The sequence below is a fragment of the Leptopilina boulardi genome, unplaced genomic scaffold, assembly GCF_019393585.1.
Source record: "Leptopilina boulardi isolate dan_hultmark-lab unplaced genomic scaffold, ZJU_Lbou_2.1 LbouV2_382, whole genome shotgun sequence".
Taxonomy (NCBI): domain Eukaryota; kingdom Metazoa; phylum Arthropoda; class Insecta; order Hymenoptera; family Figitidae; genus Leptopilina; species Leptopilina boulardi.
The window spans coordinates 227,080-281,684 of NW_026137954.1; the positions used below are offsets into that span (position 1 = coordinate 227,080).

At 28.1% G+C, this 54,605-nt stretch overlaps 2 protein-coding genes across 2 annotated transcripts; one reads left to right on the forward strand and one right to left on the reverse strand.

Annotated features, from left to right (window-relative positions):
* Positions 1–12,240: 12,240 nt before the first annotated feature.
* On the forward strand, positions 12,241–37,502 carry LOC127288262 (luciferin 4-monooxygenase-like). Its single transcript, XM_051315616.1, has 8 exons — positions 12,241–12,399; positions 12,954–13,082; positions 27,563–27,770; positions 30,110–30,591; positions 33,157–33,334; positions 33,617–33,841; positions 33,944–34,173; positions 37,123–37,502. The coding sequence occupies exons 1-8, from the start codon at positions 12,388–12,390 to the stop codon at positions 37,276–37,278; spliced, it is 1,620 nt and encodes a 539-aa protein (XP_051171573.1). The 5' UTR covers positions 12,241–12,387; the 3' UTR covers positions 37,279–37,502.
* Positions 37,503–38,845: 1,343 nt separating this feature from the next.
* LOC127288264 (52 kDa repressor of the inhibitor of the protein kinase-like) lies at positions 38,846–42,346 on the reverse strand. Its single transcript, XM_051315618.1, has 4 exons — positions 42,259–42,346; positions 41,972–42,121; positions 41,607–41,888; positions 38,846–40,629 (listed from the first exon to the last, which is right to left on the reverse strand). Exons 1-4 carry the CDS (start codon positions 42,344–42,346, stop codon positions 38,846–38,848), a joined length of 2,304 nt encoding a protein of 767 aa, XP_051171575.1.
* Between the last annotated feature and the right edge of the window lie 12,259 nt (positions 42,347–54,605).

The window sequence follows — 54,605 nt, forward strand, 5'->3', positions numbered from 1 at the left end:
TTGCTGGTCCTTTGGACTGGTAAATGGTTTTCAGCTTAAGCTTAAGCTTATTTGTTTAATTTCATTAAAAAAACTTCATTTGCACTTTCCAAGTATCGTAATTTTCTTTATTTAGTGCTTCTACACAAACCGAGTGCGTTGTAGCCATTGTTAAAAATTTTCACAAGACCGAAACGACGCGTCCTCTCGAGAACCGCACACACGTTTATTTCACCTTTCACAAATCGATTGAATTTTTATTTTAACGAGTCTGGGCCCATAACCTATAGAGGATATGGAATCTCAATAAAAGAAACAATGATTATTAGGTTAAAGAAAATAGATATATTAGCATAAATTGAATGAATGATTAAGAGACAATATTAATAAGGCTTCTGCCGCGTATGGTTTACAAAGACTATAGAGTAGAACTCGACTATAGTAACGTCGGTATAAGTCACGTGATTTAGATTTTCCCCACCACTAGATATCAAGAGAACACGCGGGTGATTCAAACATGAAATGTTTCCACAATTATTTATCAGGTTAATAATTAAAATTCTTGCAAAAGTTAACACTATAAATGTTCATTTACCCTCCGAATACTTATTTTTAAAAAATTTCATCAATTAAAAGCTTTTTTTGATAATTACCCAAATTCGACTTAGACTCGCCTCAGCTGGGTCTTCTTCTTCTTCTTTTGCTACACTGTAAAAAATTTTTCGGAAATATTTCCGAAAAAATACGGACAGCACGGAACCCCATGGGGTGGAAATTTTTCCGAATAAAAATTGGGAAAAATCTCCGACATATTCCGGAAATTTTTCCTACTATTGAGTAGGAATTTTTTTCCGAACTTGTTTGAAATTCTATAATTTACTTAAAAATTAAAGTAATAAATTCATAAAATATAATATTTTGCAATAACATGGTGTAAGAAGCATCAATTAAATAAAAAAAATCTGGCAGCCCCCTGCGGGGGCGGCCACATTCTCATCACGCGCTTAGCGCGTATGGGCTCGCTTCGCGGTCCGATATTATTACGCGCTTCGCGCGCTTTGTTTGTTTATTACAATTCAAAACCTATTAGCATTAATTACTTTTTAACTACACTCTGTAATACAAAAATTTTCCTATTAAATTTAAAAATTGTATTAATTATACTACCAGAAAGTAGTTGAATGACCCAAGAATCTATTTGGTGGAATGAGATTTTGTAGTTGTTTCAGACTTTGTGGTTGATTTAATTAATTTTGAAGTAAAATGTCAAGAAGAAAGAAATTATCTTTATTAATTTTATTAAAAAGAGTAAAATTAATTACACACAGAGTTAAAATAAGTAAAAAAGTAGTTATTTTAAAAGGGGATCTTCATATAATCGACTTGTTTTGAAAAATTTATTAGAAACAACTCATAGTCTTTATTAAAATACGTTAAATTAAATTATAGAAATAGGTAAGATTTAAAGGTATTAGAATAAATTTTTTATCGGGCAAAAAAAAGAGAATGACGGCACTGTAGCTGTTCAAACTTAGTTCCTTAATATTGCGCCGTGGATTGGCCAGGTCTTTGTAGTTAACGAAAATCGACAAACCAAATTATTTACTAAAATAAGACATTCCGCTTTGAGCTAATTTCAATTGAGTAAAAGAAAAAATTAATTGAAAATTTAAAAACACTAAAAAAAGAACTTTAAAGTAAATACATTTTTTAAAGCAACAAATTTATTATATGAGGTTTCGCTCTCATGTTTTTATTCATATTCATAAAAATTTTTTTGTACAATTTATATAAGTGAAATTTTTTGTTTTTATAAATTAAATTTCATCTTCTTAAAGTACTTTGACTTTAAGGATAACATTCTCATCACGGCACTCGCGTTTCACGCTCGAAAATTAGAAAGATACAATAGGAAAAGGAGGCGTGCATTAACCCATTAACGGAATTTTTACAGGTACGTTGAGGCTCTATCAAATAGTGTACTAAAAGAACCGACAAATTTTAAATAAACAATTTACAAGCATTAAAAAAAAGATTTTTTTAGAAATTTTGTTCAGTTTTTATAATTTTTTCAAATCTTATCCCTTTAGAATACCTTTAAATGCTAAAAATCTCGCGTCAAAAATGTTTCAATACGCCATTTTGAAGTTTTAAAAACTGACTTTAGAATCTTAATGAGCGACCTAAAAAACCAAGGAGTAGAAAGATTTATTTAAATTTGTTAAAAAGATTGTTGAAAAATGAATTTTCTCTTAAAAAATAGCAATTTTTATACTTAGTTAATTTATAATTCTTTATAATTTCGCCTGCTACACTTATTATTTTTGTTTCACTTCACAATGCTTTCGTTATAGTGAAAAAAATGTTTTAGGAATACTGCTTCAAAAACTTTAAATCTAGAGAGGAAAGTTGCTAAAAGAAAAGGTGGCAAAATAGGTTAAAACTGGTCCGCAAAAAATTAATGAGTAAAATAACACATCGAAAATATTTTAAAATTTTTGTTACCTTAATCGTTATAGAACATAACTGTTTTAACTTTTTTGTTTTAATCTGTATCGAAAAGTGTTAAAGAAAAAAAAGTTTACAAATCTACAAATACATGAATTTTAACTAATTCAAAAGTAAATAATCGAAAAAATACGAAATTATAGTATAAACAGCGCAATATGAAGTATTCTAATATAGAGGATTTTTTGAAAACAATAGCAATGTTTGGAAATGGAAAACAATAGTTGGACTTATAAAAAAAAAAGAATCGGAACTTTATGAGTAAGTCACTGTTATTTGTGTTAATTTAAGGTGGTTTAAACAGAAATAATACATAGATGAACATAGTTTTTCAAAATGAAGTAATTTTGCTCTGCATTTTACCCATTTTTCATCCGATTTTGTCTTTTTTTTAAGAAAAGTGATATAACTTTTTTGTTTTAATAGCTATTGAAAATTATCAAAGGAAAAAAGTGTTTATTTTTACCCGCAATTTTCGAAAAAAAATTGAAAAATTTTTTTTTTAAAAATGCGACGTTTGGAAATTTTTAAAAACTACAAATTTGAATAATTTTGTTGTTTTTCAACGAAATCATCTGGCCAACGAACTCAAGCGAGATTTTGGTACTCTTAAAGTGTATACCAAATTTGAAGTCGATTCATTAAAATTTGTTCGAGTTATCGTCGAGCAAACTTTTTTGTCTACAGGCAGACATACATACATACATACATACATACATACATACATACATACAGACAGACAAACATTTGTTTAAAACCTATTTTTTGGCATTAGAAAGGCTTGAAACGTGGAGATTTACATGAATTAGATGTTGGTCAAAATCGGGCAAATGTAATACTTTCTCATTATGATGAGAATGTAAAAATAAATTTTTAATTAAAAATTAAAAAAAAATAGAAAATGGCGGACTCAATATGGCTACCCAATATGACGGAAAAATTTGAAATTGATATGCTTCGTTCAAAATTCGGTGCTAGTGAATTTGTGGGGTCGGTAAATCAAAATTTGAGGATCGAATTAACAAATTCAAAATTTGGATTCATAGACACCAAAAATCTCCGTGTACCGAATTTTAAACTAATCGAATCAATGTTAAATTATTCCGTTATGTTGGACCAGCCATTTTAGATTTTTTAAATCTAACCTCAAATTCGAATTCAGGGACCTCGAAAACAACAGTGTACTCATTGATACTTAAATAGAAAAAGATTTACTATTTTCTTCAAATGTGTACAAATACGTTCAAAATCACAAAAACGGAACGTCTTTTTATTGGGATATATATGAGCCATGGACTGTCAAGGGGTAAGATAAAAAAAAGTCTAAAAATAAAAGAAGTTCACTCAATTCAAAAGTTAGCAATCGAAAACTTACGATATTCTAGTAAAAACAGTGCAACATGAACTAATCAGAAATATTTTGAAAATAATTGCACTTTTTGGAAATGGATAGCAATGGTTGACTTTTAAAAAAAAACAAAACAAAAATTTCGGTATTTCATGAGTAAGTTACTTTAATTTATGTTAATTTAAGGTGGTTTAAAAAAAAAAATACATAGTCGCACATACTTTTTCAAAATAAAGTAATTTTGCCCTGCATTTTACCCATTTTTCATCCGTTTTTGTTTGTCATTTTTTAAGAAAAATGAATAACTTTCTTGTTTTCACTCGAATCAAAAAATGCTAAAGGAAAAAAGTGTTTCATTTGACTCACATTTTTCAAAAAAAAATTGAAAAAAATTTTTTTTTTGAAAAATGAAAATTTTTAAAAATTAAAAATTATAAAAAAATGAGTAACTTTCTTGTTTTCACTCCAATCAAAAAATGATAAAATAAAAAAGTGTTTCATTTTACTCATATTTTTCAAAAAAAAATTGAAAAAATTTTTTTTTTGAAAAATAAAAATTTTTGAAAATTAAAAATTTGAATAATTTTGTTGTTTTTTGACGAAATTGTCTGCCCAACGAACTCAGGCGAAATTTTGGTGAACTTAAAGTGTATACCAAATTTGAGGTCGATTAAATAAAATTTGCTCAAGTTATCGTCGAGCAAACTTTTTTGTCTACAGACAGACAGACAGACATACATACATACATACATAAAGAAAGACATTTTTTTAAAACCTATTTTTTTGGCATCAGAAAGGCTTAAAACGTGGAGATTTACATGAATTAGAGGTTGGTCAAAATCGGTCAAATGTAATACTTTCTCATTATGATGAGAATGTAAAAACTTTAGGGTGGAGTTACATCTAAATGCAGAATGCAAAACCGAAAAGAATGAGAGTGAAAAGGATAGTGATATATCCTTGTCCTTTTCACTCTCATTATTTTCGGTTTTGCATTCTGCATTTACATTAACATGTAAATTCAACCTTATCATTTATGATGAGAATGTAAAAAAACTAGTGTGTTAAAAAAGTTTGACAAAACGTAACATCGTGGAATAAAAGTACCAGAAGTGATATTTACATGCTCGGTGGTATTTATAACATCCTCTACTAAAAAACGCATTTTTTCTCAGATTTTCCATGCGTCAAAAGTTAGGCTTTTTTTATGCAAGTATTACATAAATTATTTTTTTATAAAAGAATATCAAGGAAACCATATATAACACAGAAAATTAAAAGGCATTAAAATAAGTTGCAACGCTTATTATTTTAATCCAATTTTGCTTATTTTAATGCCTTTTAATTTTCTGTGAACAAAAATAAGTGAAGCTTTTGGAAAATAAATTCTGGTAAAGTGAATTTCTCATTTTTTTAAATTTAATTAAATGATAACATTCTCATAAAGTTTTAAGGACATCATTTTAAAATCTTTATAATTATTATCTTTTTAAAAAGTAGATTCTTTTACTTTCAGTTCGGCTTTTTTTTGTGTTATTAAAATTAAAAAATTAAGAATTTGAACCAACTTACCTGGAATAAAGTTCTTCAACTTTTTGTTTCTAAATTGAAATGTGAATGATATTATGTATCATGTAATCGCTATTTCAAAAATTTTAAATAGGATAGAAAGCACTTAGTAAAAATCGATTTTTATAACTGGATTTATTTCAAACTTCTAACTTTTAAACTTTTCTATTGACGAATCTAAAGTTGTATTTAAAAAAATAAAAAAGGCGGATTCAGAAATAGTAAAAGAATACAATCAGTAAGTTTTCAAAATTTCATATTGGCAGATCTAATATGGCGGGAACATTTTTTAAAAAGTGCTCGAATATTTTAAAACTTGGTATCTATGGGTTTTTAAGATCATTGATTACAAATCTATGATTCAAATTATGAAAATCAAAACCACGTTGTCATAATAACAATCATAAAATCGTTTACTAGTTCGTTTTCCTTTTTTTTAATTTTTAAAATTTATTAATTTTAGTAACTATAATATACATATAATGTTATATAAATTAATTAGTCAATTTGCGGAATTTTAAATATCTTTTATGCATGATATAAGACGAAGTAATTTTGGTTAGGTAATAGGTATAACAGTACTGAGCAAATGGTATAAGGCCTAAGCAGAATAGATTCTTGAACGGGAACGCAATCGCAAACGGAAACGTAAGAATGAGTAAGAGAAGGATAGCAAATATATTTATTCTTCTCTCACCCATTCTTACGTTTCCATTCACGATTGCGTTCCCGTTCAATAATATATTCTGCTTTGGCTCATAGGCCCAAGAACTTTGTTTTTTATTTTGTTTTGTGCTGCAATGAGCACATCTTCTTTGTCAACCGATTGGTTGGAGTATATGATTGGACCACCTTACTGAAAATTCTCATGTAGGATCTTATATTGGATCTCACATAAATTCATATATTAAAATCCACATAAAATCCTATGTGTCATGTAAGAAACAATATAGGATATTATGAAAAATCATATAGTAACTTGAGACATAATTTGAAGTGGCATTCATTGTAAAATCTTATAAACGTATTCTTAGGTAATAAATTATATAAATTCCTATGTGAAATCCTACAATTTTTTCTGGTCCTATTTTTTCCTTCAATTTCTTACGTCAATTTCCTTCGTGTTTTCTCATTGAAAAACATACCAAAATTTATTGCTCAATCCTTAACCAGAAATTTTCCTATATCAAACCATACATCAAATCTTTTTTTGATTCTTGAATGAATAATTATTACAAAAAATCTGACATGAAATCATATTAAAAATCCTCACGTGGGATCATATATATGACTGATTTGAACGTAAGAAATCATATTCATGTAGATTCCGAAATATCTATATTTAAGATTTTACATAGCATTATATAAAGGAAACAATATAAGCGATTTCATATAGGAATTTTCAGTTGGCAGACGGCAGTTTATAAAAATTAAAAATCAAATAATATTACTGCAATTCATTAAAAAAGAAAAAAAATGTGCTTTGCAATACACCTTCTGAGTTAGAGTCTCAGCTTTTATAGTATTCAAGAGTGATCTCAACTGTGAGAAAAAAAATTATCACCATCTGGCGGCGTAAGAGTGGAACTATGATACCAGCATTTATACTCGCATTTTATAGGTTTTGCTGGCATGTATTGCTTTATGCTACTACGATCTTTAAATTTAATCATAGATTCGTCTATGCTTTGGAACTTGCTTTGTTTCCAGTATTTCTTACATTTTTCATTTAGTAGATTTAGAAAATGTAGTATTTTATACAATTTATCATAAATTGGATCACCTCTCAGTGGGCACACTTGTTCCAAAGACGTCTTGAAGATGTCTTTTAGACTTTGATTAAAGACGTCTTTTGGACGTCTTAAAGGCGTTTTTAATTTAGCCTCGTATGGTATAACTTAACAATGTAAATATAATGTCTAAATATATATAATGTCTCAAAAACCGCCGAGTAACGAGTTTCAAGTGTTTCCGATGAATTTTTAAAAAACTCATCTGCCCTATTAAATCCGCCATTTTGAATTTTTAATAACTGACTTAAGAATAGTAATAAGAATTTTAAAAACCCAAAATGTAGAAATATTCATTTGCTAAAAAGTTTGTTCAAAAATGAATTTTCTCCAAAAAAATATCAAATTTTATACTTTGTTAATTTATAATTGTTTATAATTTTGCCTGAAACATTTATAATCATCATCATGTCTATTATTAAAACCATTTTTGTTTCACATCGCAATGATTTCTTTATAGTAGAAAAAATGTTGCATGGATAACACTGGGTTCCAAAAAATGGTCAAGTCGCGTTTATTTAAATTTTTTGTGCTTATTGAAAGTTAAGGTGTAACTAAACAAGAATATACGAGAATATACAAGAAAATATCTTTTCAGCATATTTTGAAGAACTGTAAAATGGAATCGCAACATGATAAAAATCTTCACGAGGGCTTAAATGAAAGCTTAAACATTTAACTTCAAGATCCAAAACTGAAAACGAAATGATAATCGCGCGGAAACTTGTTTATCATGTATTCGCTATCTCAAATAGTCAAAATAGCTGGGATAGGGAGCACTTGGTACAAACCGATTTCCGTAACTGGATTTATTTGGAACTTGACACTTGGAAGTTCATAACGTATCTATTGACGTATCTGAAAAATTCTAGTGTTACCGAAAACTCCTGAGGACAAGAAGCAAAAAAATTCAATCTAATTTCGAATATTTAGAACACCATTTTGATATTTTTTTAATCCAACTTTCGATACGTCAATAAAAACGTAATGAACTTCCAAGTGACAAAATCCAAATATATCCGGTTACAGAAATCGATTTTTACCAAGTGCTCTCTATCCTAGCTATTTTGACTGTTTGAAATAGCGATTACATGAAAAATAAGTTTCCGCGCAATTATCATTCAGTAATAAAAATTAAAGATAAAGATTTAAGCTTTCATTCAAGTCCGCGTAGAGATTTTTATTATATAAAGTTTCCAATTTACAGTGCTTTAAAAAGTGCTAAAAAAGGGATTTTTTGACACTTTAATCTCGTTTTTTACGGAACTGACAGAATGAAAATAATTTAAAACTATTGTTACTTTCAATGTTATAAAACCCAAATGATACATAAAAAAACTACCTACAATCATAAAATTTAATGAAGTAAATCAAAATTCACTTTACGTCAAGAAATGAAAGGAAATGGCAGGACTTAAAAAAAAAAAAATTTGAGTTGATTTTTATTATTTTATGTTATTTAGATGTTATTCTAATAAGTATCTAAGTCAGAAAAAATATATTCGATTTGTATTTTTGAATATTTTCTTCTATTTTCCACTGCTTCATTCACTATAAATTCAATTTTTTGTATTTTTTGATCTTAAAAAATTCGTAACTTTTTTATTGTAGCCTCTATTGAAAAGTGTTAAAAAAATGTGTCTTTTTGGGAGTATTTTTAGGGAAAAATAGTAGAAAATTAAAAAAAAAAAAATGAAAAATTTGAATTTTTTCAAAATTCAAAATTTGAATAACTCTTTTGTTTTAATCTCTATCGAAAAGTGTTGAAGGAAAAAAAATGTTTATTTTTGGTAGTTTTTTTATGGAAAATTAAGAAAAAATTTTTTTTTTTAAATTTGAGAAAAATTAAATTTTTTTGAAAATTCAAAATTTGAATAATGTTTGAATTTTTGGGCGGATAAGTCTGTCCGACGAACTCAGGCTTCATTTTTACATGTTGAAAGAGTATACCAAATTTCAAAGCGATTCGTTAAGATTTGTTAAAGTTATCGTTGGGACAAAAAAGTGTCTACAGACAGACGACAGACGACAGACAGACGGACAGGTTTTCAAAACCTATTTTTTTGGCATCAGGAGGTCTCAAAACGTGGAGATTTACATGAATTAGAAGTTGGTCAAAATCAACCAAAACGAATACTTTCTCATTTATGATGAGAATGTAAAAAATATTTTTATGATAATTTTCCAATTACATCTTCAGATCTAGAGGAACCGATTTGGTTAGGACTTGAACTCTCGAATCATGGGTTTTATAGTTTGTGTGTGTATCTGTGTATACAGCCTACAACCATTGGGAACTGCCGCGTTAACGCGCTCGATCAAGGGAGGCTATAAAAAAATTTTGTGTTTGTACACTGAAAAACTCTAAGGCATAGGGAGTTTCTAATAGTGCAAGTGACCTTAAAGAATTTATTGTTTTATTTTAAATAATTGTCAAGCAAATTTTTTTAAATATAAACATATAATTTCCTAAATTAATATTATATTTATAAATATTTATAATGGTCGGAAAAAATTCAAAATTATATACATTTATATGAACCATTATTTATAAATTAAATTTATTAACAAATACTATTTTAATTAATTAATTTATTTATAACTGTATATGATTACAATTAAATTATAAAATCTAAGTAAATTTAATTTTATTTCAAAAACATAATATTTTCCCTATAATAATATAGTAATTTCCATTTTTTAAATAACAAAATTACTTATCCTCCCAATTTCGGAAATATTTCGTACTAATATTGGTAGAGTATCCATTGTTTGTGGAAATTTTTCCGAAGTTTCAGGAATAAATTCCAATTTTCATTGAAAATACTATTTTTCCTCACATTTTCGGGAATTTTCACTGATTTTCAGAATCAGAAAACCAAAATGCATTAATGTACGCAGTATAAAAATGACTTTGAGTCTTAAAAATTAAAAAATTTGATAGCAATATCGTTTAAAAAATATTTTAGATTTTTTTGAAAAGTACATTTAAAAACACATTTTTGAAAAAAATACTTTTAAAATTAAGAAAAACAAGTTGTAAATTCAGATGTTCATTACATGAACATTTTGCTTCCTCTTTACGATCAGCAAAAAAATTTGCTTCCTCGTGGAGAAAGCAAAATTTTATTGCCAAAATGTGAATTTTTGATTTTTAACTTTTATTAATTCTTTAAATTTACCTCAAATATATACTTTATATATATATCGATCGATTCGTCTTGACGTAAGGAATACAATTATTTCATATATAAACTTCAATTTAAAAAATCACAAAATTTTATAGCCAAAATGTGAATTTTTGATTTTTTAACTTTCATTAATTCTTTAAATTTACCTCAAATGTATACTTTATATATATATATAGATCGATTCGTCTTGACGTAAGGAATACGATTTTATTATATATAACTTTAAATTTTTCTATTTAAAAATTTTTTCGATTAAAAAAAATTTTTTGGAAAAAAGACGATAAAATTTTTTTTTTTGGGTATTTTTCAAAATCCTTTGGTCAGATTTGAGATAATAATATGATAAATGAGCCTACCAAATTTTATCTAAATCCATTAAAACCTGTTAAAGTTATCTTCTAAACAAAAAAGGGATCCACACACACACACACACACATACATACATACATCCGGACAATTGATCAGGATCTCATATAACATGTTTCTATAAAGAAAAAAATTTGTTTCCGCCACTTTGAAAAGTTTTATAAACGAAAGGACTACAAAGCTTCCTCCACGAGGAAGCAAAATTATTAAAATTTTGTAATTTTGATAAATCCATATCTTATAAATGGCTTGGTAAAAAAAATTTTTAAATCATGATAGCTTGTCTCAATTAATATACTAAACGAAGTTATATTGCTTAAATTAAAAAACAGTTAAAGTCGTTCACAAGGAACTGTTTATTTTGTCCCTGTCAGTGACACTCATAATTTCCTGTACATAATTAAAATAATTATTAAACACATGATACATTTGAAGAGCACCATATATTATCGTGTTGTAAAATTATTTTTATAAGTTATAAGATATAATAATAAGCGATAACATAATGTTTAGAAATTCTGGAGACATGCCCATATTTTTTTATAAAAAAATATAAATTTTCAAAAAATTAGAAATTTTTTCATTAAGGTAAAAATGTCTTTGTCTATGACAAAATAGATTTCTAATACATTTAGTTATGTAATAGATTTTAAGTGTTTGTTCGTCATTCTGTAAAATTATGAGATTATTTCTAATCATATAGGAATATACAGAATGAGAGTGCACTTCTTTCAAAGTACAAATTAATTGTTTAAAACGCTTTAAAATATAAATATTATACAAACGCTAGAATTTAAAATTTCTTTGCTTTAAAATTGAAACTATAAAATATAATATACATACTACTGTGAACTTTTAAATATATGTATTAGGTAAGTGTTGACTTAAAATTTTTTTACATTAAAATATTTGAACTATATAGTGCGTTATATGGAAACTATTGATAATTTAAATTATAAGTCAATGAATTAATCTAGAAAATTATTAGAATTTTTTGTTACCCATTGTATTTTAAATATTACAATATTTAAATTGAAAACTGCAAATTGAATTGTAGAATATTTCTTAATTTAAGAAATGTTTTATTTTATTTTAAAAATATTATATTCTAACTTTAAGAATAAAATGCATGGCAAATATTCTTAAATACGCGCCAAAAAGATATTCTTAAATTTAGAGTATAATTTTTCCAGTATATTTAAATAAAAGTTTGTTTGCCTTGAAAAAATTAGCTTATATTTATTTCAAAAGTAGAATTTTAAAAAATAAAATTATTATTATTTTATTAATTCATTACAAAGAGTGGCACGTAACATAATTATATAAATTACCAAAATAATAGCTATTACAGTAATAACTTATTATTACCTAGCTGATTAAAATAATAAATAACCACCAATCACTTTATTTTTAGTGTCGCTATTAAATTTTATTTCATAATCGTCATTAATATTTTAATGATTAACTACTTAAGTAAATGAACGGAAGAACAATTTTCCGCAGACTATAAAATTATTCAATATAAAAAGTGGGGTAATATCGCTACTATAAATCCTCTTTACGGATCGAGATCTTCAGTGTTTCCGTAGAGATTTAAACCGTGAAAATATAATGTGTTAATATTAAATTAAGTGACATGGCTTCAAAGGTATTTTAAATTTTTGACAGAACATTATACTAATAGTAATTTGAATTTTTCGTGTAGAGTATTTACATGAAATCAACAATTAAATACAAATGTTTACAAGATTAACTTTGAATCACATATTTTGTTATTAATTATTTTATAATTTTTATTATTTAATTCTTTTTTTAAAGCATAAAATTTCTAAATCGAATTATGTTTAATTAAAATTGTATTTCGTACAACAAAACAAATGAGTAGTATTTAAATTGTCCTTGGGTTACGTTAGGTCACCTCTTATCAAATCACAAAATTTCTAATAAGGTCTACCATATAATATTCAGATTAATCTTTTTCGATTGTATAATACATTATGGTAAATCATTTTTTATCGCGTTTAAGACAAGATACTTTTTTTTTTTATTTATTTAAACTATATAAAATACTTTGCCTGACAATGATTATTATTTATTTAATATTGGTCATTCTTCCTCCACTGTACAGAGAAAAGTCAAATTATTTATAAATAATACTAATAATAACAATTATTATTATAGTAATAACAATAATTTTTTTAGGAAAACTCACTATTTGTAATTGAAAACAATGTCATCAAAGGTCAAAAGCTACCTCCGCTGGCACCTGATGTTCGTCTAAATGAAGTATTGTTGGAAAATTTAAAAAACAATCCAGATTTTATTGGACAAGTAATGAAACATTAATTTATTTAAAACAAAAATGTGTATAAAAAAAGATTTCAATAAGATTTTATCTAACGATAAATGCTTAGATAAATCTTTAACCTATAATAGGAAATCAATTTATTAATAGCTTGTAAATTGTTTTTTAATCAAACAATAAATATGCAACATTATCTATATTTTGTCTTTCGGGAATAAGAGGCGTAATACCTTAATTTATTTTTGTGTTGGCTATCAATGTGTACATATTGCAAGTCATTGAACTAATAATCAAGTAAAAACAATCAAAACTGCTTTGTAATGTTTCTCCTTTTTTTTTTAATTATTTGAAAATAATAAATAATATCAATTGTAAATTCGAAAATGGAATTTGTAATTAATCTAAAATAATAATAAAATCAATAATAATTATGACAAAAAAATTAATAACATAGCAACAACATAGTTAAATTACTAATTACTTATAAAATATAAAATCATCCAAATTAATAGAAATACAATCAAGCGACAATGAACATCAGAATAATTTCTATTTTTAGAAAAACTGGATAGAAACCAATTATAGCCAATTAACCCGTTCTAAGCTGCACGTAACACCCGAGTGGACACAAAACGTTCTATGTTCCAATATAACGTTCTTATAACGTTTTTAAAAAGTTAATGTTTGTTCACATAATGTTCTGAAAATGTTTTATATTTTCCAAAAGTTTTCGGAAAATGAAATGTTCTTAGAATATTTGTTAAACAGACCGAATTCGGTTGACATTCGTTTTGAGGTCAAAAATCTCAACAAATTAATAAAAATATGGTAAAAACAATTACTGTAAGTTATAAATAGATATCCAAAGTGTTAATTTGTGCAATATTTTTGATAAATTAGACAATAATTAACTATAATAATCTTGGTATTCATTCATTCATTCATTCATTCCGTCCGGACCCCTGCTGGGTTTTCGGTGACAGAGAAAAGAACAAGTTATGGAGAGAGAAAGATATACCTTTATTTTGTAAATGAGGGTTCGCTTGACCTGCAATCTTTTAAAGAGGATTAATTAATAACTCTGAGGACCCAGGTAATAATTTCTTTTTCCCTTTATCAAGTTAAAAAACTATAAAGAAAGTCTAAAACTAAAAAGGTATCGCATACCTTTCTTTCTTACACCAAGGAATATAACATAAGTACTTCTTCGTTTAACATTGCGTTTCTCTATCTAGACAATTCAAAATGGCATAAGATCACTTTTTTTCAATTTTATATATTTTTGTCCACTTTTTGGTATTACCATAAAGTTTGAACTCTTTTCCACATAATGCATATATTCTATTTAAATTATATTGTGATTAAATAGAAAAATTTCAAGTTTTTGGAACTTGATACATTTTTCTTGTTTTCAAGGTTTGTGTTAAACAGTGGGACACCTATTATTAAATAATGAATATTTGTTTCAATAATAATATTCTGCTTCATACATTATAAATATATATGTTTTGCATTAAATAACGTTAACAAATGTTGCAAAACACTTATATTTTAATAATATTTTACATTTTTATAATACGATGCCAAGTTTCATATAAAAAATTGTTATTATTTTTTTTTACGTTTACAGTACTGCTGATTATACGTCATAATTTCGTCATAACATAAAAACAATTTGGAGGAAAATTTGAATAGTCGTTCTCTTATCAAGTGTTATTTTTCAAATTTTGCCGAACAATAATTGTAATAATTATAAATTTTGAATTTTTTAATGTTTTTTAGCATAAAAAATCACATTTTTAGTCCCTGTGTAAGTATAAATGCGCTTGCGTATAGATAGTGTGTTGTCATAAACATGGTTTACATTTAAATTTTGGTCGAATTTCTTTAGCAGTTTTTCAGAAAATTAAAGTGACCTACTGTTTAAACTGTCCCACTGTTTATCACTCTCCCCTACCTGTATTAGAGCCCCAGAAAATTTTAATAAAAAAATTTAAAAATTATTACCTGGCCCCTCAGAATTAATCTTCATTAACAAAGGCTCTATTGTCCAAGAATTGGTATTGTTTGTGGTAATTGTTCTGAGAGTCTAATACTGGTATATACATATTTTTTTTATTTTGAAAACAGAAAGAAAGAAGAGTAAGATTTTTAGGCGAAGATATTCTTATGTTATTTTGAATCCTCTAGATAGAGAAATGCATTATTAAATGAAAATTATATGTTATATTCCTTGATGTGAGAAAGAAAGATATACATTACCTCTTCAGTTTTTTACTTTTATCTTTATATTTCCTTGTGATAATACACGGAAAAAATTTCGAGAGTTAATCTTCATTAACAAAGGTTCTATTGGCCAAGGGTTGGTACATCTTTATTTTTCTATATAATAAATGTGAAAAAAGAAATTATTACCTGGGTCCTCAGAGTTAATCCCCATTAACAAAGGTTCTATTGTCTAATGGTTGGTTTTTTTGTGGTATTTGTTCAGGGGTTTTAATACAGGTATAAATACGTATATATGTTATTTGTAATGAACTACTGATTACTCATATAAGAGTGTCCTTTTTGCACTTATTGGCTGATCAGTAGTTACTGATTCATAGTTACTCATAGTTCTCTTATTCTTTTGGATATTTGGTAGATTTATTGGATAAAAGGCAAAATTGGTTATATTGGATTAAAGGCAAAATTGGTTATATTTAGTAAAAGGTAAAATTAATTGTATTGAATTAAAGGAAAAATTGCTTATTTTTAATAAAAGGTAAAATTGGTTGTATTGAGTTAAAGACAAAATTGGTTATATTAGAGAGAGTGAGCAAAAGGGTTAAAGATATTTAGATTTTCATGAATCAAAAATAAAATTAAACGAAGTATACTATGGCCAACATAAAAGAGTATGTTATTTTAAGTGATAAAGATTTAAAAATTATTGAAAATAGAAATAAATTGTTAAATTACATGCATATGTACAAATTTGAAGAATTATTAAGAAAAGATTCCAATTCATTTTTCAATGTGCAAAGTACTTTGTATGTACAAATGCTTGATTTTATTGTCCCAATTAGAGAAGGTGATAAACATATTAAAATACTTTTTAGCGGTAATAACAATTATGGTCACTGAATTTATGTTTATTACGATAGAGTAAGGCTTTATATTTTTGATAGCCTTAATGAGGGGTGTTTAAATGTGCATCAAATAAAATGTTTAATTAGATTGTTCCCTTTTAAACCAACAGTAGTTTTTGAAGCTGTTAATCAACAACTTTTTGGTAGTGTTTAGTGTGGAGTATATGCAATAGCATTTGCAACATCTGTATTATTTAACGTAATGCCAAACCGTATAAATTATGAAACTGATAATAACAAAATGAGAAACCATTTTAAGTCAATGTTTGAAAATAATCGCTTAAATTATTTTCTGGCAGTAAGAACGTCTCACAATAGGAATTCGATAATAGAGAATAATTAGAACCGTCTTTTCATAAATTGAACTTAGGAACATAAAAACTATATTTTAAACTCTTGTTCTGTTTTTAATACTTTGCACAGTAATAATATTAACAGAGTTCTATTAACACAATATTTAAAAATTAAACATTCTCTAAATGATACTAGTGAAAAGAAAATAATTTGTACAACTGATAATAATGTGAACAAAATTTCACCACATGAATATTTAAAAATGAAGAATTTTCTGAGTAAAGAAAATGATAAAAAGATAATTCGAGCAATTAAAGAGAAGGGAAGAAAAAGGGAGGCAAGGCGCGAAGTTACATATGAGTAGAAAATAATAAGACAGGAGAATGAGAGATTGAGAAAACGTAATCGTAATAAAACAGATATAAAAAAGAAAGAGCGCAAAAAAAAATTTGACATGCAAAAAAAAGAAATTATCTATAAAAACTGAAGATGAAAATAAAATACGCAAGGATAAAAATTTGGCATGAAGGAAAAGCAAAATATCAATGGAAACTCAAGATGAAAAGAAAGTGCGTCAAAAAAATAATTTGTCATGTAAGATGAAAAAATTTTCTACGGAAACGGAAGATGAAAAGAAAGTGCGTCAAGAAAAGAATTTGGCATGTAAAAACGATAATTGGAATAAAAAAACTGCAGGAGTTGAAATAATGTTTTTTAAAGATTTCAATGAAAGTAAAGTTCCACAGAATTATTTAGGTTTAATAAATGTAGAATGTAAGTTTTGTAATGCGTTACATTTTTTGCGTGAAAGACCGTCACATAGATACATCACCTAGGAATGTCCCCGTGAAGAGGACATTATGATATCGCCTGAATGTCACAAAAATATTGCCGCTTGATATCAGCTTGACATTCGAGCAATATTCCTTGCTACTTGGGTGGTAGATCCAATATAAAGAAATTTTTTTTACATTTCTAATATTAAATTTTTTTAAAAAAAAGTGAATAAAAAATATGGTTAATGCACACTAGCAACGTAGTCGGCCGCTTGCGGACGACAAAGTTGCTAGTTAACTATAATAATCTTGGTATTCATTCATTCATTCATTCATTCATTCATTCCGTCCGGACCCCTGCTGGGTTTTCGGTGACAGAGAAAAGAACAATTTATGGAGAGAGAAAGATATATCTTTATTTTGCAAATGAGGGTTCGCTTGACCTGCAATCTGTTAAGAAGGATTAATTAATAACTCTGAGGACCCAGGTAATTATTTCTTTCTCCCTTTATCACGTGAAAAAGCTATAAAGAAAGTGTAAAACTGAATAGGTAACGCATACCTTTCTTTCTTACACCAAGAAATATAACATAAGTACTTCTTTGTTTAACATTGCGTTTCTCTATCTAGACGATTGAAAATGTCATAAGAACATCATCGTCTAAAATCTTAATCTTCTTCCATTTTTGTTTTAAAAATAAAAAAATATTCATTTATACACTACCGTCCGAAATTGTGCGAACTCTGCTTTTTCAACAACTATAAAACTGTTCAAATCTTCAAAAATATTAAAACTAAAATTTTTTCCTCTTTATTTTATTAAAGCTAATAAAATTCTGAAAGAAATGACACCTTGACAAAGAGAATATGTTAATTTTTCAATTAGATATCTAAGAAAAACCCAATTTTCAATGTTTTTACTATTTTTTTTATTTCTCTGGCAAAAATTAATATTTTTAAACGTTCTTAGGCTCATTGAAATCGTATTTTGTTATGCAATTCAAATTATATAAAACAATTCATGTACACATTCTTCCCTAGCGTATGCAAACCGTGAAAGTTGGCTCATAAAATGTCAAAAAATTTAAATTTAATTCTATAATAAAATATAATGTTTAAAAATCAAGTAAATATATCATTCTAAACTTCTCTGATTTATGTAAGTAAATTTAAGATTTATACATTTTACTGATCATTTTTTGTCATATAAATATTAATCACAATTTTTTGACATTTTCTGAGCCAACTTTCAGGGTTTGCATACGCTAGCGAAGAATGTGTACATGAATTGTTTTATACAATTTGAATTGCATAACAAAATACGATTTCAATGAGCCTAAGAACGTTTAAAAATATTAATTTTTGCCAGAGAAATAAAAAAAATTGTAAAAACATTGAAAATTGGGTTTTTCTTAGATATCTATTTGAAAAATTAACATATTCTCTTTGTCAAGGTGTCATTTCTTTCAGGATTTTATTAGCTTTAATAAAATAAAGAGGAAAAAATTTTAGATTTAATATTTTTGAAGATTTGAACAGTTTTATAGTTGTTGAAAAAGCAGAGTTCGCACAATTTCGGACGGTAGTGTATGTATATATGTATGTAGGGGAGAGTGACAAACAGTGGGACAATTTTTTTCAAAGAGATATTAATATGTCAATTTTATATATTTTTGGACACTTTTTGGTACTACCATAAAATTTCAAGTTTTTGGAACTTGATACATTTTTCTTGTTTTTAAGGTTTGTGTTAAACAGTGGGACACCTATTATTAATTATTAAATAATGAATAATTGTTTCAATAATAATATTCTACTTCATACTTTGTAAAAATATATGTTTTGCATTAAATAACGTTAACAAATGTTTCAAAACACTCATAATTTAATAATATTTTAAATTTTTATAATTTTTTATTACATTTCATTATGTACTCCGAGTTAATCTTCATTAACAAAGGTTCTATTGGCCAAGGGTTGGTACATCTTTATTTTTCTATATAATAAATGTGAAAAAAGAAATTATTACCTGGGTCCTCAGAGTTAATCCTCATTAACAAAGGTTATATTGTCCAATGGTTGGTTCTTTTGTGGTATTTGTTCCGGGGTTTTAATACACGTATAAATACGTATATATGTTATTTATAATGAACTACTGATTACTCATATAAGAGTGTCCTTTTTGCACTTATTGGCTGATCAGTAGTTACTGATTCATAGTTACTCATAGTTCTCTCATTTTTTTGGATATTTGGTAGTTTTATTGGATAAAAGGCAAAATTAATTATATTGGATTAAAGTAAAAATTGGTTATATTGAATTAAAGGAAAAATTAGTTATAATTAGGAAAAGGTAAAATTAGTTGTATTGAATTAAAGAAAAAATTGGTTATATTGAATAAAAGGCAAAATTGGTTATATTAGAGAAAGTGAGCAAAACGGTTAAAGTTATTTAGATTTTCATGAATCAAAAATAAAATTAAACGAAGTATAATATGGCCAACATAAAAGAGTATATTATTTTAAGTGATAAAGATTTAAAAATTATTGAAAATAGAAATAAATTGTTAAATTACATGCATATGTACAAATTTGAAGATTTATTAAGAAAAGATTCCAATTCTTTTTTTAATATGCAAAGTGCTTTGTATGTACAAATGCTTGATTTTATTGTCCCAATTAGAAACGGTGATAAACATATTTAAATACTTTTTAGCCGTAATAACAATTATGGTCACTGAATTTATGTCTATTACTATAGAGTAAGGCTTTATATTTTTGATAGCCTTAATAAGGGGTGTTTAAATGTGCAGCAAATAAAATATTTAATTAGATTGTTACCTTTTAAACCAACAGTAGTTTTTGAAGCTGTTGATCAACAACCTTTTGGTAGTGTTGAGTGTGGAGTACATGCAATAGCATTTGCAACATCTATATTATTTAACGTAATGCCAAACCGTGTAAATTATGAAACTGATAATAACAAACGAAAATGATAAAAAGATAAATCGAGCAATTAAAGAGAAGGGAAGAAAAAGGAAGACAAGGCGCGAAGTTACATATGAGCAGTAAATAATAAGACAGGAGAATGAGAGTTTGAGAAAACGTAATCGTAATAAAACAGAAATAAAAAAGAAAGAGCGCAAAAAAAATTGACAGGCAAAAAAAAGAAATTATCTATAAAAACTGAAGATGGAAAGAAAATACGCAAGGATAAAAATTTGGCATGTAGGAAAAGAAAAATATCAATGGAGACTCAAGATGAAAAGAAAGTGCGTCAAGAAAATAATTTGTCATGTAAGAAGAAAAAATTTTCTACGGCAACGGAAGATGAAAAGAATGTGTGAAGAAAAGAATTTGACATGTAAAAACGATAATCGGAATAAAAAAAGTGCAGGAGTTGCAATAATGTCTTTTGAAGATTTAGATGAAAGTAAAGTACCACAGAATTATTTAGGTTTAATAAATTTAGAATGTAAGTTTTGTAACGCGTTACATTTTTTGTGTGAAAGACCGTAACATAGATACATCACGGAGGAATGTCCCCGTGAAAAGGACATTATGATATCGCCTGAGTGTCACAAAAATATTCCCTGTTGATATCAGCCTGACATTCAAGCAATATTCCGTGCTACTTGGGTGGTAGATCCAATATAGAGAAATTTTTTTTTACATTTCTAATATTAAATTTTTTTGAAAAAAAATGAATAAAAAATATGGTTAATGCACACTAGCAACGTAGTCGGCCGCTTGCGGACGACAAAGTTGCTAGTTTTACTAATAATGTGTAAAGTGTAAAAATGCTCACTTTTCAATTTAAAAGTGAGTGAAATTTCATTTTTTTTTATGAAAAACACTGAAATTAGTAAAGGTAAGATTTTATTATATTTGAAAAATTAAATTGTATATTTATTAATAAAGTGATTTTAATTAGTGTTTAATAATAAAAAAGGGTTTTATAAACAAAATTCATAAGTTTCTACAAACTTATATAATTATATATAAAACCTTATTTTTATTATTACCCACACAGAACAATATCTTGCTGAAAGCTTCTCTTGAGTTTAAACCTAAGATTCGTTAGCTTACAGCGTAAACTTCAGGTGAGGTTAAGGTGAGCTGCAAATGTCCTATTTACCGTAAGTTGCAGTGTAAGATTGTATTCAGCTTACAGTTAAGCTTACTATAACCTTACTGTAAGCTTCCCGTAAACTTACTGCAAGCTTCGTGTAGTCTTAATGTAAGCTTACATGTAAGATTACTGTAAGCCACATGTAAACATACTTTAAGCTTACACAACTGTTAATTAATATACTAATAAATATTAACTATAATAATCTTGGTATTCATTCATTCATTCATTCATTCCGTCCGGACCCCTGCTGGGTTTTCGGTGATAGAGAAAAGAACAAGTTATGGAGAGAGAAAGATATATCTTTATTTTGCAAATGAGGGTTCGCTTGACCTGCAATCTTTTAAAGAGGATTAATTAATAACTCTGAGGACCCAGGTAATAATTTCTTTCTCCCTTTATCACGTGAAAAAACTATAAAGAAAGTCTAAAACTAAAAAGGTAACGCATACCTTTCTTTCTTACACCAAGGAATATAACATAAGTACTTCTTCGTTTAACATTGCGTTTCTCTATCTAGACAATTCAAAATGGCATAAGATCACTTTTTTTCAATTTTATATATTTTTGTCCACTTTTTGGTATTACCATAAAGTTTGAACTCTTTTCCACATAATGCATATATTCTATTTAAATTATATTGTGATTAAATAGAAAAATTTCAAGTTTTTGGAACTTGATACATTTTTCTTGTTTTCAAGGTTTGTGTTAAACAGTGGGACACCTATTATTAAATAATGAATATTTGTTTCAATAATAATATTCTGCTTCATACATTATAAATATATATGTTTTGCATTAAATAACGTTAACAAATGTTGCAAAACACTTATATTTTAATAATATTTTACATTTTTATAATACGATGCCAAGTTTCATATAAAAAATTGTTATTATTTTTTTTTTACGTTTACAGTACTGCTGATCATACGTCATAATTTCGTCATAACATAAAAACAATTTGGAGGAAAATTTGAATAGTCGTTCTCTTATCAAGTGTTATTTTTCAAATTTTGCCGAACAATAATTGTAATAATTATAAATTTTGAATTTTTTAATTTTTTTAGCATAAAAAATCACATTTTTAGTCGCTGTGTAAGTATAAATGCGCTTGCGTATAGATAGTGTGTTGTCTTAAACATGGTTTACATTTAAATTTTGGTCGAGTTTCTTTAGCAGTTTTTCAGAAAATTAAAGTGACTTACTGTTTAAACTGTCCCACTGTTTATCACTCTCCCCTACCTGTATTAGAGCCCCAGAAAATTTTAATAAAAAAATATAAAAATTATTACCTGTCCCCTCAGAATTAATCTTCATTAATAAAGGCTCTATTGTCCAAGGATAGGTATTGTTTGTGGTAATTGTTCTGAGAGTCTAATACTGGTATATACATATTTTTTTTATTTTGAAAACAGAAAGAAAGAAGAGTAAGATTTTTAGGCGAAGATATTCTTATGTTATTTTGAATCCTCTAGATAGAGAAATGCAATATTAAATGAAAATTATATGTTATATTCCTTGATGTGAGAAAGAAAGATATACATTACCTCTTCAGTTTTTGACTTTTATCTTTATATTTCCTTGTGATAATACACGGAAAAAATTTCGAGACGTCGGACGTGCCGATGTCAATGTAAACCTACTGTACATTTCATTATGTACTCAGAGTTAATCTTCATTAACAAAGGTTCTATTGGCCAAGGGTTGGTACATCTTTATTTTTCTATATAATAAATGTGAAAAAAGAAATTATTACCTGGGTCCTCAGAGTTAATCCCCATTAACAAAGGTTCTATTGTCCAATGGTTGGTTTTTTTGTGGTATTTGTTCCGGGGTTTTAATACAGGTATAAATACGTATATATGTTATTTGTAATGAACTACTGATTACTCATATAAGAGTGTCCTTTTTGCACTTATTTGCTGATCAGTAGTTACTGATTCATAGTTACTCATAGTTCTCTCATTCTTTTGGATATTTGGTAGTTTTATTGGATAAAAGGCAAAATTGGTTATATTGGATTAAAGGAAAAATTGGTTATATTTAGTAAAAGGTAAAATTAATTGTATTGAATTAAAGGAAAAATTGCTTATTTTTAATAAAAGGTAAAATTGGTTGTATTGAATTAAAGACAAAATTGGTTATATTAGAGAGAGTGAGCAAAAGGGTTAAAGATATTTAGATTTTCATCAATCAAAAATAAAATTAAACGAAGTATACTATGGCCAACATAAAAGAGTATGTTATTTTAAGTGATAAAGATTTAAAAATTATTGAAAATAGAAATAAATTGTTAAATTACATGCATATGTACAAATTTGAAGAATTATTAAGAAAAGATTCCAATTTATTTTTCAATGTGCAAAGTACTTTGTATGTACAAATGCTTGATTTTATTGTCCCAATTAGAGAAGGTGATAAACATATTCAAATACTTTTTAGCGGTAATAACAATTATGGTCACTGAATTTATGTTTATTACGATAGAGTAAGGCTTTATATTTTTGATAGCCTTAATGAGGGGTGTTTAAATGTGCATCAAATAAAATGTTTAATTAGATTGTTCCCTTTTAAACCAACAGTAGTTTTTGAAGCTGTTAATCAACAACTTTTTGGTAGTGTTTAGTGTGGAGTATATGCAATAGCATTTGCAACATCTGTATTATTTAACGTAATGCCAAACCGTATAAATTATGAAACTGATAATAACAAAATGAGAAACCATTTTAAGTCAATGTTTGAAAATAATCGCTTAAATCATTTTCTGGCAGTAAGAACGTCTCACAATGGGAATTCGATAATAGAGAATAATTAGAACCGTCTTTTCATAAATTGAACTTAGGAACATAAAAATTATATTTTAAACTCTTGTTCTGTTTTTAATACTTTGCACAGTAATAATATTAACAGAGTTCTATTAACACAATATTTAAAAATTAAACATTCTCTAAATGACACTAGTGAAAAGAAAATAATTTGTACAACTGATAATAATGTGAACAAAATTTCACCACATGAATATTTAAAAATGAAGAATTTTCTGAGTAAAGAAAATGATAAAAAGATAATTCGAGCAATTAAAGAGAAGGGAAGAAAAAGGGAGGCAAGGCGCGAAGTTACATATGAGTAGAAAATAATAAGACAGGAGAATGAGAGATTGAGAAAACGTAATCGTAGTAAAACAGATATAAAAAAGAAAGAGCGCAAAAAAAAATTTGACATGCAAAAAAAAAGAAATTATCTATAAAAACTGAAGATGAAAAGAAAATACGCAAGAATAAAAATTTGGCATGTAGGAAAAGCAAAATATCAATGGAAACTCAAGATGAAAAGAAAGTGCGTCAAGAAAATAATTTGTCATGTAAGAAGAAAAAATTTTCTACGGAAACGGAAGATGAAAAGAAAGTGCGTCAAGAAAAGAATTTGGCATGTAAAAACAATAATTGGAATAAAAAAACTGCAGGAGTTGCAATAATGTCTTTTAAAGATTTCAATGAAAGTAAAGTTCCACAGAATTATTTAGGTTTAATAAATGTAGAATGTAAGTTTTGTAATGCGTTACATTTTTTGTGTGAAAGGCCGTCACATAGATCATATAGATACATCACCGAGGAATGTCCCCGTGAAAAGGACATTATGATATCGCCTGAATGTCACTAAAATATTGCCGCTTGATATCAGCTTGACATTCGAGCAATATTCCTTGCTACTTGGGTGGTAGATCTAATATAAAGAAATTTTTTTTACATTTCTAATATTAAATTTTTTTGAAAATAAAAGAATAAAAAATATGGTTAATGCACACTAGCAACGTAGTCGGCCGCTTGCGGACGACAAAGTTGCTAGTTATTTATTAATATTTAACTATTTTTCACACCAGATGATAATATATATTGTGATGTAGGATATACTATAAAAAGCTATAATAAACTATTGCGCATGAATAATTGTTTAATTTATTTATTAACATTTATTAATAATGTAAGCTTACATAGACGAAGATTACAGAAAGTTTACGGGAAGCTCACAGTAAGGTTATAGTAAGCTTAACTGAAAGCTGATTACAATCTTACACTGCAGCTTACGGTAGATAGGACATTTGCAGCTCACCTTAACCTCACCTGAAGTTTACGCTGTAAGCTAACGAATCTTATGTTTAAACTCAAGGGAAGCTTACAGCAAGATATTGTGCTGTGTGGTAAACACTAATTAAAGTCACTTTATTAATAAATAGACAATTTAAATATTTAAATATAATAAAATCTTACCTTTTTCGACAATTTCAGTGTTTTTTAAAATACTGTTTAAAACTGGCTTTTAAACTTTTAAATCGGCATCAGGTAAGCACACATAATTAACACTTTGGATATCCATTTTATTACATATTATAATCATTGTTTTCACCATATTTTACTGACTTTTTGAGATTTTTGACTTCAAACCGAATGTCAACCGAATTCGGTTAGCATTCGGTTTGCGAGATCCACCAGGGAAGTTGAAAATTTTTTTCTGTCTTTGAAATATTTTTGTACCCAATAATGAAGAAAAACTGAATTTTTATTTTTCTCAATTTCATTGAAATTTAAAACATAAATTGTCCTATCTTAAACAAATCTTTACGAAATTAAGTGAAATTTGTTATACTTACGTATATATTTAGGTCCACAAAAGCCGACAAAATTATTACAAATTTAAAAAAAGTTAATTGTTTAATTATTTTTTAATAAAACTTGAGGCGTTTGAGAATTTATGGTTTCTCAACTTCAGCGACAAAAAGTATGCAGGAAACTTTTAAATTAAGGGGACTTTCTGGTTTAGAATTGACAAAAAAGGAAGGTTTTAAAACTTTTATTGTAAGAACAGTATTAAAGAAATTGTAAAAACTATTTTTGGACATTGTAGCACATTGCGTAGAGAAAATTTAAAAAATATGTTTGAGTGTATTTAGTTCAATTTCATAGCTGTAGGTGGCGTCTTCCAAAAGATACCTTTTTTTGGTACGTTAGATTCCGGGCAACCTGTAATACATAAATTCAAGTTCCAAACGGGAATCTCTTCATAAGGATTTATTCTGGGGCCTAAACCTCAAAAACGATTTTTTTTAAAGGTTTTTTTATTTTTTATGTACATTTTTCTCAAAAACTCGCAAAAACGCCGTGTTTTTGGGTCAATTTACCTCCATATAAAAACACAGGGGGTAGAAATATGAGTTTTTAGAGGTTTAGGCACCAGTTTTTTAAATAAAGATTTGAAAAATTTTTGGGATTTCAAAATCGGTTCGGTAGATTTCGAGAAAAGCTCTGTACCAGTTTGAAAAATGAGTTTTCGAGAAAAACGCGTTCAAGGTTTTCATAACATAATTCATTGAGTCATGAATATCAAACAACTTTTTATTACAACAGAACTTCGTATCCAGCTGTTTTCGGGGTCGCTGATTACGAATTTGATGTCCGTTTTTGAAAATTCAAAATGGCGGATCCAATATGGCGGACGAAAAAATAAAAATTCAACCGGATTTGCTTAAAACTTGCGACCCCAAAAACCCCCGAGTAACAAGTTTTAAGCAAATCCGGTTGAATTTTTATTTTTTCGTCCGCCATATTGGATCCGCCATTTTGTATTTTCAAAAACTGACATCAAATTCGTAAGCAGCGACCCCAAAAACCCTCGAGTAACATGTTTCAAGCTAATATCAATAAAAGAGGAACACCAAATATGTAAATAAGATAACTGTAGATTGTTGTTGAAATACATACCGTCATAAATAGTGTTATAACTTTTGTTTTTGTACATATTTTTTAAAAAACGTTTTGGGACAGTAATTCTATGACACTGTGGAACATTTTTAAGCAAAAAAAAAAATCGATTTTTTTGAAATTCTAAACCAGAAAGTCCCCTTAAAAGAACTTCCTGAGACAATGTTTATTAATCTAAAAAAGTTTTCTGTGAAGTATGAATGCATTTCATATAAAACTTTAGGAAATATGACCCAAAAAATATAACTTAACATCTTTGTAAAATTGTTATAATACTTAATAAGTTAATTACCATAAATATTGGTCACAAAAAATGTTCATAAGAAAGCAAAGTGTTCATGAAATGAACCGAAAAAGTTAATACTTCAACTTGGCAGCGGTTTTTTTTTATTTACTTTAGTATGTCTTGTAATTATAGATCGATGCACAAACTGGAGAAATGTGGACATATGAAAAATTGACGGATGCCAGTATTCGTTGTGCTTTATGGCTTAAAAAGCAAGGAATTAAACCTGGTGATATAGTAACAATCTGCTCTCATAATCACATTCGAACTTGGGCCCCTTTTTGTGGAATATTTTTCATCGGAGCTAATCTCAATCCTTGGTTCCACGATTGGTCAGCTGGTAACTAAATTTATTTAGAAATCTACCCTGTGGGAACGAAAATATGAATTGTCTTTAGGACATCCTTAAGACGTATATCCCTGATTAAAATTTCGGTCTAATTTCAAATTAAATACAGACAGATCAGTTCGGATTAGTCCATAAATTGTACGAAAACAATCTGAAAATGATCTGTATTAGTCAGCAATCAGTCTGAATGAAAAGATTAATCTGAGATCAGTCCGGAATAGTCCGAAATTGATATGAAGTAAATCCGCAATTAGCCCGCAACAATTTTATTTTAGTTACATCAAAAAACAATCCAAAATGAGTCCAGAATAATCCAGTATGTGTATGTAAACTATCCCTATAACTATTAAAGAATCCCTAGAGGTTCCTACATAGGATCCTTAAAGGTTCCCAGAGCGATCCTGTTAAGAATCCTATGCAGGATCCCACTGGGCTCCCTACAGGATATTGAAACCATAGAGATATAAGAATAGAGTACGCAAGCGAGCAAAAGGAGCGATAGTCGTTTTAGAGAGAGACAGCGGTTTTATCGGCCTACTGTCTTTCCTTCTCTGGTAACGCATGCGCGGTTGCGAAACAGCTGAAAGCGTGTAGGAATGTTTTATACTCTGCAAAAACATTGTTTATTATTTAATACTAGCGCCGCCGACGGCCGCAAGCGGCCGTCTTCGTTGCTTCTGTTCCTTTTTCAATTTCCATTTTATTCATTCCATTTTAAAAAATGATTTAATTTCATCTTGTGTTTTTTATTTCATATCGATTCAAAATGTAAAAAAAATTATGAATGTGAAATAAGAGAGATTGATTTACGCTATAATCGCTCTTGCACTAATGATTTTCTGCTTTTTTTATTTATTTTAAATTATACTCATCTTTATGCTACTCCGTACTAATTAACTTATAATTGTTTATAGTCTGTTGATTACATACTTTATTAATGGATTTTATTTAAGGGTTCTATTTTATAAACTTTTTGGATAAATAATTTAAATTTCTGATAAATTGTAAAGTATAATATACACAAAAGAATTACAATTTCTGTTAACTGGAAAATTAACAATAATTTTTTTATTTTTTAATTAAAACTGGCAATAATTTTGAACATCATTTCTAAGAGGGTGTTACACCCAGGTAGAAAAATTAACATTACTAACGTTACTGATGTTACTAACGTTAGTACATATAAAAAAATAAAGAAAATGTTTCTAAATTGTATTTTTGCAGAAACTTGTCGAAAATCGACCACCAGGAAGTATATAATGTTCATACCCGCACTTTTTATAATTTTCATTTCTATTATCACTTCCACTTTTTTATTTTCATTACCGTTTCCACTTTCACTTTTTCTAATTCTCATTCGCACTTCCATTCCCACTTACACTCTTTCTAATTCTCATTTCCACTTCCACTTTTTTATTTTCATTACCACTTGCACTTTTTCTAATTTTTATTCCCACTTCCCTTTTTCTAATTTTCATTTCCACTTCTACTCCATTTTTTCCACTTCTAATTTTCATTAGCTGTTACCATTTCGACTAAAACTCTTTCTAATTTCCATTTACACAACCATTTCCACTTTTTTTAATTACCATGGATGGAAATTAGAAAAAGTGAAAGTGATAATGAAAATTTAAAAAATTAGGAATGGAAGTGGGAGTGAAAATATAAAAAAGTTGTAATGAAAATAAAAAAGTAAAAGATGAAATGGGAATGAAAATTGGAACAAGTGGAAGTGAAAGTGTGAATGAGAATTAGAAAAAGTGGTAGTGTCAATGAATATAAAAACCTGGAAGTGGAAATAGGAATGAGAATAAAAATTAGAAAAAGTGGAAGTGGCAATGAATATAAAAAAGTGGAAGTGGAAATGGGAATGAAAATTAGAAAAAGTGGAAGTGAAGTGGGAATGAGAATTAGAAAGAGTAGAAGTGAGAATGGAAGTACGAATGAGAATTAGAAAAAGAATAAGTGGAAATGGGAATGAAAATTATAAAAAGTTTAAGTGGAAGTGAAAGTGGTAATGGGAAAGTAGTGGCAAAGTTTCTGTGAAAATATATTTTAGAAACTCTTAATTTTTTTATAGGTACTAACGTTAGTAACATTAGTAATGTCAGTAACATTAGTAACGTTAGTAACGTTAATTTTTTCACTTGGGCAGGTTTAAATTTGGATAATAAATTTTTAGTATAAATAAATAGAAAATTGGAAAAAAATGTGCAAAAAAAAACTGCAACATCCATGAAGAAAGAATTTTAAAATGTTCATCAGAATTATTTAAATAAATTATTACAATGATTTAAATTTTATTTATGAGAGATAAATATTATTTTCAGAAACGGCTAAATATTTCTTAAATCTTACAAAACCAAAAGTTATATTTGCTAATGAAAAATCAGCAAAAATGCTTAAAGAAGTTGCTAAACAAGAGAATGTAAATACGAAAATTGTCGTTTTTGGCAAAGTTCCAGGACTTAATTCCTTTAATGATATTATTAAAGAAGGAAGTGCAAAAGAGGTTGAGAATTTTCAGTGCTATCCAGTAAAACATGACGATAATGCCTTAATATTGTTCTCATCCGGAAGTACTGGTTTGCCTAAAGGTGTACAACACACATATCGAGCTATACATTACAACATGTACAGATTCAATTGTAGATTTGAAAAAAGAAAAACATGCATCATGATGCATACTTCATCATTATATTGGATATCCGGTACTTTTTGCACCTTGCGCAGTTTGTCAAATATCTTTCCAGCAGTTATTATGAATAATCCAACACCTGAAGAAGTTTGTCAAGCAACCCAAAAATATAAGGTTTTATTTGTTTATTTCAAGAAATCATTAAATTAGGTCCATGACACGGAAATTCTATTTCCCCTTCGATTTGATTGGTTGAGAATCATTTTCATATCTTTCTGTTTGAAATCCTTTGAAATCAATATTATTACTACAATTTTATGAAACAAAATTAAACTTTGTGTTCACTTTCGATTTGAAATATCTGTTTTAAAATTATCTAACTAAATAATTTTGTTGATTTTTAAGAAATGGATTATTCTTGTGGTATATTTTTTATTATTTTTACTTATATTTTATATATTAATTTTAATTTGTAATTTAAACTATTTAGTACATTATTTTATACTAGTTCTGCCGTGCTGATGAAGAAAGTCAGTAATCGACATTTTTATCGAAAATGAGTTTTTTATATCACTGGATTCGTTATGAAAAAAGGAATCTAGCTGTAGTAATATTTTTTATTAATGTTAATTAATTAGTGTTTAATTACAGTGATTTCGCGAAATCATTTTGACAGAGTCCGTACTTGCAAGCAAAAATAGTCGGTAAGTGCTATTACTGCTCGAAAATGATGACGTATTTACGAACTTTACTGGAAGCAGAGTCCGCAAGGGCAAGTACTGCCAGTAAATGTGGTCTGACTTGACTAGAAATACTGATGCCATGGGCCGTAAGAGCAAGTACGGACTCTTTGCCTCAAGTATTTCTGGCGATAAAGGACCAACTTTCCTGATGGAAAAAGTCCGTACTTGCATTTCTACAAATAACATTACATTAACTTAAGTAATTTAATTATTTATTATTAATCTAAAATAAATAAACATTTAAATGAAAATACTAATTTTAATTAATTTAATAATAATAATAATAATAATAATATAACATTAACAACTATAAACAACCATTATTAAAATAAAAAATCAACATCATTTAAAATAATTTGATAAATTCAACAAAATGACTGATAATAATATATTTGTTTATAATTAAATATTATATTTCAGTGACAATTGAATTTTATTTTGTCTAATATTTTCTGAATTTCTTTCAGTTCAATAAATTAATAATAATTAAGAAATTAAAGAAAAACTATTATTAATTTATTTGTAAATTATTATTTATTACACTTCTGTACTTTTTTAAATAACAACAATCAAAAATTGTAAAAAATATAAAAGCCTAATACTTTTTTCCATAGTCACAAGATAGAATATACGTAATAGGCTGCAAGTACGGACTCTATGGTCGTGACGTCATCGAGCCGTAGGAGCACTTACGGACTCTGTGACAGTATTTTCAGGATTTTAAAATTAATTTTTGGCAGTAATCGACATTTTGTTTATAAAAAATGAAAATTTTGAAATTTTTTTTGCGCCATTAAATAGAGCATGCCAAAATTAGTTAAGTACCGTTGTAATTATTTTAATAACTTTTATATATTAATTATGCTAGTTAAAAACGCGTTTCTTTAAATATCTCGAAAACACTCTAAATGCAAGTACGGACTTTCTTCATCAGCACGGCAGCAGTTTGTTTGAATTTTTATTTATTATTTTGTAATTAAAAGTTTATTTGAATTTTTTGTTTTCTGACTCCATATACTATTTCTCCAATATATGTATGGGTGTCTTTTTGGATGTTTATTCTATGACAGTTCTTATATCATGACGATTGTGAGAATGATTTATTGAATTTTTATATTCATCTTGTTTTGGTAATAATTTGGTATTTTTATTTTATTATTTTCATTTACTTTTTTTCTGTATATTATGTGTTTCGTTTTTTTATTTCTTTGTATTTTTGTCAAATTTTTAAATTTATTTTATGTTTAGTTTAATCAATTATTTTTTAATTTTTTGTTATCTTTATTTATTATTTTTATTTTTCATATTGTTGTTTTTTTTGTAATTATTTTTGTTTTATTATTAGACACCCGAAAGAGGAAATCATTTTGATTTCAAAACGTTGGAGACAGTTTATTATCATCTATTTTTCCAAATATCATCGTTTTTATTATTAACCTATCTTAATACAGTCGACTCTCGATAATTAAACATTCGATAAGTTGAATTTTTCGGTAATTTGAAGTTGGATGTCGGTCCCTTGAAAAACTCTCGATAATTTGAAAAAAACCAATGGGTTTAGGTACACTCGATAATTAAAAATCGTGTTTAAGCTAATTTGTCCTTGGAAGCTCTATAATTTGAAGTCAGTAATACCAAACTTTCGATAATTTGAATTTCTGTCAGCTCAGGACGCTCTATAAATTAAAGTTAGTCAATTTAAACTTTTGAATTTCTTTAAAATGTTATTTAATATTTTTTTCAGACTTTTTGTGTCAATAGAAAATTTTCTAGATGAAGCACGTTTAAGTGCATTTAAGCAATCCAAACTGTCATTAATTTGAATTTTCTCAAACTTCCTCTCCATAATTAAAACATTCGATAATTAAAACTCTCGATTACTTGAACTATTTTCGGTGCCCCTTGAAATTCAAATTATCGAGAGTCGACTTTCGATAGAAATAATCAGTGATTATCACAAAAATAAAAGTTTTTTATATCATTTTATTATATTTAGATTCAGTGGCTGTTTTTGGGAACTGGAATTATTAACGATATGTATAAATCAGGTTTGTTGGAGAAATATGACTTATCAACAGTAGAAGAAATAGCTACAGGAGGTGCAAAAGTTCAACCTCAAATTACAAAAAAAGTTAATAGTCTTTTGAAAAATGGAGAAGTACTTCAAGGATACGGTATGTATAAAATTTACACTTCCTAAAATTTTTGGGTTGCAAAATCAAAGTTTTAATTCCAAAATTTAAATCAGTAAAATCAATAGGTAAATAGGTCAATAGGTGTAACATACAATTTCAGAAATTCAATATGAGGATTTAAAAAATCCAATAAAAACCCTAAAAAAGGGTTTCGTTGCTATTAATTAACGCTTTTATATTAATTAATGAAAATATTCTAATCAATTTTTGCTTGCAATATTTTCAACCCACTAATTTACTATAAGACTCAACTCATTCTAGGTATGACTGAACTAGGAACAATTGCTACTATACAAAATAAGGGTCACAATAATCATGATTCTTGTGGTATAGTATGTTTCGATTTAGAATTGAAAATAATTGATGTGAATACTAACAGAATTCTAGGCCCAAATGAAAAAGGTGAAATTTATCTTAAACAAGAGCATATGATGAAACACTATTTTAATAACCCAAAAGCTACAGAAGAAGCAATTGATAAAGATGGTAATAATAACAAATTATTTCTACAGCATTTTTTTATATTCATGAGAATTTAAGTATCTCTATTACCATAATCTTTTGAATAGTAAAATACGTCCAATATAGGTTGGCTTCACACTGGAGACATGGGATTTTACGATGAGGAAGGAAATATCTTTATTGTTGAAAGGTTAAAAGAAGTAATCAAGTACAGAGGTCACCATATTTCTCCAATTGAAATTGAAAGTATTCTTATAAAACATCCGAAAGTATTGGAAGCTGCAGTGGTACCAGTTCCTCATTCAACAGATGATGAACATCCACTTGCATTTATTTCAACATTAAACAATTTTAAGGTACTTTAATATTATTATTATTAATAATATAATAATGTGTATTGATTATCTCCTAAAAATCATTAATTAAAATTTTCATTTTAAATAATTTTATTAGAAATAATTAGTTTTTAAACGAATTTTCATATTTTGAATTACCATATGACAGAATTTCTTTTTATACTAATTTTTAATTAAAAAAATTTGTAGCTACCAAATTTTTGTTTAGCAGAATTTTTATTTTATAGTCATTCAATTTACATGACTTTTTATTTAAGAGAATTTTAATTTTACAGAATTCTCATTCAATCAAATTTTGAAATGACAGAAAATCCAATTCACCGAATTTGAATTTTTCCGAAATTACAAATGGTCGAACAAACAATCGAAAGAAAGATTTTGGCGCAATTTTTAAAATTGGCCAATCACGAATTTCTTGATAATTTCTAATTGATCAATTTTAAAAATTGCGCCAAAATCTTTCTATCGATTGTTTGTTCGGCCATTTGTAATTTCGTACAAATGAAGATTCTATCAATTAAAACTTCGTACAAATAAAAATTCGGTGAATTTGAATGTGTCATTGAAAAATTTGAATCAGTTAAAATTTGATTGAATAAGAATTCTGGTAAATTAAAATTCTTTTATATAAAAAATCATGTAAAGAAAATGACTGTTCACAATGTGAACCTTTATTAATGCATTTATGTATATGTCACTAAAAAAAATGTAATACATGTAAATTTTGCAAATAATGCAAATTGTAACGAAAAAATTTAAATGTGGAAAATAATTATTTATTAAAGAACAAATATAAAATTAATTTAAATATTGTAATATTACTTCTCATACTTCATTAAAAATAACAGATTTTTTTTAATAGTTACTATTTTAATTAATTTTTATTCGTTATTTTAACAAATAATTATCTTCTATGTTTAACATTTTTTATTACAATTTAATAATTGTAAAATAAACTATATCTAAATAAGCGATTATCTGCTGAGATGTATTTCATCAAAAAAGAAGGATACAATAGTTTAAATAAAATGACAGATTTAGAAAATTTTGAGAGTCGTATGAAATAATATTGAATTATATATCTATCAATTTAAAATAATAAAGTGCTCGTATAATTGTTTTTGTTTTTGCTCTGCTCATTTTGCAAACTTATTGTAAGGAGTCGATAGTGTTTGCAGTTCAGTTTAAAAATTGATGTTGCAAACAGCACACATATTTTATTTTAACACGAGGTTGAAATTGAAATTCTGTCTAAAATGTATAAAAAAATTATGAAATTAATAGTATAATTATTAAAATCAATAAGTCCCCACATAGCACCATATTTTGCAGGAAGCTAACAGATAACTAACGGAAGATTTAAATTAAATTTTCCAGAAATTTTCGACGCGAAAATTGAGTGAAGATTTAAATTAAAGTTTCGTGAAATGTTTGGCGTAAAAGTTGAATAAAAATTTAAATTAAATATTTATTAAAAATTTATACCGAAAGTTGAGTGAAAATGTAATTTAAATATTCAGTCAATTTTTGTGACGAACATTTCCTAAAAAGTTAAATTAAATTTTCAGAAAAGGTTGGACGAAAATATTTGTAAAAGATACAAAAATAATATTTAAGAAGTATTAATATTATTATTAATATTAATAATAGTAATAGATAGATAGATAGATAGATCTTTATTATTATTATTATTATTTTTATTATTATTATTATTATTATTATTATTATTATTATTATTATTATTATTGTCAATAAAAAAATTTACTATCTAGGATTAAAAATAAAATAAATAATATATAAACATTGTTGCTCTGCTTTGATTCACATTGAATCAAGCACTGCATGCTTGTTGAGCAAGAACTTTTGAAAACAAATTATGGGGTGCTGGGGATTGAACCTACATTCGCCGCGCGCTAGCTAGAGACCCTAACCACTACACTACAGATATCTGGCTGAAAAAAAAAATCTTCCACACACTCTACAACTAACTGATAGACAAGTGATCCAACTTATCGACTCAAAAGTCGATAATATAAAGTTGTAGAGTGTGTGGAAGATTTTTTTTTTCAGCCAGATATCAGAAGCACAGGTGTAGAAATAAATATTTTTTTTTAAATTGTACTGAATGAAATTCAATAGAATCTTTCTTTTTTAATTACATGGAAATTTTCATTAAAATCTTTAGAATACTTACCGGAAATAGTTTTAAAGAAACTTAATAAGCAAACTTCTTGTTAAATAACAATTCAATATTTCACAAACATTTCTTTGCACTCTTTTAGAAAACTTACTACGATAACTTTTTGGAAGCTATCACGGATAAGTTAATAGCGGGGGACATATAGATCTACAGGGAAGCTAACGGGAAACTAACCGTCAAAATTTCCGAACTTAACACTGTTAGTTATCTGTTAGCTTCCTGCAAAATATGGTGCTATGTGGGTCCCAAGTAGCACGATATATCAACCAAATGTCACGGTGATATCACCGGAGAATGTCACCGTGACATCATGAAAATGTCAAAATGTCCGCCTTACGGTGATATCTAACGGTGACATCGAGGTGATATCATGGTGACATCAAGGTGATATCACAGTCATATCACCGTGATATCATGTTGATATTTTACAGGGATTTAAAATTTTTAATAATTTAAGAAATAATAATAAATAAAAAAAATAATAATTTTTAAAAAATTTTAAATCCCTAAAATATCAACATGATATCACGGTGATATCACCGTAATGCGGACATTTTGACATTTTCCTGATGTCACGGTGACATTCCCCGGTGATATCACCGTGACATCTGGTTTATATATCGTGCTACTTGGGGTTCTATGCATTTTAAGGTTATTATTGTTGAACAATTATAAAAATTTGATGTATTTATTAATTTCAATTTATTACATTCACAGCTCTTCCTTCTTAAAATTTCTTTACATTGCAGATATCAGAAGAGGAACTTTTAAAAATGACCTCAATTCTTGGTGATACTAAAAGACTACGTGGTGGAATAAAATTTTTGGATATACTACCTAAAACACCATCTGGGAAAATTAACAAAAGTAAACTGAAGGAAATGGCAAAAGTTTATGCCCTTTAATGAACAATAAAATTTAGTAAAATAGATAAATGTAGATAAAACTAATTATTCCACTCTATTTTAAACTTTCAAAAAACAAAATAATATTAATTTAAAATTTTGAGTTATTTGCGGATTTTCGTTTTATTAACATATATTAGGAAGTTTTTTTTTACTTTATCGTGTCAACAAAGTATTTTGTGATGGTGAAAAGTTGTTTGAAATACATTTTTTGTGTTACGAAATTGATTTATTTTGGTATATGGTAATAAATTATTTATTTTTCGCACGATAAAAACAGTTTGCAGTTTGTGATTGAAATTTTTCAAAGTAAGTAAATAATTTTACGTAAATACAATTCTGATGAAAAAATTGAGAAGAATTGTTTGCTTAATGAATTTTGAAAGAAATTAATTATTTAAATAAATTCCCTACAAAATTGCATATGTGTTTTCATTTTTAAATATTATTTTTTGTAGTCATTAATTAACATTTATAATTGTTTATAAAACAACTAAATGCAGTTTTTCTTCCCGCGTTGATTGGTATCAAGAACTGAATTTGTTGTAATTATCAGACATTCAAATTATGCAACACGCATTATTAGAGACACCTTTAGTTCAAGTACACAAGTTATTCACACTAACACACACACAGTTATAGTTTCTGTCTACACACGCTACTGAATGTACGCTCGTCGACAACGGTCTATTTAATATTCAACTTTATTTGTATTTAATTAATAAATCGGTTAATAAACGTTGTTATAACCAACAGGTTATGGGCCCACCCCCACAGCACCGAAAATTTCCTGAAAATTTCCTAAAGATTTATTTGGAAACTTCGGAAACTTTAATTTCAAAGTTTAGAGAAAATTGTATAAAGATTTAAATGTCCAAAATGAATAAATGTTTGGCGTAAAACTTGACGGAAGATTTAAATTAAATTTTTCAACGCATCACAGACTCAAAAAGGGGAAGCGGCATCAACAGTCGAAAACAACACTCAATTGAGTGAGTTCGATAAACTTCACCAAAGGTATGTTCATTTGAATGAATCAGATTTACACAAACTTCTGTTAAAAATATTGTTCATGGATTGAAATTCAAATGAGGAGATAAACTCCCTCAATGTGAAACTTGCATCCTGGCAAACAAACATCCAAACCTTTCCCGAAGAATTTCTTATCAAAAAGTGATAAACTACTCGAATTGATACATTCAGATGTCTGCGGCCCTATGAGAACAAAAACTCTCGGAGGAGCATCCTATCTAGACACTTTCATCGACGATAAGTCTAACTGGGTTGAAATCTACCTCCTCAAATCCAAAGATGAAGTAAAATCAGCTTTCCTGAAGTTCAAAGCGATGGTCAAAAATCGTACTGAACGGAAAATAAAACAGGGGCGGATCCAGAAGCCAATTTTGGGGGGGGGGGCGATTTAAAAAAAATATATATATATATATATATATATATAACATTAAAGGATATATGTCAAGCATATGAAAATAATGTAATTTGAATAACAGTATCACGTTGAATAACAATTTAGTTCATAAATAATTTAATCCTTAATTTAACCTTACTATTACAACATAAAATTTAGTCTATGTTTACAAGTTTTAGCATATCTATTGATAATTTGGTCCACATTTACTTCAATGTCATAATGAATATGCAGTAATGCAAGTCCGTTCAATCTTTCTTCAGTTGTCGTAGATCTCAAATAGGTTTTAAGTCTCTTCAAAGTTGAAAATGACCTTTCAGCACTTGCTCCACTTGAAGGCATTGTTAAAAGAATTTTAAAAAGGGTATGAAGAAGAGGATATTTTTCAACATCACAACAGTTAAACAATCGCATAGCACTAATGCTTGAATCATAATTTCTTCTATCACATTGCATATGCCACATCTCTAACTCAGTGGTCAAAGATATTTCTAAAACCTCTGGACATTCCTTGAAGAAAGTCGAATATCTGTTACAAAGTTTCTTCACAGCTTCTTTAGATGGTGTACTATCTTTTGATGTTACAGAATCAGGAAACAGAACTGAAAATGAATATAAATCCAAAGCTTCTGTTGAAAATCGATTTTTCAAATCTGTCATCACATTATCAAGAACAGGAATATAAACAGCTTGTCTGAAATAGGTTTCGGGATCATTTACAGGATAATTATCACGGTTTCTTTGAATTCTGGCTACACGTGGCATTTTAATTTCAACACCAATATCATTTGCAATGTTTTTAACTTCTTCAAAAAGACTTCTAAATTTTTCTTCACAATTTTCGCGTTTTCTCTGTAATAACTTTAAAGTATCTTGAACCATATCCTGCGCTGATTTAAGATCGATTTGCTTTCTTTGCAGGAAGTAGCTTAGGGATTGCGTGGTATTCAACACATCAGAAAGACAAACGACTGCAACTAAAAAGTTACTTTCACAAAGAACAATTTTTAAAGCATTTGCTTTTGACGACGTTTTTGAATCTTGCCATTGAGATACATGATTTAAGGTTTCAATTATTTTTGGAAGCAAAACACGAAATTGCAAAACTCCATCATGTCTCTCGATCCATCTTGTTTCACACAAGCCACATAATTGAACACCCATTATTTTTCTTAATGTGTTGGAACGCTTTGCTGAAGCATTGAAGAACGATATCGTTTCTTTCATAGTGCCAACAGAATTTCGGATTATTTGAACATCTGAAGATGCAGATAAAGAATTGTTCAAATAATGATTATAACAAGGGCAATGTACAGCATTTGTGGCAACTTTGAGCACTTCTTCAACTGCTCCACAAGTTTCTGAAACCATCATAGAACAGCCATCTGTTGTTATAGCAACACAATTTTTAAGATCCAAATTTAGTGATTCCAAAGTCTTTACCACTATTTTTCCTAATTTACTACCAGTAACCTTTGGTTCCATTAATTTTTCATTGTTAATGGTATCTTCTTTCATAATTTCATCATGAAGGTCGATGAATTGAATGAAATCCTCTCTAATAGTGTTGTCATAAATGTACCTAATGACAAGAGACAACTGAGACTTGTGGGAGACATCTGTAGTTTCGTCAAATATAATTCCATAAAATACTGCTTTCTGAATTCGGGATATTATAGCTGAAAGAATTTCTTGCCCGCAACAAATAATGAGTTCATTTTGTGTTGTTTTACTTATATATGTTGAACGAACAGATGAACTTTCTAAATGATTACGCAATTGGATATCTCCACTCTGAATTCGAAATTTCAAAAGTGCCCTGAAGTTTCCTTCGTTTATTGGACTATTATTATCAACATCAAGTTGACCGTCATCACGATGTCCTCGTAGCGGTATATTTTGACGACCAACAAAAATAATAGTTTCTACACGGAAAAAACAAACTAACTATTTTAGCACCAAACTGCTTTATCCTTTATTAGTATGCAATTTCGTTTACCTATTAAAGTATGAAATAATGCTTTTTTAGTTTAAAGTAAGTCCATACTAAATAAGTATAATGGTTATACTCTTTTAGTAATAGTGACGTACTTTAAAAGCATAAAGTTGATGCCCGCGAAGTACGACATATAGTCTACCTAAAATAGCAAGAGCTTCTTCCTTTTTGGTATATAAATTCTTGCAACCTGCGTTTTGGCCTATATCGATATATCAATGGTTGGAAGGAGAAGGAGGCGTGGCCAAAACGCAGGTTGCAAGAATTTATACACCAAAAAGGAAGAAGCTCTTGCTATTTTAGGTAGACTATATGTCGTACTTCGTGGGCATCAACTTTATGCTTTTAAAGTACGTCACTATTACTAAAAGAGTATAACCATTATACTTATTTAGTATGGACTTACTTTAAACTAAAAAAGCATTATTTCATACTTTAATAGGTAAACGAAATTGCATACTAATAAAGGATAAAGCAGTTTGGTGCTAAAATAGTTAGTTTGTTTTTTCCGTGTACTATTGGTATTAATCTGCTACGATTTTCTTTGATTTTTTCCAATCTGTAGGAATCAACTTGATTACAAACTTTCAATGAAGGATCTTGATCAGCTTTTAAGAACTGTTTTGCTGCTATTACGGCTTCAATGTGATACGAATTTTTTTCATGACAATTTAAATAGCCCTTCTGACCGAGAATAATTATTCATAATTATATATAATTATATATAATTATTCAATGGCTCGGTGATAAGTTCTTTTAACTGCACATTTTTCTGAAAACCGCCCATACTTCCCGGAACAAAAAAAGAACAGAATTTACAGAAATATACCTGTTTCACGTGAGAAAAAGCAAGCCAAGTATAAGAATCCAAATTTTTTTGCGATGCATATCTTTTCTTCTCTTTACCATTTTTATTATGTAAAGAATAAGGAAATTGATAGGATTTTGGCGGAGTCCAGAGATTCAGTAACAGCGACTTTTTTGTCAAATCGTCAACTGGAATTCCTATATAGCTTCCAATATCAAGTTTTACGTTTTCGTTTTTGCCCTCATTTTTTTCTAATAATTTCGATTCCTGGGTAAAATCTGCAACATCCTTAGAAAATCTTGAATTTTGATCAATTTGAAAATTTAGAGATTCTGTAATATTTCCTGTTTCAATATTTGACTCTTCGACTATTTTATTCTCTGTAAATAATGAATTTAACTGATTTTTAAACCTGATTCACAAAGTCACAGATTCAATGAAACTATAAAATTCTCCAAGTTACCTGAACAAGTGTTTTGAATTATTTTTCTGGAAAAATCATTAGTTACTGTCGAAGAGTCGATTAGGGAATCGAATTGTACCTGCTTAGTCTCAGATTTAGCCTGCTCAGATTTTTCAATTTCATTCAAGGCGTCATGACGTCTTGCGACATCTGTGACATTAGTTTCTTTGATTAAATTTTCCTTGTCATTATTAATTGTAACTGTATAAAAAATTAAAAATATAAATTATATTTTCTAATGTTGGCTATTTTCGACATAAAAACATTTTTTTGTTAAAGATACAAACCAGAACATAGATTCTCTTTTTGGAAATACTTAGTCAATTTAGTTTGTTCATGAATAGAAATTTTATCTCCTTTTCTTTTTTTCGACATTTTTGAAGTTTACAATAAAACTTATAACCTACTTACTTATATACCGTAATATATTAGATTAGCAAATCACTGTATTTAACGTTGGTCTTAAACAACATATCTCATAAACAATAATTAATCAGGAAATAACCTATAAGGCTAATGATTTTGCAAACGCGAATGTAAACATTCACTCGACTACTTCAGAACGACCTCACAGATGGCAGTCGGGTACTGGTCAATGGCATAAAGAACAAAATTGCTTTAGCCGACGAGGAGATCGACCGCAATTAGAATGTCCGTTCAAGAGTAGAACGAGTCATTGTGACGCTGAAATATATCACATGTCGAAAAAAGATTTTTTAAATCGTAAATAAAATTTTTTATTGAAAATTATTTTAATTATGAAAATTAAGATAAAACATATAGTGTGTATCATATAAAAATCTAAATTTTCTTTTTTGGTATATTTAATGATAAAAGTAAAAAGAAAAAAGTGGCTTAGATAACGATTCAAATTTGCATAAAATATAGATTTCAAAAAGCTTTGGGGGGGGGGGCGATCGCCACTTTCGCCCCACCGTGGATCCGCGCCTGAAATAAAAACGTTATGCACAGATAATGGCCTGGAATACTGCGATCCTGAATTCACATCAATTTTGGATCAAAGCGGTATCAAACGAGAAAGAGCAGTAGCTTACTCGCCGAAAACAAAATGGCAAAGCCGAGCGAATGCATCGCACGCTCGTCAAAATGGCCAGATGCATACTATTAGACTCTAAATTACCGGAAACTTTTTGGGGTAAAGCAGTCTACTTGCGGAACAGATGCCCTACAAAAGCCCTGGAAAATCAAACTCCTTTCGAAGCTTGGTACGAAAAGAAACCAACGGTCGCTCACTTCAAAACTTTCAGCTGCAAAGCTTATGCTCTCAAGAAGAAACCTGGAAAAGGAAAATTCGAACCGAGATCAACTCCTTGTGTATTCATCGGATATTCAACGGAAACCAAGGCATATCGACTCTGGAACACAGAAACGAGAAAAGTTGTATGCAGCTCAGACGTCGAATTCATCGAGAACTTCGAAAAAGCAAGAACAGAAACAGCAGAAAAATTATAGAGCAGTTCGACGATTATTTTCGATTTTCCAAACAATCATGCAGACTACGAAGAGGACCATGATGACATCGTGAGCAGCGATACCGAGGATTCTTCGGACTACCAAACTGTCAACGAAGAAGAACGCGAAGTGTGTACAGACTCATCATCGAGCGATGAGATGACTGACGAAAACCCAGGAGAGAATCTCGACTATGATTCCTCCTCTTCCGACCTGAAAGGATTTCCAAATATCGAAAGGATCGCCCAGGAAGAAGTCGACATCAAAGATTTAGGCAAAGTGCACTATTACCGAGGAATTAAGTTTCAACAGGACACGACATCGAAAAGCGTCTTCATGCATCAAGGAAAATATATTGATGACATTTTACTAAAATTCGGAATGCAGGATGCAAAACCCGTGAAAACGCCTCTGGATGGAAACATCAAGCTGAGCAAAACGATGGCACCAAGCACCGATGAGGAAATCAACGAAATGAAGAGGATTCCTTATCAATTGTTAATTGGAACGCTAATGTATTTGGCAGTGTCAACGAGGCCAGACATCGCCTTCGCGGTGAGTGCATTAAGCCAATTTAATCGTGATCCAGGAAAAGCTCATTGGATCGCCGCCCACACAGCACAATATATTGCTGTAAGCTTACCTCAAGCTTACATGTAATTTTTGTAAGCAAACCCTGTAAGCTTCAGGTAAGGTTGAGGTAATATAAAAATGTCCGCCATACAGTAAGCTAACACAAGAATGACATGGTAAACTTACACAGTAACGCCATGGTAAACTTACATGGTAAAGTCATGATAAGCTTACATGGTAGGGGCACTGTAAGCTTACACGGTAAGATCACTGTAAGGTTACAGTAAGCTTACACGGTAAGCTTATATTAATTGCTAACAAATAACAAAGTATTAATTTATCAACTTACAGTAAACAATAAATTGTTTTGCACAATTATATTTATTTTGTCATTTATATAAAAAACCCCGGTAGGGTTTGCTTAAAAAAATTTACTGCGCATTCGTAAGTGCCATAGAAAGCTACTGCGCATAAATATTTAAAAAAAATTATTTATTATTACTGTATGGCGGACATTTTTATATTACCTCGACCTTACCTGAAGCTTACAGGGTTAGCTTACAAAAATTACATGTTAGCTTAAGGTAAGCTTACAGCAATATACTGCGCTGTGTGGGCGCGAAACACGTCCTTCGATACCTGAAGGAACTCGTGATGAAGGACTCTAGTTCTCGAAAACTGGCAAACAACTAGTCGGTTACGTTGATGCCGATTGGGGTTCTAACATCGATGATCGCCGTTCATATACCGGCTTCACTTTCCTAATAGCTGGCAGTTCCATCACGTGGGAATCAAGAAAACAAAGATCAGTCGCCCAATCCAGCACCGAGGCTGAATATATGGCCTTGTTGGAAGCCGCCAAGGAGACAGTTTACCTTCGAAGATTTCTACAAGAACTAGAATTGCTGAAACCGAAAAGTAAAGCGACTCTCATCTACTGTGACAATCACGGAGCCCAAAAATTTATGCGGAATTCAGTTCACCAAGGTCGCAGCAAACACGTGAGCATCCTATACCATTATGTACGTGAAGTGTTCCAGAAAGGAGAATTGGACGTCGATTGTATTCCAACAAGCGAAATGGTTGCAGACATGCTGACCAAAAGCCTTTTCGGACCATCTAATCGAAAGTGTTGTACCGGAATTAGGAAAAACTGTGTTAAATCAAAGTGAGTACGTGTTGAGAGGGAGTGTTGTAATTATCAGACATTCAAATTATGCAACACGCATTATTAGAGACACCTAGAGTTCAAGTACACAAGTTATTCACACTAACACACACACAATTTTAGTTTCTGTCTTCACACGCTACTGAATGAACGCGCGTCGACAACGGTTTATTTAATATTCAACTTTATTTGTATTTAATTAATAAATCGGTTAATAAACGTTGTTAAAACCAACAGAATTTTTTCTAAAACGTCACTTAAGTAACCCCCACAGCAGAAAATCTTTACTAAAAATTTCGTAAAGATTTCCATGAAATCTTGGGGATATTTAATTGCAAAGTTTAATAAAAATTGCATAAAGATTTAAATGTCCCACCAAAATAAATATTTGGCATAAAAGTTGACTAAAAATTTAAATGAAATTTTCAGGAAATGTTCGTCGTGAAAATAGAGTAAAAATTAAAATGAAATTTTCAGGAAATAGTCGTCGCGAAAATTGACTGAACATTTAAATTCAATATTTATTAAAAATTTATAGCGAAAGTTGAGTGAAAATGTAATTTAAATATTCAGTCAATTTTTGTGACAAACATTTCCAGAAAATTTAAATTAAATTTTCAGGAAATGTTGGACGGAAATATTTGTAAAAAATACAAAAATAATATTTAAGAAGTATTATTATTATTATTATTATTATTATTATTATTATTATTATTATTATTATTATTATTAATATTAATAATAATAATAATAATAATAATAATAATAATAATAATAATAATAATAATAATAATAATAATAATAATACTAATAATAATAATACTAATAATAATAATAGATAGATAGATACCCGATTTTTATTATTATTATCAATAAAAAAAATTTACTATCTGGGAATAAAAATAAAATAAATAATATACAAACATTGTTGCTCTGTTTTGATGCTTTGTTTCACATTGAAACAAGCACTGCATGCTTGTTGAGCAAGAACTTTTGAAAACAAATTGTGTGGTGCTGGGGATTGAACCTACGTTTGCTGAGCGCTATATAAAGACCCTAACCACTACACTACAGATATCTGGCTGAGAAAAAAAATCTTCCACAGGCTCTACAACTTGCTTATAGAAAAGTAATCTGACTCATCGACCTAAAAGGGCGGGCTCATTTTAAAAGGTTTTCACGGAGATATTTGAATATTCTGAATATTCATATTGCAGGTGAATATAAAAATTAAAAGTGAATCGAAATAATACTGTAAAATCATGACTTAAGGTCATGTGAAAAGGTTATTATAAAATTAATTATTTTTTTAAATATTATCTATTAATTAAAAATTCACAAATTTGCGTAAATTAATTTTAAAATTTTTTATTTATTAATAAACAATTATAATAGTATTGTTAAAGACAAGAAAAAGCGCTTTAAAAATAATTAAGAAAATAATTTCAATATATTAAAATAAGAAATGAAAGTGAACACCAAAATTCTATTTTTTAAACATTTAAATCAAAATTATTATTCAAAAATTATTTATTATAATTAAAAATGTATTAATTAATGAAAAATTAATTTTTAAATATTTTATTTTTTGTAAAAGATTGTGGCCTTTACAAAATGGTTTTTAAAGTTGAAATAAAATTATTTAAAAATTAATATTTCGATTTAAAATAAAATTGACTAAATAGACAGAAAAAAATTCTTGTAATATTTTTATTTGTGACAATTTGCAAAATTTAATTATTTTCAAAATGTTGAATTACAATTCTTTAAAAATTCGTTTTTTTTAAATTTTACTAAAATTAATTAAAAATTAATTATTTTTGCAAATTCAATTATTTTGAAAAAAATTGAAATAAAGTATTTTTTAAAATCTAATTTTTTAAATACCTACTTTAAATAAAAAAAATTTAAATACATACAAAAAAATTATATTACTTAGAAACAGGATAAATAAATTAAACAATTAATATAAACACATTTATTACAAAATTTAAGTAAACACAAAAACATATAATATAATTCTGTTTGACTAAAATAAATGTTAACTTACAAAAGAAATGAGGGGCACTACATATGATGAAATTAAAAAAAAGGTCTGTCTTTTTTCATTTTTGACATTATTTAAAAATATGTATTTAGTGCTAAAAAAAAGTAGACGAAATTTTAATAAATAATTCTCCTGAATTTGATATATCATGTCGGCCAGTTACAACCCTATTGAAAATCCCCACATGGGAAACCACATGGGAAACCACATGGGATCCTATGTCAAGAACTATGTAAAAGCCCATTCCCCATAAGGGAAACCATATGGTTTCTCATATAAAAACTCATGGGAAATTGGGACAGGAATTGGCATAGGAAAATATCAAAACGAGGTTCCTCCATGTCATTTCTTATGTCAAATCTCATGTCGAATATCATGTTAAATACCATGTTAAATACTAATTGAGATCCTTTATCACTTTTTTGAAAAATTTTCCCATGTCAAACCCCATGTCATTTCCCAAGTAAAAACCTTTATCAATTTTTTGAAAAATTTTCCCATGTCAAATCCTCTTTCGCCTTATCGAAAATACCCACATAGGAAAGCATATGAGAATCCACATGGGAAATGGAATACGATTTCATGTGCATTCTTCCAAATGATAAAACAAATAGATTTAAGCATAGGAAATCATATAAGATTTCATATAGATTCTGAAATTTCAACCTAAGATTTCACATGGATTTACATATAGGAAACGATATAGGATTTTATTCGGGAATTTTTTAGTTGGCTGCTTTATGCAGGCGGCAGTTTACAAAAAAAATTAATTATTTGATTAAATATTAAATAATAATACTTCAACTCATCTGAAAAAAAAATGTTTACTTTACTTCTGCCTTAGACTCTCAGCTTTTATAGTATTCCAGACTGATCTCAACTGTGAGAGAAAATATTTTCACCATCTGGTGGTGAAACAATGAAACTATAATGACGATCAACATCTATATTGAAATTTCCTATGTCATTTCCCATGTCATTTCCCATGTGAAATCCTCTTTTATTTATTCGAAAAATTTTCCCATGTCATTTCCCATGTGAAATCTTATCATTTTTTCAAAAAATTTTCCCATGTCATTTCCCATGTGAAATCCTTTATCATTTTTTTCAAAAAATTTTCCCATGTCAATTCCCCTGTCAAACCCCATGTCATTTCCCATGTGAAATCTTTTATTATTTTTTGGAAAAATTTTCCATATCAATTCCCACGTCAAACCTCATGTCATTTGCCATGTGAAATCCTTTATCGTATTCCATTTCCTCTGTGGATTCCCATATGCTTTCCGATGTGGGTATTTTCGATAGGGCGAAAGAGGATTTGTCATTGGAAAATTTGTCAAAAAAATGATGAAGGATTTCACATGGGAAATGACATGGGAAAATTTTTCGAAAAAATGATAAGATTTCACATGGGAAATGACATGGGAAAATTTTTCGAATAAATGAAAGAGGATTTCACATGGGAAATGACATGGGAAATGACATAGGAAATTTCAATATAGATGTTGATCGTCATTATAGTTTCATTGTTTCACCACCAGATGTTGAAAATATTTTCTCTCACAGTTGAGATCAGTCTGGAATACTATAAAAGCTGAGAGTCTAAGGCAGAAGTAAAGTAAACTTTTTTTTATTTTTAGATGAGTTGAAGTATTATTATTTGATATTTAATCAAATACACTGAGAGAAGTTAAACACAGATTTCGTACTAAACACACGTTCAGATAGTGTACCTAACCTTTCGAGCGACATCGGTTCTAAATTGTATCGCAGCTGCGCTTTTTGGTGGACAGATACTGTACTAAATCGTTTATCCTACAAGTTAGGTCAGAATCAGTACTCAATTGGCGCTGCTGCTGTTCGATTTTAGTACTGCGTCTGCACATAATTGTGGTACAATATCTGTCCCTCAAAAAATGCAGATGTTGCGTTAAACTTCTCTCAGTGTAATTAACTTTTTATGTAAACTGCCGCCTGCATAAAGCAGCCAACTAAAAAAAAAAAATATTTAAAAAAATTAGATTTTAAAAAATATTTTAATTCAATTTTATTCAAAAAAAATGAATTTTCAAAAATAATTAATTTTTAATTAATTTTAGTAAAATTTAAAAAAAAACGAATTTTTAAAGAATTGTAATTCAATATTTTGAAAATAATTAAATTCTACAAATTGTCACAAATAAATATATTACAAGCATTTTTTCCTGTCTATTTAGTCAATTTTATTTCGAATCGAAATATTAATCTTTAAATAATTTTATTTCAACTTTAAAAACCATTTTGTAAAGGCCACAATCTTTTACAAAAAATAAAATATTTAAAAATTAATTTTTCATTAATTAATAAATTTTTAATTATAATAAATAATTTTTGAATAATAATTTTGATTTAAATGTTTAAAAAATAGATTTTTTTGTTCACTTTTATTTCTTATTTTAATATATTGAAATTATTTTCTTAATTATTTTTAAAACGCTTTTTCTTGTCTTTAACAATACTAATATAATTGTTTATTAATAAATAAAAAATTTTAAAATTAATTTTCCCAAATTTGTGAATTTTTAATTAATAGATAATATGTAAAAAAATAATTAATTTCATAATAACCTTTTCACATGACCTTCAGTCATGATTTTACAGTGTTATTTCGATTCACTTTTAATTTTTATATTCACCTGCAATGTGAATATTCAGAATATTCAAATATCTCCGTGAAAACCTTTTAAAATGAGCCCGCCATTTTAGGTCGATAAGTAAGATTACTTTTCTATCGGCAAGTTGTAGAGCCTGTGGAAAAATTTTTTTTCTCAGCCAGATATCTGTAGTGTAGTGGTTAGGGTCTTTATCTAGCGCGCGGCGAACGTATGTTCAATCCCCAGCACCACACAATTTGTTTTCAAAAGTTCTTGCTCAATCAAGTATGCAGTGCTTGTTTCAATGTGAAACAAAGCATCAAAACAGAACAACAATGTTTGTATATTATTTATTTTATTTTTATTCCTAGATAGTAAATTTTTTTTATTGATAATAATAATAAAAATCTATCTATCTATTATTATTATTAGTATTATTATTATTAGTATTATTATTATTGTCACGTCACCGTAACATTTTTTATAAAAATAATAATAATTAACAATAATTAATAAATATTTATATAAAATAAATTCTTTTATAAATAAATATATTTGTAAATAAATAATTGTTCTTTAATAAACAAATATTTGTAAACAATTATTTGTGGATAAACAATTGTTTATAAATAAACAAATATATTTATAAATAAACAAATATATAATATATAATCATGTCACCGTCACATTTTTTTATAATAAATAATAATTGTTGTTAATAATTAATTTTAATAAAATAAATATTCTTGTAATATTAAATTATAAATGAGCGTTTATAAATAAACAAATATTTGTAAACAAATATTTGCAAATAACAAATGTATTTAGAAACAAAAATAATTGTTATCAAAACTAAATGTATAGACAGAAATAATCAATGTAAATCAATATGTAAAATTATTATATTTCATAAAGGTGTGATGTTCTTAATATTTAAAATTAGAAAAGACGATCTAAAAAAGCAGGAAATCTATTATGGAGTCACCACTACTAAAAGAAAAAGCAATAAAGATTTTTCGAACTGGTCCTGCTGCGAGAAATACATTGGAAAATATTACTATAGAATGGGAGACCTTTCACTAACAAGGCAGTCCCAAATTATACGTAAAAAGTTCATCGTATCGAGTCCCAAAATATATACAAGAAGTTCTTCATAACAAGTGTAAAATACAGTTTTAAAGTGTTGTCATCAGTTAAAAGGTTTCCAGTAATAAAATTTTAATTACCTCAATAGAAGATCAAAGTCAGGTGCCAAGAAACGAAGATTGGGAAACTCCGCCACCACAAATAAAAAGGTAGTTTTACCAAATCAAATTAAATAGATTTTCTAAAATATTTGATTGTCAATTAACAACATTTACACTTTTATTTAAATAAATAATTTTTATTTTTAAAGAAACATTCATTTAATAATCCTTTCCCCAACTTAGTTAATTTAACTGAATTAAATTAAGGAGTTAGAACAGGGTATAATTATAAGTTTAGATTAGGCAACATTTCCTGAAAATTTCATTTAAATTTTTACTTAATTTTTACGACGAACATTTCCTGAAAATTTCATTTAAAGTTTTAGTCAACTTTTACGCCAAATATTTATTTTGGTGGGACATTTAAATTTTTATGCAATTTCCATTAAACTTTGCAATTAAATATCCCCAAGATTTCAAGGAATCACCGGGGAATGTCACCGTGACATCAGGAAAATGTCAAAATTCCGCCTTACTGTGATATAACACGGTGACATCGAGGTGATATCATGGTGATATCACAGTCATATCACGGTGATATTATTGGTATATCATGGTGATATCACCGTGTTATCATGTTGATATTTTACAGGGACTTAAAATTTTTAATAATTTAAAAAATAATAAGAACCCGTGTGGAAAAGTGATGTGGGCCCCCAGCGGGGGCCCTTATGGATCGCCCTCATGCCATGAGGGCCGCATATGGATGATCCATAGGGGCCCCTCATGGAAACGACATGCTCATCGATGAGGGCGCCCGCATGGGCGATCCATGAGGGTGCCCCTACGGGCGCCCTTATGGGCCCTCACGTTTGCCCTCATCTTGCCCTCAAGTTTGCCATAATGTTTTTTAATCAATAATATTAATAATAAAAGTTAATTAATAATAAATAAGCTTAAGTTATGAATAAATAACATATTTATTTAATAATTATTCAATTTTAAATTAAATTCTTACTCAAATTGAATTTATTAATTAACGTTCTAATTAATTAACTGTCGGATATAATTAAAAGTAATAATAAATTAATTAATTAAAAAATTAAAAAATATTTAATTTATGCATACTATTAACGGATATTTTCATTTTTCAATTAATTCATACATAGAATTAATGATTAAACGCAAACCTGAGAAATAAATAAATCTAACGCATGGGGGGAATCGAACCTACGACCTACGGACTATGAACCTAACGCTTTACCAACTACGCTACGCACGCTACTTCAAAACGAATGCTAACTTCTTGATGCTATTTAAACTTCAAAAATACCTAACAAAGAAAAGTGCTTAACATCATTTAGTTAAAGTTAAGATATTAAATTATATTTTCCAATCAAATGCAATTTATAAAATATAATTAATTATATGCTTTATGATTATTATCATGAATCATCTCAGGCGAATTTTCAAAAAAGTGTAAATATATTTTTATTAAAAACGCGTTATTCGTTGTTTTGAATCATTGGAAACATTCATTTTTTGTTGATAAAAAAATATTTGATTTTTGGACTTAGAAAATTTTGCTAATCGATCATGAGGGCGATCCATGCGGGGCCCCTACGGTGCCCCTCATGGATTCGCCATAAGTGTGAGTGTTATTTTCAAAAAAAGTGAAAATATATTTTAATTAAAAACGCGTTTTTCATTGTTGTGAATCATTATAAACATTAATTTTTTGGTGATAAAAAAATATTTGATTTTTGGACTTAGAAAATTTTGCTAATCGATCATGAGGGCGATCCATGCGGGGCCCCTACGGTGCCCCTCATGGATTCGCCATATGGATCAGCCCTCATGGGCCCCCGCCGGGGGCCCCGAACTCTTGAGGGCAAGATCGTGGCTTTTTCCACACGGGAAATAAAAAAAATAATAAAAAATAATAATTTTTAAAAAATTTTAAATCCCTGTAAAATATCAACATGATATCACCTTGATGTCACTATGATATCACCGTGATATGACTGTGATATCACCGTGTGATATCATTGTAAGGCGGACATTTTGCGGACACAAAAGTGTTTGAAAATTTCAAAATATTGTATGTGAAATAATTTCAAACACAACTGTTTGAAAGTGTTGTAAATTTAAAATATTTTCATACAAAAATGTATGAAAATTTCAAAAATTTGTATATGTAATAATTTCAAACATTAATATTTGAAAGTATTGTAAATTTACAACACTTTAATACAGAAAATGGGGTGTACTTCCGAAAAGATCCCCCCTTTAAATTTGATAAAACACGGGTATTCTTACGTATTTTGGTGCATAGATTACGAAAATCATAGTGAAAATTGACGCAAATTTGATTATCATGGTAAAAACCATAAAAAACCCCATAAAATAATGGTTTTTTACGATTATCTCGTAAAAAACAAAAAATTTCGAAAAAAGTTTTAGACAAAAGTTGTAGATCTCAAAGAAACACACATTTTATGTTTTATGCATTTTTTACCAAAAGTCATTATTTTTTGAGAAAAATCCAAAAAACGAAAAACACCATGATAATGAAAACATATACAGCAGTCATGGTTAGACATATTATTTGACTCGTATATAGTATCATATTCACCATTAGTCAGAATCTAACGAATTCCGCAAAATACTTTTGGCCATATCCACCCCTTTCGCCAAGGTTTTTTTTAAAAAGAAAAGCGAGCAGTACCTTACCCGGCCAAAGGCCGTGTTTACTATTTTGCGTTTACCGCAGCTGTGGACTCCACCCCACAATTTCCGCAAATTACTTTCGGACACATCCATCCCCTCTCGCCAAGATTTCTTAAAAAGAGAAGAGAGCAGTACCTTACGCCGCGTTTACTATTTTGCATTTACCGTTGCTGTAGACTTCACCCCACAATTTCCGCAAATTACTTTCGGACCATTTTTCTCGAAAAATAATGACTTTTGGTAAAAAATGCATAAAACATAAAATGTGTGTTTTTTGAGATCTACAACTTTTGTCTAAAACTTTTTTCGAAATTTTTTGTTTTTTACGAGATAATCGTAAAAAACCATTATTCTATGGGGTTTTTTTATGGTTTTTACCATGATAATCAAATTTGCGCCAATTTTCACTACGATTTTCGTAATCTACGCACCAAAATACGTAAGAATACCTATGTTTTATTAAATTTAAAGGGGGACCTTTTCAGAAGTATATCCAGAATTTTTTTTTTTTTTTATTTATTTACGGGACTTCAAAAATAAAGTGCCCTTTAAATACAATTTGTATAATACATATGTATAACGCTGCTATTTATAAAATAAGAAACTAATTACTAAATAATAGATTACGCAGTGCTGTATTAAATGCTTCTAACTTAATATTAAAAAAGTCAATGTCATTAGCAACCGTATTAGCCTTTATAGATAATCTGTTAATGACAGAATTAATTCCGTAATTTGTACGATGGTATGGTATTTGAAACAGTACGTAATGTCTGGAATGACGTTTTGGAATAGAAAATTTAATTAGTGATAGTAAGGGGGG

Excerpts from the sequence above, each read along its gene's own strand:
- LOC127288262 (XM_051315616.1), top strand. Across the intron at positions 27,771-30,109 it reads GTTCCACGATTGGTCAGCTG|AAACGGCTAAATATTTCTTA; the intron begins GTAACTAAATTT and ends TATTATTTTCAG. Across the intron at positions 33,842-33,943 it reads AGAAGCAATTGATAAAGATG|GTTGGCTTCACACTGGAGAC; the intron begins GTAATAATAACA and ends CGTCCAATATAG.
- LOC127288264 (XM_051315618.1), bottom strand. The coding sequence starts at position 42,346 with ATGTCGAAAAAAAGAAAAGGAGATAAAATTTCTATTCATGAACAAACT. Across the intron at positions 42,122-42,258 it reads AAAAGAGAATCTATGTTCTG|ATGTCGCAAGACGTCATGAC; the intron begins GTTTGTATCTTT and ends CTAATGTCACAG. Across the intron at positions 41,889-41,971 it reads AATTCAAAACACTTGTTCAG|AGAATAAAATAGTCGAAGAG; the intron begins GTAACTTGGAGA and ends CATTATTTACAG.